The sequence below is a fragment of the Cibotium barometz genome, chromosome 48, assembly GCF_041138505.1.
Source record: "Cibotium barometz isolate CiBa-2024 chromosome 48, ASM4113850v1, whole genome shotgun sequence".
In the NCBI taxonomy this organism is placed as follows: Eukaryota; Viridiplantae; Streptophyta; class Polypodiopsida; order Cyatheales; family Cibotiaceae; genus Cibotium; species Cibotium barometz.
Window position 1 is genome coordinate 32,948,023 of NC_141093.1, and position 72,089 is coordinate 33,020,111.

A 72,089-nucleotide genomic window follows, 5' to 3' on the forward strand; every position below is an offset into this window, starting at 1 on the left:
CTTCCAACCCTCCCTAAAGCCTTCTTAAAATTGGCTCTAAGGGCGGCATCCCCTCTTCTAGTGCTTGAGCAAGTACCTAGGCTTGTGTGGTCACATAAGTTATCAAAGCTTTAACTGGAACTCTGTGGACTTCAGAGATCACAATCTCTCATTGTTTCTCCATTCTGCATTGGCTCGTGCATCCAACCAAGCCTTGCTTTTTGCGAGTAATAATTTTCACTCGTTAGCTGTGCCTTTTTTATTTCATCTTCTAAGAATTCTCCTCTAATCCTATGAGCAGCAAAAGCATCATCCCCCTCCAAGGGAAATGTATTTGTTAAGATTCTGTCCTCGCACCAAAATTGATGGGGGAGGAGGAATGGTTTGTGCAAGTGTTCCTCCCTTAACACCTATTAATCCTATGCTTATTCCTTGACCATAGTTAGGAATGGTTTATGTAATCATTCTTCCCTCAACACCCATTAATCTCTGGCTCATTTCCTAACCATAATCAGATGATTGAGCCTCTTGTTCATCTTCTAGTTGTAACTCACATAACCCTTTAGCATAGACTAAGAATGGTTTGTGTAATCGTTCCTTCCTCAACACGTGTAATCTTTAGCTCATTTCTTGACCATAGTCAGATGATTAATCCTTTTTGTTCAGTTCTGGTTATAACCCGAATAATCCTTTTGGATAACGATTCTAGATCTTCTGGTGGGAAAAGATACAATCCTCTTGTCCACTTGCTCCTTGTTTCTTGTAGCATTCTCCATGGATTCCTTGATACTTGTTTCAATAGCTGTTAGTCGTCTCCAAGTAAACACACTTAATTGGCTGCTTATAGAGTGACCTGATTCAACATTTATCTAACAAGACTATCCTGGGAGGTTTGATGCACTATCTTCCAGAGTAAGATGGTTACCAATCACTCTCCTAGATTTTAAGCATATAAGATTTGGCCAAAGTCCACTCACCACACTATGCTAATGATTTATCAACTCTCTAGTTTTCACTACTTCAAGTTTTTCATAGTGTTAAAAATTACATGGTTTTCAGGGGGAAATGCTACCCTCAATTTGATACATGCAAAAACTATGCATGGTGTTGATTAGAGGATGTCGAATTACAACATAAAAACCCTCTACTATTTTGAAAACATTCACATATAATCTTCAAGTTGCTAAAGTTCAACCCTTAGGGTTTCAAGACACACAAAAGATAGAGAAACACTGCCTTATCTTGAACTAAAGCCCCAGAGGAGAAACATCGTTACTATAGAGAACGAGCCTTGTGAAGGAAAATACCCTTGTTGCCACTGAGTCTACTGTTGAGAAGGAACTTCTATAGTTACTTGGTTTGTTGTGTAGCTGTGGTGGGGAACTTCTTACAGGCCACACAAGAAACTCAATGTTGTGTTTGATATGCAACCACCAGTCATCTACCTCACATTCTCTGCTACAGTGGCTTAGGAGAGCTACTGCAGTGATGTCGTCACACAATCAAGTAGATGGTTGTTTACAGGTATATATTTTATCATATTTTTTTATGAATTAATAATCATAGAAAAATATGCTTGATTTAATATTCGCAGGAATCGACTTAATGGAATGTGTGAATGTGCACAAGGTTATCATATATGTGCAAATGTGCACAAAGTTATTTCAGGTGTAAAGATCCAATAGCATTTATATTTGAGCAAAGGCTTTTATATGTACAAGCCTTAGGAACTTTCATATGGTTAATAATATATAAAGCAATACCCAAAAGTTGGAAAAGCAAGCCCAAATTGTACGCACATCTATTTTTAGCTCCTTGGGCTATTTTTATGAATACAATTCTCTAAATACTCATGTTGTGGAAGTGGAGCTACATGCATGGGGAGGGGGGGGGGGGGGGATTGCACCCAATCTTGTCTTGATGGTGATGTTATTCTATTTCTCTTGTCTTATGCCATGCTATGCTATTTGATATTAATTTAATTCAAGTCTTTGTTAATTTTTGATGTATTTTGTGAGTTTTGAATTTCTTCAAGAAGTACAAAAGGGTCCTCTCAAAGTGGTATGAGAGCTTTGGATTAATTCAATCTTCTTGAAGCCTTGGATTAATTGAATTTCTTGAAGAGGATGAAGGACTTGTGGGACAAAGAGGTGAAAGAGACAAAGATAAAGGTGATTTTGTAAATTCCATGTTCATGGGTTTATGGATATGTATGGTTGAAAGAAGGCGAGGTAGAAAACCATTAGTGGGTTTCTAAAACCACAAAACCACCTTCTTGAATTTTAAGCCTCTTCAAGATGGTCTGTATGGATTTAATAAGCAAAGCAAGAGGAGTATGACCCTAATTTCAAAATTTTTGTATGCTCAAAATGTATAAAGGAAGATAGAGGATTTCCCACAAAACAATCTGGAAAACAATTTAGAAGAAAAGAAGAGCATATTGCTGATTCCAGTGGGAAAAAAATTGTGGGAAACCCAAGCCAAAAAATAAAATAAAATCTTCTTTTATCTCTACCAAGGCTGGTGACAATTCAACTCTTGGCGAAATCAGCTTAGGCGCAGCGAGCAGTACCACATCTGAATTTTCAAACTTCTCTCCAAAACGAGCTAATAAGCTTATAACATAAAGCTTTAGTAAAAGCTTTGTATTTATTAAAGGAAAATTCAATTTCTTCTTTTCTTTTCTGTTCCGCGCAGTCGTTTGAGGTGGAGCCATTTTGATAAAAGCTTCGTTATATATATATATATATATATATATATATATATATAAAGCCTCGGCAGTCAATAAAGAAACTTTATTTTTGTTTGAAAAGCTTAATGTATAAGATTTAAAACTTATATATATATATTAAATAAAAGGAGCTAATACAAACTAATAAGCTTTAAAATGGGGGCTTTACCAAAGCTTTTTTTTTTTAAAGTTCTACTTAAAACTTATAATGCCTTAATTCAAAGCTTATATTATTAAGCTTATTGAACAAACCTCTTACATCATTCATATATATATATATATATATATATATATATATATATATATATATATTTAGAATATATATATATATATATATATAAATTTAGTTTAAAATTTCTAAAAAATATTTTTAATAGTAAACCTCATATGCTTTGTAATGTGATTATATTTTATTATTTAAAAAAATCAGACAGCTTTCAAGCTCTATGGACCACGAGGTAACAACAAAAACTTTACCAAATTAATTTTCCTATGTCGATAATAGTGCCTTGCTAATCATTTTTATACTTTAACTCAACACTTCACAAGTTAAGTATCAACACCTGCAAAATATTGTATGGATATTTTGTGCCTTATCTAACCATTTATTTTACAATTCAAGTCAACAAGCTTTGCATAAGATAAGTATTGTAAATATATATATATATATATATATATATATATATATATATAATTTCGATTATAATGCTTAATACATGTTGTATTTTGTTACAAGTGTATATTTTCGCAGTTCAAGCTAAGTAATAATTACACTTTTTAAATTTTATAAATTAACAATTGAAGTGTTTAATGATTTACCAATTAAGTATTCGCCTAATGTAATTTGATTATTTGCATAAAATAAAAAATATTATTTGTCAATTCGTTTTCTTCTATAGCTGATACTTTGCATTACAACCCAAGTAAGTTTCTCCAATTTCTATAATTTTAATCATCAACAAATTAAAAACGTCACATATGCTTGTGATTATTTGTGTCCTTTTAATGATGTATTTCGTAGAGCAAAGTTATTCAACACTTACAAGTAAGTTGCTACCCTCTATAACTTAGTAAATAATTTTTTCAATATTTCTATGTAAGTTTTATCTTTCAGACATTGATTCGAACACCTTCCAAAATATCATTGCAATCAAATATATGTAAGCTTTTCAACTCAAGGTTAGTATTTTCTACCCTTATACTCCTAAATCAATTTATCTTATATTCTTATGACGTTAAGTTTCTCATGAAATTCTGTTTAATAACTTTATATACCCTATTCATAGAAGCAATAATGATTCACATCTCTTTCGAGTGTTAATATTGTTTTTGATAGATTATTTCAATCACACCACAACGATGGAGGTATGTATATATTCACTTCCTTTTGTAAAACTTTTTCAAAAGCCTTCTATAATATTTTTACAACCTGATTAATAAACCATAGATTCAACATTAAGATTAGTTGAAATTCAGTAATTTAAATAAATTTTTAAGATATAGAAAATTTGTGTCGGAATTTAAGTTTTAAAAGGAACTGGTCACTCCGCCTCAAACTTCTATTATGAAGGAAGTGATGTATGGACTTAATCTGGTGGTATGGGACATCATATTGGTTTCATATACTTACTCCAGACACATTTATGTCATCTATGTGTGTATGTGCAACACATTTATGTCATCTATCTTTCACCATTACCTCGCCATGCTCTCCCATTTGGGCATCTTCCCCAATGCATACTGGTGCAAGGATCAATGATAGTCAAGTGAAAAAGGTTGTGCATGGTTTATTCCAACTATGTGGTATGGGACACTTAGACTCGTTTTACTTACATTCATTTGATTGGTTTATTTCATATGCATTATGTGTAGATCTAGTCTTCCATACCAATCATGAAGCCATCCTCTCTTGCATTTACACAACTATATATCGAGGATGCCCATATATAGCATGCATGTGGGGCCTCCACTGTTTGTTCCAGTTGGTTTGTATATGGAGGGGTGATTCCCAGGTTACTTACGTCTGGCAAACATGTGTGTGGTTATGATCTGAATACTTATGGGTTGTCTATATCTCAAGATGACGTTGGGATTAATTGACATCTTCAATTAATTGTTTAACTAGCGTGGACAATTTCTATGAGTATAGCCAACAAGAAGTACGAGGGTATCGATTGAGGTGTCGCACTGCACGAGGGTACCGATTGAGGCGTCGTATAGCTGGTGGATTGAGCGGTGGTGTGAAGATGGTGATCATTTTTGTTAATCATGTATTAGAATAGTCTTTCATGTTGCTAGGTCATTTTTTGTATATTATTTGTGATTTGATGATGAGTGAGAGGATCACCAATTTAGGTGTCGCACGAGTTTTATTGCTGCAGTCATGTTCATCCGAGCCTCTGAGCCATGCCTTTGTGCCTCTGAGCCATGCTTGGGTAATGAACCTCTGAGTTTGTTTCAGGTTATGACATTGATAGCTACAAACATGATGATGATGTTGTAGCATTTTCTTCTACACAACTGAGGATAGTTGCTTCCTCAAACGGGAGGACTATTACAGAGGTATATATTTTATCATATTTTTGTTGAATTAATAATCATATAAAAATATGCTTGATTTAATGTGCACATAAATTGGCTTAATGGAATGTGCAAATGTGCACAAGGTTATCATATATGTGCACAAAGTTATTTCATGTGTAAACCCAATAGCATTTATATTTTGGCAAAGGCTTTTATATATACAAACCTTAGGAGCTTTCATATGGTTAATAATATGTAAAGCAATACCCAAAAGTGGGAAAAGCAAGCCCAAATTGTATGCACATCTATTATTAGCTCTTTAGGCTATTTTTATGAATACAATTCTCTAAATTCTCATGTCGTGGAAGTGGAGCTACACGCATGGGGGGGGGAGATTGTACCCAATCTTATCTTGATGGTGATGTTATTCTATTTCTCTTGTCTTATGCCGTGCTATGCTCTTTGATACCTTGGAATTTTTGGAGATTGCATTATTGAGCTCTCTCTCTCTCTCTCTCTCTCTCTCTCTCTCTCTCTCTCTCTAGCAAAGAGTTTAAGGACGTGTAGTGGATTATTGTCATTTCTATGGTGGCTGAACTGCTATAGATGGATAGATGCTTGCCACCATAAAAAACAAGTTTGACTACTATTCTTAGTGCATGCACTCAAAGTGGTGTGCTTACACATAGTGAGTGTGATTCAACCTTGGATTTTTTGGAGATTGCATTATTGAGCTCTGTCTCTCTGTCTCTGTCTCTCTCTCTCTCTCTCTCTCTCTCTCTCTCTCTCTCTCTAGCGAAGAGTTTAAGGACTCTAATTATGCCAAGGAGGGAGAGGACTCTAATATTACCAAAAAGGAAAAATAAAAAGAGGGAGTAGAGAAAGGAAACTAACTTAAACCATAAATGAAGAAGAAATTCATAATAAGATATATTACCTTAATCAAGCATAAATCTAAGCTAAGCTACCCCCAGTGGCTCTGATACCATGTTCAATTCCATGCTAGATCAAAGTTTAGAGTGTTAAACATGATTGATGCTACTAATCAAAAAATAGAAAATACACAAGAGATTAAGCACATAAAGCAACAAACGACACAGCTAATCAATCTCATAAATCGTGGAAATAGCTCTATACAATGTACCATACAAAAAGGGTGATCCAAGATCATGTAAAAAAGTGGCCCCAAAGTATCCAAATGACAAAGTCACATAATACCTGCAGCCTCCCATAGATATGGTCTTCGTAGGACCCCATACATCTGAATGCACAACATCTAGTGCATTTCTGCTCACATATCTGTTACGTGGAAACACATGCTTTGTTTGCTTCCCAAATTGGCATGCTTCACATATTTTTTGCATACCTTCCACTTTAAATTTTGGCAGCCCTGTCACAATTCCTTTTGTCTGCATAGACTTCAATCTCTGCATATTTACATGTCCAATCCTTTTATGCCAAATGTTTGTGTCTGCAACAATTCCTGAACCATTTGCAAACATCGCAGCACTCATTTCAGGCATGTCTACATTTAATGTAAACATTCTGCCCACTCTGTTGCCTTTTGCAACCAACCTGCACTTGTCTTTAAAATCTTCAACATAACATCCATCAGGGTTAAACTTAACCTGCAAACACTGCTCAATCATCTGGCCAACTGAAACCAGATTCTTTGTTATGTTCGGTACATGAAGTACATCTGCAAGGTACTTCACTTTGCCATCCTGCATAGACAATGGCACATCTCCAACGTGGGCAATTGGATGAGCAGTGTCATCCCCTGTTTCCACAAAACCTGGTCTTTTCGGGTTTTTCATCTCCTTGAACCACTCCCCATGACTCGTCATGTGGTTCGAAGCGCCTGAATCCACATACCATACATTATCTTTTTGTGCTGCATCAACATTTTCAGACATGGCATTCACGACATGCTGCATAACAAACAACCTTTCATTATCCTCATTATTTCTGCTTGTTGAGGATGCATAGTTATTTTGCTGCACTTTCCCATTTTGCATGTCAGCCTGCTTCTTATAACATTCTGCCTGCACATGTCCAGGCTTACCACAATAATAGCATTCACGTGCATCATTATATTGCCTTTGCCAATTTCCACGGCCTCTTTGACTCCCCCTGCCTCTGAATTTGCCTCTTCCACCTGCGTGTTGTTGTTGTTGTTGTTGTTGATTCTGGGACTGTTGTTGTTGCTGCTGCTACTGACCATAATTCTGATTACCTGTTCGGCCACCTCCTTGACCGCGTCCACGGCCTCTTCTACCTCGTCCTCTTCCTGAACTCGTGTAGAAGGCCTGTTGCTCTGAACTGTTTTTGCTTTGTGAAGACTGTTGGTCTTTACCCAAGCTCTTCTCTTCGATAATCAGCATAGACACCAAATCTGTAAAGTTGGGATTGTTTTCCCGAGTCTGAATAGACGTCTTGAACGCCTTGTATTGTGGCCCGAGACCACGTAAACAGACTTCCACCTTGTCATCATCATCCACTGACACACCAATAGATGCAAGGGATTCCACAGTACCCTTTATCTTCAGCGCATAGTCATTCACAGACATGCTCTTTTTCTCCACAGTATGAAGTTCATTCTTCAACTGTATCTTACGTGCCTTGGTATTTGTTTCATAGAGCTTTACCAAGGTGTCCCACGCCTCCTTGGGGGACTTGGCATCCTGAATGTGCCCAATCATGGTGTCCTGTATACTAATGGAGAGCCAATACATAACCTTCCTGGCTCCTTGGTTCCAGTCTTTAAACTCTTTCACATCTGCAGCAGTCGGATTTATATCGGGTATCTCCGGTGCCTCTTCATGCTCACCTTCTATGTAGTCCCAATAGCCTTTTCCCATCAGGAAATTCGTCAACCTGAACCTCCAAGCATGGAAGTTATTCTTTTCCAGCTTCTCAGCCACAATCTGTGTTATGCCATCATTAGACATATTGCCAAACACACAATTTTACCAGAAACTGCACTCTGGTTTTTCCTGCACAAATGCTGTATTTTTTGCAGAGCGGTACTGTAGTACTCTCAAATGTCACAACCAGTGACTTCAATGTGCATACATACACCCAATGGCAACTGTAGACCTCTTTGCAGCACCCACAGTGTCTGCACAGTCAATCTGTCTTCCTGCAGTTCTTAAAACAGAGTTCTGCAGAGAATCGATGACTTACCTGCAGTGCTCGAAATCCCCTGCTTTCTGAAAAACGGAGGTCCAGACGCGCCCGAAAAATGTAGTCCGTAGGACTGTATAGTTGCCCAATAGCTTTACTCCCGCGAAGAAAGCTCCTCAATCAGAGATCGTTGCCGATGCCTCCCGTAGAGCTCCCGACAAGGGTGTAATCACCAACACAATAGGGAAGAGTAGTTGAAGCTCTTGCCCTCGTACCGCTTCCTGTGGTTCTCTTGCTTGCAGCTTAGCCCTTAGCACAAACCAGGCTCTGATACCATGAAAAGATGCAGGGAGGGAAGAGAGCTTGAGCTCTTGCAAGCACACACACACACTCACAAAACCCTAATAGAGAACACACCATATACAAGATAAGAGTACACATAATATGAAAGGTACTCAACCAATACATACACGGGTTCTCTATAGTGTGAACCCGACTAAATGAGCTGGCGCTATAACTATGCCAGTCTCTAGAATGGCTGTCACACAGCCTGTCATCCCACTGGCCGCATATCACCCAAGATCTCACCAACCATGCCAGTGGTGTAAGTGTGGGGCCTATCCCCCAGGCGGGTCATCAGTGGCCACCGCCTCACTAGACGAGCTCGATATCTCAACATGTTAGAGTTGTTTTGCAACAAGTTTTCGCTTGATGATGACGGCATGATGAAGTAAATAAAATTGAAAGCAAAAAGCTTTTTAATGAAAGGCTTTAGATGTAGCGCTTAAGCCTTGAGGAGCCTTCTTTAGAAAAGGAGAGATGGTGGGAAAAGCCTCTTGTGAGGATGGAGAAGAGCCTTTAATTCTTTAGAAATGGAGAGATGGAGAAGAGCCTTTAATTCTTTAGAAAAGGAGAGATGGTGGGAAAAGCCTCTTGTGAGCATGGAGAAGAGTCTTTAATTCTGTAGATTGAATCCCAAATGGCCATTATAGAAACGCTGGATTGCAAACAAAACCCTTCAAGATGGTTTTTTTTTTTTCTTGCTGCCGGACTGTTGTCAGAGAAGTGAGAAAAAAAAGAGAGAATCCTTGTCTCTCTCTCCACACGGCACGTCGTGCGCGTTCCATTATCGCCTGGCGCGTTTCTTATTATGGTGCAGCTGATGTTGCCGTGTTTGCCAACCGTGCTAGTGTAGGCCGGTTGTGGAGGCTCTATGGCACCCAGCTTACTGTGGCTGGCTGGCACCGGTTCTGGCTCTCGGTGCACAAGGCTGTTGCTTGCCTGATGGTAAGGCAGGTGGTGGTATTATGGGTACATTAGTGGGTACTCTATGCATAACCCTTGCATAGTTTTGCACATTTTACATTGGGCTTGTAGCCACATTAGCTTAAATAACTAGTGCTTGTAAAGCTTAAGATTGCCCTGGTGGTGCAGGCAATTGATCTATTGGATGTGGTCTAGGGAACCTACACATGGTGGTATCACGATTCCCTAAATGCACACAATGAGCACAATAGAGAATTTGTCTGGGTCACAAGTGCGGGCACTTAGTGTTTATATAATTATGTCTATATATCAAGAACACCAAGTTAAATCTGTTCTTGGGTAGAGATGCTCTTTATTATCTCTTTTAACTTCATCTTTTCTAATATGGCCGTGTTTTAATCGTCATGTTGCTCACTTATTTCTCCCAACCAAAGTCATGATAATTCAAGATCTATAATGGTGCTGGAGACTTAATATCACATTGGTTGGGGTAACTCCAACATGTTATCTTGAACTCTATGGCCAGTTTGCAACATATAGCCATAGAAGCTAGTCTAGATAAGAGCAGATAATTGTGCATCTTTGGGTCTCATACTCCCTTGCAAAATCATGGCAACAATTGGTCATCAGTCAGTATCTCCTAAACTTTACATTAAGAGATTGGATGTTTAAGTAGAGAGACGTAATCGCTCATTGGCTCATGCTCTTGTTGCTTGATGATATGGAGCTATGCCACTGTGCTCCATTTATCACCACTTCATGCAAAACTTGGCATGAACACATTTTTAAGCCAAGTGAAGTTAACTTTATCCTCAAGCTTTAAGGATATGTACCATTGGTGAGCCTTTCCATCTAGCATTAGGGAAAATGAATGAATCTTTGTCATGTCATTTATTAGCCATGTCTCACAAGTAGTAGCCTCAAAGATTTCTATATGATGAATGGTCTCCACCACTTGTAAATCTTTGTGTTAGCTTTGCCATGCGCTTTGGATTCATATATGTTAGGCTTCATGCATGAGCTATGCTCAATTACCTAGCCACCCCAAGTGCCCATTCTTAACAAGTCAATTGGGATAGTTACGGCCATTGGTAAGGTTGGTCCACCATCTATGTTGGGTCTTACTATGTTAATCACTCCTCTTCCTTGTCCTCTGCCCCTTCCTAGGTTAGGTACATATGGAGGGGTAGGGGGCTAGTTGGACATGATAGGAGTGTCTCTATAGTTCTCCAACTTTGTCAATCGGTTAATTTTGAGACAACATCGTTTGTATGTGTGTGGGAAAATCTGGTCTCACAATGGGTTGTTGATATCTTCTTTTATAGGCAACTAATCGATTAGTCCTCTCATTATGTCAGCATAAGGCTTCACAAATGTTAGTTCACATAGATTTCTTCCAACCCTCCCTAAAGCCTTCTTAAAATTGGCTCTAAGGGCGGCATCCCCTCTTCTAGTGCTTGAGCAAGTACCTAGGCTTGTGTGGTCACATAAGTTATCAAAGCTTTAACTGGAACTCTGTGGACTTCAGAGATCACAATCTCTCATTGTTTCTCCATTCTGCATTGGCTCGTGCATCCAACCAAGCCTTGCTTTTTGCGAGTAATAATTTTCACTCGTTAGCTGTGCCTTTTTTATTTCATCTTCTAAGAATTCTCCTCTAATCCTATGAGCAGCAAAAGCATCATCCCCCTCCAAGGGAAATGTATTTGTTAAGATTCTGTCCTCGCACCAAAATTGATGGGGGAGGAGGAATGGTTTGTGCAAGTGTTCCTCCCTTAACACCTATTAATCCTATGCTTATTCCTTGACCATAGTTAGGAATGGTTTATGTAATCATTCTTCCCTCAACACCCATTAATCTCTGGCTCATTTCCTAACCATAATCAGATGATTGAGCCTCTTGTTCATCTTCTAGTTGTAACTCACATAACCCTTTAGCATAGACTAAGAATGGTTTGTGTAATCGTTCCTTCCTCAACACGTGTAAGCTTATTGAACAAACCTCTTACATCATTCATATATATATATATATATATAAATTTAGTTTAAAATTTCTAAAAAATATTTTTAATAGTAAACCTCATAAGCTTTGTAATGTGATTATATTTTATTATTTAAAAAAATCAGACAGCTTTCAAAAACTCTCAAGGATTCTTCTTCAAAATTAGAAGATTTTTCAAGCTCTATGGACCACGAGGTAACAACAAAAACTTTACCAAATTAATTTTCCTATGTCGATAATAGTGCCTTGCTAATCATTTTTATACTTTAACTCAACACTTCACAAGTTAAGTATCAACACCTGCAAAATATTGTATGGATATTTTGTGCCTTATCTAACCATTTATTTTACAATTCAAGTCAACAAGCTTTGCATAAGATAAGTATTGTAAAATATATATATATATATATAATTTCGATTATAATGCTTAATACATGTTGTATTTTGTTACAAGTGTATATTTTCGCAGTTCAAGCTAAGTAATAATTACACTTTTTAAATTTTATAAATTAACAATTGAAGTGTTTAATGATTTACCAATTAAGTATTCACCTAATGTCATTTGATTATTTGCATAAAATAAAAAATATTATTTGTCAATTCGTTTTCTTCTATAGCTGATACTTTGCATTACAACCCAAGTAAGTTTCTCCAATTTCTATAATTTTAATCATCAACAAATTAAAAACGTCACATATGCTTGTGATTATTTGTGTCCTTTTAATGATGTATTTCGTAGAGCAAAGTTATTCAACACTTATTTCAATCACACCACAACGATGGAGGTATGTATATATTCACTTCCTTTTGTAAAACTTTTTCAAAAGCCTTCTATAATATTTTTACAACTTGATTAATAAACCATAGATTCAACATTAACATTAGTTGAAATTCAGTAATTTAAATAAATTTTTAAGATATAGAAAATTTATGTCGGAATTTAAGTTTTAAAAGGAACTGGTCACTCCGTCTCAAACTTCTATTATGAAGGAAGTGATGTATGGACTTAATCTGGTGGTATGGGACATCAGATTGGTTTCATATACTTACTCCAGACATATTTATGTCATCTATGTGTGTATGTGCAACACATTTATGTCATCTATCTTTCACCATTACCTCGCCATGCTCTCCCATTTGGGCGTCTTCCCCAATGCATACTGGTGCAAGGATCAATGATAGTCAAGTGAAAAAGGTTGTGCTTGGTTTATTCCAACTATGTGGTATGGGACACTTAGACTCGTTTTACTTACATTCATTTGATTGGTTCATTTCATATGCATTATGTGTAGATCTAGTCTTCCATACCAATCATGAAGCCATCCTCTCTTGCATTTACACAACTATATATCGAGGATGCCCATATATAGCATGCATGTGGGCCTCCACTGTTTATTCCAGTTGGTTTGTATATGGAGGGGTGATTCCCAGGTTACTTACGCCTGGCAAACATGTGTGTGGTTTATATTTGAATACTTATGAGTTGTCTATATCTCAAGATGACGTTGGGATTAATTGACATCTTCAATTAATTGTTTAACTAGCGTGGACAATTTCTATGAGTATAGCCAACAAGAAGTACGAGGGTATCGATTGAGGTGTCGCACTGCACGAGGGTACCGATTGAGGTGTCACATAGCTGGTGGATTGAGCGGTGGTGTGAAGATGGTGATCATTTTTGTTAATCATGTATTAGAATAGTCTTTCATGTTGCTAGGTCATTTTTTGCATATTATTTGTGATTTGATGATGAGTGCGAGGATCACCAATTTAGGTGTTGCACGAGTTTTATTACCGCAGTCATGTTCATCCGAGCCTCTGAGCCATGCCTTTGTGCCTCTGAGCCATGCTTGGGTAATGAACCTCTGAGTTTGTTTCAGGTTATGACATTGATAGCTACAAACATGATGATGATGTTGTAGCATTTTCTTCTACACAACTGAGGATAGTTGCTTCCTCAAACGGGAGGACTATTACAGAGGAATATATTTTATCATATTTTTGTTGAATTAATAATCATATAAAAATATGCTTGATTTAATGTGCGCATAAATTGGCTTAATGGAATGTGCAAATGTGCACAAGGTTATCATATATGTGCACAAAGTTATTTCATGTGTAAACCCAATAGCATTTATATTTTGGCAAAGGCTTTTATATATACAAAACTTAGGAGCTTTCATATGGTTAATAATATGTAAAGCAATACCCAAAAGTGGGAAAAGCAAGCCCAAATTGTATGCACATCTATTATTAGCTCTTTAGGCTATTTTTATGAATACAATTCTCTAAATTCTCATGTCATGGAAGTGGAGCTACATGCATGGGGGGGGAGATTGTACCCAATCTTGTCATGATGGTGATGTTATTCTATTTCTCTTGTCTTATGCCATGCTATGCTCTTTGATATCAATTTAATTCAAGTCTTTGTTTTAATTTTTGATGTATTTTGTGAGTTTTTAATTATTTTTTCAAGAAGTACAAAAGGGTCCCGTGACAATGGTGTAGATGGTTGCAACCTTTGCTAAGTAGAGCACATGTGTAGTGGATTATTGTCATTTCTATGGTGGCTAAACTGCTATAGATGGATAGATGCTTGCCACCATAAAAAACAAGTTTGACTACTATTCTTAGTGCATGCACTCAAAGTGGTGTGCTTACACATAGTGAGTGTGATTCAACCTTGGAATTTTTGGAGATTGCATTATTGAGCTCTCTCTCTCTCTCTCTCTCTCTCTCTCTCTCTCTCTCTCTCTCTAGCAAAGAGTTTAAGGACATGTGTAGTGGATTATTGTCATTTCTATGGTGGTTGAACTGCTATAGATGGATAGATGCTTGCCACCATAAAAAACAAGTTTGACTACTATTCTTAGTGCATGCACTCAAAGTGGTGTGCTTACACATAGTGAGTGTGATTCAACCTTGGATTTTTTGGAGATTGCATTATTGAGCTCTCTCTCTCTCTCTCTCTCTCTCTCTCTCTCTCTCTCTTTAGCAAAGAGTTTAAGGACTCTAATTATGCCAAGGAGGGAGAGGACTCTAATATTACCAAAAAGGAAAAATAAAAAGAGGGAGTAGAGAAAGGAGACTAACTTAAACCATAAATGAAGAAGAAATTCATAATAAGATATATTACCTTAATCAAGCATAAATCTAAGCTAAGCTACCCCCAGTGGCTCTGATACCATGTTCAATTCCATGCTAGATCAAAGTTTAGAGTGTTAAACATGATTGATGCTACTAATAAAAAATAGGAAATACACAAGAGATTAAGCACATAAAGCAACAAACGACACAGCTAATCAATCTCATAAATCGTGGAAATAGCTCTATACAATGTACCATACAAAAAGGGTGATCCAAGATCATGTAAGAAAGTGGCCCCAAAGTATCCAAATGACAACCAAAACTTTTTGCCAAGACCATGAAAACACGTATCCAAATGACAACCACAACTTTTTTCCCGTTTATAAAATTTTTAAAACCTTTTTTCATAAAATACTTAAAAATAATGAACTATAAAACCACGAACTATACTCTCCCCTCTATTACTTATTTCCAACATTTCTTTTAGATATTATAGGCAACATGCAAGACATCACTCTTTCATGAAGCTAAGAAATTTGTTTAATTTTATTTTTTAAATGATGAGTTTTTGACAAGAGTTTCAATATAATTACATCTTGACAAGATAATTACATATTGACAATATAATTACATCTTGACAAGATAATTACATCTTGATAAGAACATCTTGACAAGATAATTACATATTGACAAGAGTTTCAATATAATTACATCTTGACAAGATAATTACATATTGACAAGAGTTTCAATATAATTACATCTTGACAAGAGTTTCAATATAATTACATCTTGACAAGATAATAATGTTGAGATTCAAGCTCGATGTCAGCTTGTGCCAACTGTGCTATGTGCTGGTATGTTAGGTAGCAGCATGTGTGAGACATAAATGACCGCGTCCAGCTAGTCATAGTGTGTGGACATTAGCTAGGGTTAGCTGTGTGTGGACACAACACATAGTGTGTGTTGTGTATTATGGATTAAGGCTTTATGCATTGTGTGAGAAGGGAGATGGCTTCCCTCTATGGTTAAGGTTTGCAATATACATTAGGGTTTGCTCCTGTGTGTGTCTCCTCTCCCTCTACTTGTTTTTCATCATGGTATCAGAGCTTGGTGCTCTCTATTAGGGTTTATGAGTGAGTGAGAGAAGAGGGAGAAGAAGTTGTGAAGAAAAGCTGTGAAGCTTGCCATTGATGCTGTGAAGCTTGGAGAACATCGATTTCTATCAGATCTGAGAGCTTGGCCTACCGGGTAAGGACTACTAAACACCCTTGAGTGGATTGCAGGTGAGTCAAGCACAAACAAGGCAAATTAGGGTTGCCCAAAGCAAAAGAAAATTCTGGTTTTTTGCAAGCTTTCCATTGGAGCTTGGAAGCGGTGATGTATTGTGAAAATAGATGCAATCCGGAAAAGAAACATGTATGTGACAAGGATTAATGTATTGGCAACTCATGTGCAAGCCCTACAATGAATTTGGAGCAAGTATGATACATTTGAGTGATTAAAAAATTACTGTTTTTGAAGCTCTCACAAAACAGAGACACAAAACAGAGAAAAAGAGTCACTTGGTGGATGAAATTAGAGCTAGTTTTTGGTAAAAATTACACTATTGATGGGTTGTACACATGCCTTGGTGTGTTAGGCAATCATATATACTCTCAATTGACACTACAATCAGCCCAAATCCCCTCAGGAGCAGGCGGCGCAGATCATACAACAGAAACATAGCATTTTCTCATACTTTTTGATAAAGTGGAGGCCACATTCCACTTGTGTGGTTTATTAAATCCAAACTTTGCTTAGCAATTGTGTAATACACAAACCCAAGGAGGTTGCTATATGATTGGTTGGAGCAATTATGAATTATGGAGCTAGAAATGAGCTGATTAAACAGGCTGTCTATTGTGATTAGTGAAACAGAGTGTGATTAATCGGCTAATTACTCTCTCATCTTAAATAATTGGTCTAATTCCTTTTACATGGAGTTAGTGGACATCATTGCTAAGCTAATGAATGCCTGTCTCTCAATTTGGACAAGCATTGAAGAAATTAGAGCAATTCTACTACTGGTTTTACTGGTTTTTCTCAAAATAGAGAAGGGGGTTTGACAAAATTGGTATGTACACACCTTGGTTGGTGTTGATATGCAACATTGAGCTTGTTTAGGTATCAATGCAACTTATCCACACTTGATTGAACCACTACATTGCAATTTGAAGCCTTGGAAAGCTTGCCAAAACAGGGTACCTTGGACTGCATATGCCAGTTCATTTTGGATGCAATCAGTTTGATTTTTTACATCAAAAGTGAAGTTTGTTGACTACTTTGGAGTATTTGGAACACTCATTAAAGTGTGGTTGAGCTTAGGAAGGCTCGTTTACAGATTTGGACAGCAAATATGTCGGACAATCCAGTACAAATTGTGGGTGAAAAGTTGGATAGGAAGAACTTCCAGGCATGGAAGTACAAGATCAAAAGCTTTCTGAAGGGAAAAGGTTTTTGGAATCTTATTACAGGTGCGGAGCCAGAGCCGGAACTACCCCGACAACCTACACAGCACCAGCTTATAGCTCATAAGCAATGGTCAAAAAGAGCATACAAAGTTTTGTATTACCTGTCTATATGTATCTCGGATGCTATACTCATACATATACATGATGCTGAAAATCCCAAGGATGCATGGGATACATTGGTAAAGCTGTTTGATACAGACACTAGTGCTCGCAAGTCTCAGTTACGACAACAAATTCATAATGTGAAACGGAAAGGAAGGAGCATCCATGTTGAGATATCGAGCTCGTCTAGTGAGGCGGTGGACACTGATGACCTGCCTGGGGGATAGGCCCCACACTTACACCACTGGCATGGTTGGTGAGATCTTGGGTGATATGCGGCCAGTGGGATGACAGGCTGTGTGACAGCCATTCTAGAGACTGGCATAGTTATAGCGCCAGCTCATTTTAGTTGGGTTCACACTATAGAGAACCTGTGTATGTATTGGTTGAGTACCTTTCATATTATGTGTACTCTTATCTTGTATATGGTGTGTTGAGTGTTGATGAGTGAAGAAGAAAAAGATATTCAGCCTCTCACCTTGTGTGTTCTCTATTAGGGTTTTGTGAGTGTGTGTGTGATTGCAAGAGCTCAAGCTCTCTTCCCCCCTGGTTCGTGCTAAAGGGCTGAGCTGCAAGCAAGAGAACCACAGGAAGCGGTACGAGGGTAAGAGCTTCAACTACTCTTCCCTATTTGTGTTGGTGACTACACCCTTGTCGGGAGCTCTACGGGAGGCACCGGCAAACGATCTCTGATTGAGGAGCTTTCTTCGCGGGAGTAAAGCTACAGGGCAACTATTCTGTTCTATTGGACAAAAATTTTTAGGGCCCAAAACGCGTTTCGGGCGCGTCTGGTCCTCCGTTTTTCAGAAAGCATGCGATTTCGAGCACTGCGGGTAAGTCATCGATTCTCTATATAACTCTGTTTTAAGAACTGCAGGAAGACAGATTGACTGTGCAGACACTATGGGTGCTGCAAAGAGATGAATAGTTGCCATTGTGTGTATGTATACACATTGAAGTCACTGGTTGTGACATTTGAGAGTACTAAAGTACCGCTATGTAGAACCGCTGTAGAAAATACAGCAGTTTGTGCAGGAAAAACTAGAGTGCTGTTTCTGGTAAATTTGTGTATCTGGCAAGATGTCAAATGATGGCATAACCCAGATTGTGGCTGAGAAGCTTGATAAGAATAACTTCCATGCTTGGAGGTTCAGGTTGACGAATTTCCTGATGGGAAAGGGCTATTGGGACTACATAGAAGGTGAGCATGAAGAGGCACCAGAGATACCGGACATAAATCCGACTACTGCAGATGTGAAAGAGTTTAAAGACTGGAACCAAGAAGCCAGGAAAGTAATGTATTGGCTCTCCATTAGTATACAGGACACCATGATTGGGCATATTCAGGATGCCAAGTCCCCCAAGGAGGCGTGGGACACCTTGGTTAAACTCTATGAAACAAATACCAAGGCACGCAAGATACAGTTGAAGAACGAACTTCATACTGTGGAGAAAAAGAGCATGTCTGTGAATGACTATGCATTGAAGATAAAGGGTAAAGGGTATTGTGGAATCCCTTGCATCTATTGGTGTGTCAGTAGATGATGATGATAAGGTGGAAGTCTGTCTACGTGGTCTTGGGCCACAATACAAAGCATTTAAGACGTCTATTCAGACTCGGGAAAACATTCCCAACTTTACAGATTTACAAATTTGGTGTCTATGCTGATTATAGAAGAGAAGAGCTTGGGTGAAGACCAACAGTCTTCACAAAACAAAAACAGTTCAGAGCAACAGGCCTTCTACACAAGTTCAGGAAGAGGACGAGGTAGAGGAGGCCATGGACGTGGTCAAGGAGGTGGCCGAATAGGTAATCAGAATTATGGCCAGCAGCAGCAACAACAATAGTCCCAGAATACACAACAACAACAACAACAACACGCAGGTGGAAGAGGCAAATTTAGAGGCAGGGGGAGTCAAAGAGGCCGTGGAAATTGGCAAAGGCAGTATAATGATGCACGTGCATGCTATTACTGTGGTAAGCCTGGACATGTGCAGGCAGAATGTTATAAGAAGCAGGCTGACATGCAAAATGGAAAAGTGCAGCAAAACAACTATGCATCCTCAAGCAGAAACAATGAGGATAATGAAAGGTTGTTTGTTATGCAGCATGTCGTGAATGCCATGTCTAAAAATGTTGAAGCAGCACAAAAAGATGATGTATGGTATGTGGATTCAGGTGCTTCAAACCACATGACAAGTCATGGGGAGTGGTTCAAGGAGATGAAAAACCTTGAAAGACCAGGTTTTGTGGAAACAGGGGATGACACTGCTCATCCAATTGCCCATGTTGGAGATGTGCCATTGTCTATGCAGGATGGCAAAGTGAAGTACCTTGCAGATGTACTTCACGTTCCGAACATAACAAAGAATCTGGTTTCAGTTGGCCAGATGATTGAGCAGGGTTTGCAGGTTCAGTTTAACCCTGATGGTTGTTATGTTGAAGACTTTAAAGACAAGTGCAGGTTGGTTGCAAAAGGCAACAGAGTGGGCAGAATGTTTACGTTGAATGTAGACATGCCTGAAATGAGTGCTGCGATGTTTGCAAATGGTTCAGGAATTGTTGCAGACATAGACATTTGGCATAAAAGAATTGGACATGTGAATGTGCAGAGAATGAAGTCTATGCAGACTAAAGGAATTGTGACAGGGCTGCCAAAATTTAAAGTGGAAGGTATGTAGAGAATATGTGAAGCATGTCAATTTGGGAAGCAAACAAAACATGTGTTTCCACGTAACAAATATGTGAGCAGAAATGCACTAGATGTTGTGCATTCAGATGTATGGGGTCCTATGAAGACCATGTCTATGGGAGGCTGCAGGTATTATGTGACATTCATTGATGACCACACAAGGAAAGTGTGGGTATATTTCATGAAGGAGAAGAGTGAGGTGTTCACTCACTTCCAGAATTTCAGAGTTTAGGTTGAAAAGCAAACAGGGAAATATGTAAAGTGCCTAAGGTTAGATGGAGGGGGAGAGTACTTCTCCAATGAGTTCTCTGAATTTTTGAAGAAGAATGGTATTCGGAGATAGTTTACATGCAGATACACTCCGCAGCAAAATGGAGTTGCTGAGCGGAAAAACAGGCACATTGCTGAGATTGCGCGAGCATTGATGGAAGAGAAAAATATGCCGCATAGCTGCTGTTTCTACAGCAGTATACATCATGAACAGGACTCCAACTGCAGCCATACATGATGTAACTCCAGAGGAGAGGTTTACTGGTAAAAAACCTGATTTGTCTCATCTGAAAGTCTTTGTGGATGCATTGCATATGTGCATGTGCCAGATGAGCTGAGAACTAAGCTGGATCCAAAAGCTGAAAAATGTGTGTTTATTGGATATTCCCTTGAGCAAAAGGGATACATGTGTTATAACCCTGCTACACGTGAGTTAAGGGTAAGCAAGGATGTTGTTTTTGATGAGATGAGCAGTTGGTATGCTGCTGAAAAAGAAGCTATTGGGGCTGATGTGAGTGGAAGTGTGGTTGCACAGAATGCAGGTCAGCAATCACAGTCTTTGAGTGGACCAGGAGAGTCCTCATCTAGTGGGTCTGTTGTGATAGACCATGGAGTGGCAGGCTGCGTCATAATACCAGTCCTGCAAATGTGATTAGTACATCACGTAAAGGAAAAGAGAAAGTGGTTGAGCCCCTTGGTATGCGTGACATTTCTGCAGGGCATTCTCATGTTGATGGAGAGTCTAGTGGCTCAGATACGAGCCTTGATGAGGAGCTTAGGATCCCAGCTATGAGAACACCTGGTGTAAAGAAGGCTATGGAAGCCATGAATGAAAAGCTACGAAGATCTGGGAGAGTGAAAAATCCTGTGCAGAGATTTACCTATGATGGTTATGTGGCACATCACTATGCATATATGGCAAAGGTTGTGCAGGTTGTTGAGCCCACATGCATTGATGAGGCTGTTGGAAATGTGTGTTGGGAGAAAGCTATGGATGAGGAGATGAATGCACTATATGGAAATGAAACTTGGGACTTAGTGCAATTACTTGAAGGCAAGAAAGCCATTGGATGCAAGTGGGTGTACAAAGTAAAACATAACAGTGATGGAAGCATAAACAGGTATAAGGCTAGGTTGGTAGCCAAAGGATATGCGCAGACAGGTATAAGGCTAGGTTGGTAGCCAAAGGATATGCGCAGACATATGGCATTGATTATGAGGAAACTTTCAGCCTAGTTGCCAAGATGGCAACAGTGAGAGTTGTGATAGCAGTGGCTGCGTCAAAGCAATGGTCTTTACATCAGATGGGGATAAAGAATGCATTCTTGCATGGGGATTTGCAAGAAGAGGTGTATATGTTGCAGCCACCTGCTGGTTATGAGGATGTGAGTCACCCCGAGCATGTTTGCAGGTTGAAGAAAGCCTTGTATGGCTTAAAGCAAGCACCAAGAGCATGGTTTGACAAGATTTCTGAATATCTTGTCACTATTGGCTTTCATGTAGCCAATGCAGATTTCTCGCTGTATGTGAGACATGGTGATAAAGGGGTTGTGCTTGTTGTCATCTATGTAGATGACTTGATCATTACGGGGGACCATGATGCAAAGATCTTTGATGTAAAGATCTTGCTTAGACAGAAGTTTGAGATGAAGGATCTAGGGGAGCTCAGATATTTCTTGGGCATTGAGGTGATTAGGTCACACATGGTTACTATAGAGACAGTATGGCTTGGACATATTGTCCAAGTATGGTATGACAGGCTGTAAGCCTATCTCAGTGCCATTGGATCAGAATGGCAAGTTGAGTGCAGACTCAGGAGAGATTTTGGAAGATCCTACTATGTATAGGCGCATAGTAGGAAGCTTGATCTATATGACGATCACCAGACTAGAATTGAGCTATGCTGTTGGGTTGGTGAGTCAGTTTATGCAGGTTCCATAGAAACCGCATTTGGATGTAGTGAGATGCATACTGAGGTATGTGAGGTCTACTTTGCATTGTGGACTATTCTATGAGACTGGGACAGAGATATGTGTACATGGGTACACAGATGCTGATTGGGCTGGTAGTATCTCAGATAGAAGATCTACCAGTGGATTCATGTTTTCTTTGGGGAGTGCTGCTGTGACTTGGAGGAGCAAGAAGCAGCCTACGGTTGCTCTATCCAGTACAGAGGCCGAGTATAGAGGAGCTGCTATGGCAGCATGTGAGGTAGCTTGGTTGCGAAAGCTACTTAGCAGATTTGGGTCTATCAGTGTGGACAGACAAGTTGTCATTTTCTGTGACAACATTAGCAATATACAGTTGGCCAGGAACCCAGTCTTTCATGCTCGTACGAAGCATATAGAGGTCCACTACCACTTCGTCAGAGAGAAGGTCTGGCAGGAGACCTTGACCTTGTTTATGTCAGCACAGAGGATCAGGTAGCTGACATCTTCACCAAAAGCATTGGGTACAGAGAAGCTCCGCAGATTCAGGGCTTCGCTTGGTGTGCATGAGATGGAGTTGAGCTCGAGGGGGAGTGTTGAGATATCGAGCTCGTCTAGTGAGGCGGTGGACACTGATGACCCACCTGGGGGATAGGCCCCACACTTACACCACTGGCATGGTTGGTGAGATCTTGGGTGATATGCAGCCAGTGGGATGACAGGCTGTGTGACAGCCATTCTAGAGACTGGCATAGTCATAGTGCCAGCTCATTTTAGTTGGGTTCACACTATAGAGAACCCGTGTATGTATTGGTTGAGTACCTTTCATATTATGTGTACTCTTATCTTGTATATGGTGTGTTGAGTGTTGAGTGAAGAAGAAGAAGATATTCAGCCTCTCACCTTGTGTGTTCTCTATTAGGGTTTTGTGAGTGTGTGTGTGCTTGCAAGAGCTCAAGCTCTCTTCCCCCCTGCATCTTTTCAATCCATGATTATGTACAAGAGATAAAGAAGTATGCAGATGCATTGGCAACAATCAATGCCCCCATGCCTGATGATGATTTGGTAGACATTACCTTGCGTGGTCTTGGCAAGGAGTATAAGTCTTTTGATACATCCATCTCGGTTCGGAGTACAGGTTTACCAGACTTTGATGAGTTGGTTTCACTCTTTCTTGTTGAGGAAATCAAACTCAGTGACTCCTTTCATGATGCATCTAATACTAGCCATGATGATAATGGCAGAAATCAGGCTTTCTATTCACAAAGGGGATCTAGAGGCAGGGGGAGATTTGCATCACGTGGCCATGGTAATGGTCGTGGATGGCAGGACAGGTCACCACAACAGAATTTTCAGCCTACATATGGTGCTAGAGGTGGTCATGGATATACACCTCAGAGAGGCAGAGGTAATCCTCGTGGTAGAGGACGTTGGCAAGGCCAACAAACATCTATGCAAAATGTGGAATGCCATTACTGTGGGAAATTTAGTCATATAGCACGTGATTGTTTCCGCTAACAAAATGATTTGAGAGGGGAAAGAGCACAACATGGTGGACATTATGCGGGGAGTGTTGAGAGCTTTGATAGCCCAAGCTCATCTACATCTTCATCTATGGCAGTACATCATGAGCTTGAGAGGGGCTGTTGAGATTCACGCTCGATGTCAGCTTGTGCCAGCTGTGCTATGTGCTGGCATGTTAGGTAGCAGCATGTGTGAGACATAAATGACCGCGTCCAGCTGGTCATAGTGTGTGGACATTAGCTAGGATTAGCTGTGTGTGGACACAACATATAGTGTGTGTTGTGTATTATGGATTAAGGCTTTATGCATTGTGTGAGAAGGGAGATGGCTTCCCTCTATGGTTAGGGTTTGCAATATACATTAGGGTTTTCTCCTGTGTGTGTGTCTCCTCTCCCTCTACCTGTTTTTCATCAAATAATGGGGAACTCAAGTAGGATTAAGAGATTTGCCTCATTGTGGTTTTCACCTACATCATGTATGCACCATTACAGACTCACGAACAATCATGCAATTTACTAACTTTGCTAGGGTGAAGCCTAAACATTCTAACTACTTCAAGTCTAGTCTTCTCCATTTCTATGATAACATCACCAATGTTGGCCTATCATTGTTGCTCAAGAAGATGAAACTCGTGCATGCTACTGTTAGGATGTGCCACTTAACATGAGGGTGGTGCTATTGAGATGTGGCTCTCAAGCTCTTAAATAATAGAGGTAATGATATGCACATCTTGGGCTAGAATGATAATGACTTGGTTGACTATAGCAACATTTGTCCAGATTGGGATAAATGTTGAGCTATTATGTGTGCCATATTGACATGTGAGGTGACGGTCATAGTGTGTACATATGACATGTGTAGCAGTTCGATAAAGTCTCAACAAATGTGAGGAAATGATAAGTGCTAGAAATTTAACGAGATACATAAGACCTACTGGTTCAGAGTTAGTCGAGAGTCCAGTAAAGTGTCCTTAGTGGTGTGAACACCCTCTTATTTAGGGTCAAAAGACAAAAGGCCTTGGTAACTCTATAAAAGCATGTAATTCGGTCCTTTATTCTTATATACGAGTACTACTCAAGTTGTGCAATCTCTCTCTCTCTCTCTCTCTTTTACACACTCCACTATGATGATGATATTTCATCCGCCATAGCTCCATGTGTGATCTTGTGGATGCCAACATGGTATCAGAGCTTGGATTACCATTGTCATGATCATCTTACTTTTTCTACATGTGAAGCCTTGTGTTTTGATGCTACAACCATCACCACATCAACGACATCTGCATTTTCATCTTTGTGGCTCTAAAATATCAGCCAGCTACATCATCGTTTACGTTCTCATCACTCTTCGAGCGTCGTCGTGCTTAGCCGCCCTAGATTCGGTGTCCGTTGCCTCTACCTACGCCATCGAGCGGCACTTATAACACCTTCAACAAAACAAACAAAACACCACCATGTGGCCACAAGGTGCTCTTCATCAGCAAAACCCCAAAAAAATGTAGCTTCAACATTTTAAAAAAAAATTGGAGAAGGTGTTTTCATTTATTCATACGATTATGAGGTGTTTTCATCAAAACTTCTAAGCTGCTATTCACATGGACACCTTTATGTGCCTGGCTTTTGAGCCCTTCTACACCGCATATGAACTCCATGCCTCCACAACATCCACCTTTTCTGCCGCCATGGGATCTTCTTCAACATCATCTTCATTCATGCTTAAGCTTTAGACTTAGGTATCCATCACTTGGTAGCGAAGATGCAAAAGGATCTACACCGGCATTGAGGGGCTTTCTTCCTCTACTTCTAAGTTTCCTATTATGTTTGAGTCTAGGGTTCTCTACCCAGTTAGTCCCCTAAAATCTAAGTTATTCATTTTTGGATCCTTTTGGATTTTTTAATGCCTTATTTCTATAAAAGGCTCCTCTCCATCATACCCTTTTGTGCCTTACTTTAGGAAAGGGCGTTTGTTTTAGTACGCCAATGTAGGCTATTTTTATCACCTGAGGTAGGACGTAACCTCTGAGTCTTTCGCCAAGACCATGCTTGTTAAGTTTGTGAGCCATGTTGGTTGAGCCTCTAAGCCTTTTGTGCCACACTCACTGGTCTCTGAGCCACGCTTACTGGCCTTTGGGTCTAAAGTGGGGAACACGTCTTATGTCTTTGCTTGTGTTGGTGTACGAGACTATTAAAGGTAATGTATGCAACTCCACCATCACTCCTAAGGGGGGTTTGTTAGATATTTCGAACTTACTATAGAGTTTAGTCAAGTGTCCTTGGTGGTGTGAACACCCTCTTATTTAGGGTTAAAAGACAAAGGCCTTGGTGCCTTTAAAAGCATGTACTTGGGTCCTTCATTCTTATATATGAGTACCATTTAAGTTGTGCAATCTCTCTCTCTCTCTCTCTCTCTCTCTCTCTCTCTCTCTCTCTCTCTCTCTCTCTCTGTCTCTCTCTCACACACACACACACACACACACACACACACACACACTCCATTATGATGATGATATTTCATCCTCTATATCTCCATGTGGACCCACATACGCTCACTTTTTTGCATGAAATGCCGTTCTACTTTTCACATAACCATAAAGAGTTATTTACATTATAATTACATAGTGGCCATGTTTTGGAAAGGAAATTTAACTCTGCCCATTTTGGCACATTTACATTTCAATTGGTCAAATTGCATGTAAAGCTCCCATGTCCAAGTTTACTTGGTCGTAGGAAAATGCCTTAACCCTGTATTTGAACCTAGTATTTGTCCACACAACTTTTGTGTTAGTTGCACGCTTCAATCCCTCGTGCATGCATACAGCTGAGCTCTTTACCTGTAAACTGTCGTAACCCAAGCCCCTTGCTATCCTTCAGCTTCTCACTTAAGTGACTAGTCACATTGGCAATCTCATGAGTGGCAATATGTACCCTTATGTTGTAAAAAACACTCTCTCGAGTAGTTGCTTTCCTTTAAACCTCTTATCCTCAAGCACTTTGCAAAAATCTCCCACTAAAATCTTCCAATCCTTACTAACGTATTAGGGTTTTAAACAAGACCATAATGGGCTTGTGTATTGGTTTGAAAGTTGATTTTTAGATTTTAGCTTGATTGTTTTGTTTTTACAAAGGTGCTTAGTCATAAATGCCCTTATTTCACCTTTGAAGGTTGTTGCATGTTGAAGAAAGAATATAAAAGAAAACGTTATTTTGGATAACCATCATGCTTGATGGGACCAAGTATTTGGTGGTCGGGAGGAGAAAAGAGTGTTTTTGTCCTTGTGTAGGCTTGTAGAAAAAGACGGCTTGTAGTGTTGTAGAAAAGGTCTTGAAGAAACTTGGCTTGTAGTGTTGTAGAAAGCTCGCCTGTAATGTGGGTGGGTGTGTGTGAGAGAAATGTTTGGGTGTACTTATGCTAAAAAAAGAAACCTATGATTAAGATTCGTTAAGGAAATGCGATAAAAGCAATGTTTTAGCATATATTAAAGCTGGATAAGATGCTAAGGTTAAGAAAGGTTGGTTAAGGAAATATGACGTTTAATTAGTATATTAAAATGGGCGGTGATGCTCCTGCATTGTCTTCTCCGCATTGGCGAGGTTGGCAGCTAACCCCACCGCATGTCGCGAGAGCCAAGCAAACGGCTTCTTCGACGCCTTGTCTTCTCCATGCTTCTTTGTCATCTCGACTTACCCCGACTTCGTTCTTTACAGTCTAGACGAGTAGTCCGAAGAAGAAAGCGAAAGCTCAGGGCTGGTTTAGGGTTCCATTTTACTTTTCTATATATAGCTAGCTTGAAGACAGCTGGTTTAGGGTTCTCGCACATGGTTAACTTGAACCTAGAGAGAGCAGAAAGCTGGTTTAGTGTCTCTAGGCAAGGTTAAAGAGGCGAATATGTTCAGATAACAAAAAGCAGCAGCATTTTGAGAGGTTAGCTTGATCTTACAGAGAATCTGCAATGGGGTCTCTGTGCATGCCATATATTCTCCCTCAACTCTGCTTTGTTCTGATAATGTGCACGATAGTGAGCAAAGGTATGGCTTCTGGTGGTTACCTGATTGGCCTTGGCAGCTACGACATCACTGGACCTGCTGCTGATGTGAACTTCATGGGGTATGCTAACCCCAACCAAACTGCAGCCGGCATCCACTTCCGGCTCAGGGCCAGAACATTCATTGCTGCCTCTGCCGATGACAACACCACAAGATTTGCATTTGTGAACCTGGATGCATGCATGGGTTCTGACATTGTTACCCTCAAAGTGTTGGAGAGATTGAAAAAAAGGTTGGATCCATTTTCCTAGTAGATTCTGTAAGATAAGGAATGTATGTCTCACTTTTTAACATAGATTGTATGTGTAATTATCTGTTTACATACATACATACATGTGACAAGCAATGCATGTGAAAATCGCAAACATGTCGAACCAGCATGCGCATGCAGACGCGAGGTAGTATATTAAGAGTTGTACTTGCCTTATTCCATTGCTGCAAATTGTAGTTTAAGCTTACTTGCAGCTTCATGTGCTGACAGATATGGTGAACTCTATTCAGAGAACAATGTGGCCATTAGTGGAACACATACACATTCAGGACCTGGGGGATACTTGCAGTATGTTTTGTACATTATCACATCTTGGGGTTTTGTTCATCAGTCATTTGATGCTCTTGTGGACGGAATCGTGATGAGCATTGTGCAAGCCCATGATAATTTACGCCCTGGATCAGTTTATGTGAACATAGGTGAGAGCTTAATTAGCCTAGATTTTTTCAACTCGTAGAGTCTCCTCGTTTAGCAGTAGACGCACTTGGTATGCTTATTATGATAAAATTCGTTCAACAATAGGTCCATCACATGGAAACAAATATTTGCGCATAGGTGAATGCGCAAGAATATGTGCCCACCTGTAGTCCATGCAGATGCATGCTGGTGCACGCAATCATATGTTGGTGGCATGCAGCTATGCACAAGCATGTGTTCTATGCCTCCCTCTCCACTTTTTATATGAAGTTTGGCAACTCTGCAAATCTCACTATTATCTGCAGACTCCTCACCCTCTCTGCATATGGTCCATTCAATTAAAATCAGACTAATCAGGCCATGCGTTTGTGACGATGAATGGATTTTAAATGTCAGGTGAACTGTTGGACGCAAATATAAATCGAAGTCCAAGCGCTTACCTTAACAATCCTTCAGAGGAACGAGCGCGTTACCAGTATGACACGGACAAGGACATGACATTACTCAAGTTTGTTGACGATGAACAGGAAACAGTTGGAGCTTTCAGTTGGTTTGCTACACATGGGACATCAATGAGTCGGACCAACCAGCTGATTAGCGGTGACAACAAAGGTGTTGCCGCTCGCCTTATGGAGGATTGGTATAATACCAAGTTTGGAATACAGGGTGGCAAATCAGTGAAGTATGCAGTTGATTCTTTCAATTCTAATTGGCCTGAGAGCATCACTCGAGGTATGGTGAAAACTATGCTTAGAAAATGTGAAGTAAAGGGGTTCTTTCTCATTTTTGTGCAATCTTTGGTGTTACAGATGGAAAGGACTTGAAGCAAGCATCCAGTACCGGTGGAAAGCTGAGCCAAAGTACTCCCAGTATGATGCCGCGGGTTAGAAGTGCCATTTCTAGTACTTCTAGACAGCCATTCATAGCGGCCTTTTGCCAGTCAAATGTAGGCGATACAAGCCCGAATGTCTTGGGAGCTGTTTGCATGGACACAGGCTTGCCATGTGATTTTAATCACAGCACTTGTAATGGGAAAAATGAGCTCTGCATTGGCCGTGGCCCTGCGTAAGGTTCAACCTTCCTTTTGTGTGAGCCTGTTCTAATGCACTGATTTTTTTTCACTGACCCCAAATGATGCTTTGAATGGCAGCTTTCCTGACGAGTTTGCGAGTACCAAGATTATAGGTGACCGCCAATTCAAGAAAGCGGCCACTCTACTCGAAGCTGCATCAAAGAAACTGGTGGGGAATATAGATTACCGCCACACATACGTTGACTTCTCAAATGTAAAAATGGTTTTGCCTTCCACATCATCTGAAGGTGACAAGGGAAGCGTGGTCACAACGTGCCCTGCAGCTGTAGGGTTTAGCTTTGCTGCAGGAACAACAGATGGTCCAGGAGCATTCAGTTTTGTGCAGGGCGATAATCAAGTTAGTTGGTTTCTTAGAAACTAAGCCTAGTTGTCATGCTTAGATGGAACATGGCTAACTCAATAATCTGACATGCAGGGGAATTTGTTCTGGAAGCTGGTTGGGTCCTTGTTGAAGGCACCCAGTCAAGAGCAAGTTGATTGTCAACAGCCAAAGCCAATACTCATAGACACTGGGGAAATGAATGTACCTTATGCTTGGGCCGTAAGACTACCTGTTCTGTTTTTCAAGCTAAAAATCCTCCAGCCAGAAGTCATGCATGTGCCTTGGAGTTTATACTAATTGACATTGAATGATTCTGACCTTTGGCAGCCTGCTGTGCTTCCTTTGCAAATCTTACGGCTTGGGAATTTCATTATATTGTGTGTTCCTTCAGGTATGCTATTTTTCTTTTTTGGCTACATGTCATTACACGCAATATTCTAAAAGGACTTGTCATGGCTGCCCATGTTTTATTGCACCTTCAGGCTGGGGGGAAAGGGAGAACCCGTGGGGGTCTGTGTGTGTGGAAGGTTTGTTGCCTAACGTCTGCCGGATGGGACTGGTGCCAGCCAGGTTTGCGACCACTATCAGCCGCTGAGCACAATCACCATGATGAGCTGCAGCTGCAGTGCCTTGTGAAGAAACTTAAGGGGATGAGAATTTGGTCAGTGTGCGGTGATTGGTTGTGATCCTGGGGTTCACACACAACCATTAATGTGATTAAACATTTAAAATAAAGGCACACATAAGAATCTGACACCACACTGGGACTGCAATGGGCTGGCCTCCCCCTTGGAATTTATGTCATATTACCAAGGAGTATTTATCTGTTACAAGCTTTGGGGGTGCTTTATGTGTCTAGCACCAGGTTACAGTTTACAAGTACAATGACTCAAAAGATATCACATATCCACAAATCCACGGATCCTTGTGAATCTAAGAGAATCCTCAAAACATAGGATCCCATCTTTAGTCTCCATCATGGAGCATATAGTACTCTCGATGTTGAGGTTCGGGCAGCGACCAAGAGGTGGCAACCAAGAAAATCTCCATAGCTCTCATAGAGTTATGACAAGGCTTGGACGGTGGCCAATCGATAGTAACCAAGAGTATCTCCACATGTCCATGGTTTTGATGGTAGCAGGATTCTTGACCTAGCACGTAGCGTGAATAAGTCTATCTGGCCTCGAGCCAAAGAAAGATGGAGGTCCAAGAGTATATGCATGATAACATCACTTCCCAAGCGCATACATGCAAAAGAAAATAGTCCCATAGAGCAGTCCAAGCTGTCCACGGTCTGAATTAGTTCGGACAGCAAAAAAGTATGAAAATTGCATGAAAAAGCCAAAATCGCCCAAAAACAATTGTTTCGAAGTTGGGTAGTTGTTCGAGTCTCCACCCTGGTACAGATCCGTCCGTACAGTGGATACATGCTCGTGCAGTATGTACATTGTCTGTACAACAGCACTTCTACATTCCTGAAATCTGTTGCAATATGATTTTTAGCCCTATCCTCGCGTTAAAGTGTGCCAAAAGTCCTCGTATTGCTCCAAAAATGTCCACAACCAGCCTTAGGAGGAATCAACTAGCTAAGGAGAGCCTCCTTGTAAGCATCAAGCGCTTGTTTTTCACATATCAAAACCAACGTACTTTTTTATAGTATTTCTACTTTTGTTGTTGCTTTCCTTCATTTAAAACAAGTGATAGTTTTTAACAATTTGCTTTTCTTCTAATAGGTGCCTAGAAGATGGGCTCTTCACATGTATGATACACTTGATCGCGATCCAAAAACACTTCAATAGCTTCAATAGTTTTTCTTAGTCATTTTTTAAATTAACTTGTCCACCCATTAATAATGATGTGAACATGCTCCAAATAACCTGCTGTTTTCCTCACATGTCCCTGTTGGGTCCACACTTCATGTAATCCAATCAAGCCAATATTATATTCAGATTTGTTCACCATATCCTTCCATGTCCCCACCACAAGGGCTCTCTTACAAGGCTCCTTTTTGAGTCCAAATTTTTCCTAATGTGAGGCCAGAATCCCGTTCTTGGATGCCTTCTAGGATGTCCATTATGCTCGGAACCCCTATCTGGATAACCTCCCATTTTCAAGGCCTGTCCAAAAGTCCATAAATCCAGTAAATTTGATAACTGCCTTTAAATCCTGTAAATCTTGGAAATAGTGAAATCGGAGCAGGTCCAGCTCTCTCTTAGCTGGAGCTATTGGAGTAAGAACAACAAGTGAGAGTGGCTTATTGGCATGAGGCCAGGTTTGGTCTCTATGGGTTATTCTGTTGGTACTTCCCAAGAGAATATACACAGTTAGTCCAGGGGGTGTCCGACTTTGGACACGAAGAGTTGCCTTGTAAGAGAGAGGCTTCAAGGAATTTGCAGGTTTGGTGCCAAGAAGAGTTTGCCCTAAGCTTTGGTCTGATCGTTGGCTCCCTTGCCACATACATCACTCTTTGATACAGTTAAGTACTGGGAATGGAGATTGTGGCTTCAGGAGTACTGCTCCCCATTAGGAAGAGCTCTTCTTTTTCTTGTTGGTGATGGCTCTCCTAACTGGCTGCACGAGTGTAACATCCGCCTGTATAATTGACAAAGGCTGGGAGTGGAAAGTCTATTTGCCCTTAATGGCCTCAACACATCATGATCTCCTAACCCAAGTCGTTTGGCTCCCAATAATCTTCCCCTCTCCTCGAAAATACGCCGGGACTTTAGGTAAGACTGACTTACAAAATGCTCTAGGATAGCGGAATCGATCTAGATAATCCTCCTTTGAACCCCCTATACCTGTAGTGAGTCTCCTGCTCTGCATGCAGAAGACCTTTGAAGGTCTTCCATGATCCTAGAGAAGAGGCATGGCCTATGTCCCATCTCTTTGTAACTCTATTCCCCCTGCTCATCTCTGCTGGATACTTTCCACATAAGGGGCTCTCTCTCAATCTCCTTCCTAGTGACCAAAAGTGATTGCCAAAGTTCACCAGCAAGCCTTAAAAAATGTGAGGCTGGCATTGGACCGTCTGTATCACTGAATATCCATCTCAAACTAGGCATCCATTCCCTGCGTGTGTGGCGAGGAGTACATTCCGTGATTCAATGTATAAAAAAGCTCTTCCAGATGCCTTGGACTACACAGCAAGGCTCTGGTCTGCATATCATTATTGATAATAACTAGATGACCCTCATGTTTGGAAAGGATCATGGTCTCCCAAGCTGTAAGACTACTAGTGCTGTGCAAGGGCTAACATCGAGAGAAAGGCAGCATAACACATTTAGACACAATTGCACAAAAGTGGTCCTAACCTATTCCTTGTATTATGTAAAATGAAATTAAGTACAGAATGTTCTGGACAGCAAAGCTCTGTTCTGCATATCATTGTTGATAATAACAAGATGACCATCATGTTTGAGAAGGATCATGGCCTCCCAAGCTGTAAGACTACTAGTGCTGTGCAAGTGCCAACATAGAGAGAAAGGCAGCATAGCACATTTAGACACAAGCGCACAGAAGTAGTCCTAACCCTATTTCTTGTATTATGTACAATGAAATTAAGTACAGAATGTTCTGGACAGCAAGGCTTTGGTCTGCCTATTCTTGTTGATAATTCCTAGATGACCCTCATGTTTGAAAAGGATCATGGTCTCCCAAGCTGTATGACTACTAGTGCTGTGCAAGTGCTAACACACATAACACAGAGAGAAAGGCAGCATAACACATTTAGACACAAGCATACCGAAGTAGTCCGAACCCTATTCCTTGTATTATGTACAATGAAATTAAGTACAGAATGTTCTGAAGATCTCCCTATATATCAGCCCAATTAAGTACACAATTCGGGCCACATGTAACCTCCTCTCCGAATCTAAAGACTAAAGGGGATACTTTAAAATCCCCGAGGATAGTATCTGAGATAAAATAGTTGTATATTAGTACCTGATGAAATAATTGTATATAAATAAAACCCTCGTTTTCTCAGTAATAAAAGTCTTTGAGGTTTTAAGTGATTGCCTATTTTTTGTGGTGAATCCATTTTTACTTTAATATTTTTTTCTTCTTCATTGCCTGCTCAAAAGCTTTAATTTGTATAAAGTGCTTAATAATATTCGTATACACCTGGTATTCCATGACTTAAAACAGAATGTCTGTTTGTCATGATGCCTGACCGAGTAGTGATGAGACAACCCGTGTGGCTGTCTTATGATGTAAGGAACCTCTCAAAGGGGTGAAGAGAAGATCCTTAGTTTAATCTTGGCAGCTAATGGGTCGCGGATGGTCTTTTAGTGACTATCTAGTCGTGAAGACCTAACACTTCAAGATAGTTGTTCGGGGGCTGGTTATGGCTAGCTGGTGCTAGATTGATCCAAGGTTTGACCATGGCATTCAGTGGGAGGCTTGGTGACACATCAAGGTCCGGTCATAGTGTGGGACTGATCTTCCTACCTATAGTCGTGTGCTTAATGGGGTTTTACGTGAAAATATATCCTAGTGGTATGGGACACAAGGATATATTTTTGTGCAAGATCTCTTGATGTTCTCCAATCTTTTAGATTTAGAATGCCCTATGTCCTTCTGCATAGCTACCCGTGGTGGGTAACTTTGCATGGTAGTGCCAAATTGCCAATCTGTCGTAAACAAGGTACTGGTTTCCTTAGTTGTCTTGAGCATGGCAAATTACTTAGAGTAGTGTAAAACGATTATGTACCTAACGTTAATCCTTGAGATTAGGTTCTAATCAGGGCAAGGTTGGGGAGCCTTGAGATTAGGGGGAAGAGTGAAGGAAACTTACATGTGGCTAGGGTTCATTATTATTGATAATCCATGGTCACTGGCTATTTATGAGTGGACGATTATTTATTGTGGTCATATATTGTCATACTTGGGAGTTGGTCTGTGCTTGGACTAGAGTAGTGTGCTTGGACTAGAGTAGTCTTACTTCTGCCATGGACATGGCGGTTCATAGGTGGTCTTGCCAAGGGTACTGACAGCCTTTGGTGGTATGGGACTCTAGGGCTGACTGGCTTGGCCTATGGGGAGTGAAACCTTAGCCCTTGGCTCGAGGGAGAGTCCACAATTGGGTGGTGAGTTAGCTTGCATCCTTCTATGTTGTTCTAACCTTGTGTATCAGCCTATCAGGTGATCCTTCAAGAAAGGTCTTACAGGTGGTATCCGAGCTTGCCTGATCATGGAAACTACAAGGTTTGCATGTCTTGCATGTGTTGTCAAGGTTGCCCTATCCAGATATCTCTCGGTCACACCAAATCTATGTTTTAATTTTGCGAAGGAGTAGGTGCTTTCTTTGGTTTGGTGGCGAGAAGAAGAAGATTGTATTATCGTCCATTGGGGGCCAAATATGACCCATGGAACCAACAAACTAGTACAAGACAAAAAAAAAGTCTCCTTCTGTTACTATGAAGGGTAAAACTAGCAAGCTATAGAGAGAGAGAGAGAGAGAGAGAGAGAGAGAGAGAGAGAGAGAGGGTATGCTGTCCCGGTAGCCTTAAAATGTAGAAACTCTAATTTGGTGCATGTTGTCTTCTGCCAGGTGTTGTAGTAATCTGTTGTGCCAGGCTTTCTTATGATTGCAGTGCAGGTTTAATGCTTGTATGTGGCTATGGGTGATGCATAGGGGTTTGCCTATGGGATCATATCCATGCTCTGTGTACATACAAATGCAGCAGCTGTGGTGGCATGGGTGGCTGGAAGCATGGCAGCCTGTGCACAGCCGGGTGTATGGCAACTGTTCAGGACCTTATGGGCCATCTGGCGGTGGGAAGCAAGCTGTCGGCAGCATGGCACTCATAGGACAGCCGGGAAGAGAGAAAGCATGGCGATCAGCAGGGAGCAGAAAAAGCAGCCGCTTTAGACGAATTAGGGGGCATGGTTTTTTTTTAAAGAAAAACATGTCACTAATTTTGTGCAAAAGAAAGCAAGGTCCTTTTTTTTGGGGGGGGGGGGGCGGGGGGGGGGGGGGGGGGGGGGGGGAGAAGTGGATAGGGGGAATATAATTGTCTTGGCACACCATAAAAAAGGCCCCTGTTGTTTTTTCCAAATTGAGAAGCACAAGAAGTGTGTTTTTTTTTTAAAACTAATAAAAACACAGCTAGGGGAGCTTAAACACATCCTGCCACGCTTTGGGTGTGAGGAAAGTCCTTGGAGATGATCTATTGGATGGATTCACAACGCGGTTTCCATCTCTCGTGCGTGGAGCATCGGTAGGTGGTGTTTTTGGCATTCTCGTGGGAAAGCGTAGTTTTCTCTCTTTAAATTTTGAAAGTGAGTTGTTGATTTCTATCCAAGATTACATGGAGCCCCTATAATTTTTGATTATGAATCTAGATAGGGTAGATGTTATCCTAGGAAAGGAATGGTTTTTCAGTCATGTTGTTCATGTAGATTGAAAGGGTCATACTTTGTCCTTTGTTATGGAGGGTCTTCCAATGTGTCTTAAGGGTGATTTTGTGGTCCCAACCTCTAATCTTGTAAATTCAGAAAAACTTCATAATGTAGTTGGAAATTCAGATTATGAGGGGTTCCAGTGTGTTCTTGATCTCCTTTCAATTGATGTGAAGTGTAGTTTGAGTATGATAAAGGGATGCTTGGCAGGCACATGCTTTAGAAGACATCAAGGCTGATTTTGGAGATGTCTTCCCTATTGAATTGCCTTATGGTTTACCTCCCAGTAGGTTGGTCGATTGTAAGATTAGTTTGCTTCCGGTGTCTCAGCCTGTGAATATTGCATGTTATAGTATTAGCCGATTGGAGGAGGATGAGATTGCTCGATAGTAGTTGGAATATCTTGCGATGGGCCAGATGGGGAGGAGTAAATCTCTCTCAAATACGCGAGTAAATCTCCTTGGGGAGCTTCAAAGCTTTTGAAGCACAAGAAGGATGATACTTGGCGTGGGTGTGTGAATTACAAGAAGTTGAATAAGTTTATGATTAAGAATATGTATCTTCTTGCGAGAGCGGATGATTTGATCGATTGAGTGCAAGGAGTTGCCTGTTTTACGAAGATTTCCCTTCATATTGGTTATCACTAGATATGTATATTTGAGGAAGATGCCTTTAAGACAGCTTTCTATACATGGTATGGCCATTACGAGTTTCTCGTATTACCGTTTGGGCTTACGAATGCTTTTGCTACTTTCGAGCAAATGATATATATCTTTTTAGGGATTGTTTTGGAAAGTTCATTGTGGTATTCTTAGATGATATTTTAGTTTGTAGTCGTATCCTCGAGGGGCATGTTTTGAATCTCATGGTAGTCTTGGGGATTCAAAGACAGGAGCAACTATACACTAAACTCTTAGTGTGAGTTCTTTTGTTAGGAGCTTATATATCTAGGTCAATGGATTTCTTGAGTGGATTCAAAAAATGTTGGAATGGTCAATTCCTCAAAAAGTGAGGCAACTTCGAGCGTTCCCGTCTTTCTTAAAAAGTCAGTGAAGGATTATTCAGACTTGACTGTTCCTTTCACGAACCTTCTTAGAGGACGGGGACGAAAGTCCAAAGTACTATTACTTGAACTAATAGGCTTGACGAGACTTTCTGTACTCTCAAGCTCAAGGTGAAGGATGTTGGATCTTGGACAAACATTTGTGGTTGAGATTGATGCTAATGATTTCGCAATTGGGGCTGCCTTGTTTCAGGAGAGTTGACTTGTGGCATTTGAAAGCAAGTAGCTTGATGATAGCCAGGTTAGGTGGCATACTCGGGACAAAGAATTGTATGCTGCTATACATGCATTGAAAATTTGGAGACATTACTTGTATGGATCCAAATTTGTTGTCTTGAGATTGACCATGAGTCGATTAATTATATCTCTAATAGACTTGAACTGAAAGGGAAGAAGGCATGATAGGTAGAGCTTATACAAGACTTTGATATGGAGATTCAATATAGGAAAGGTAGTTTGAACCGGGTTTGTTATGTACTAGTCAAGTTTGCTTATAACAGTGCTAAGCATGTGGGTACTGGTTATAGTCCGCTATGATGATGTAGGGATACCAACCTAGATCTCCAGTAATAGTTGGACTTTAGGGTATTCAGATTGATGCGGCTAGAGATTTCTTAGCAGATATGCAATAAATGCTAGTCAGTGCACGAGAGGCTATCAGAAGTGCATAAGATCGTGCACGATTTTATGCTGATAGGCAACGTTTACCGAGGAAATGCTAGTTTATTTGACAGTGCCCAAGAGTTTAGAGACGTTACGCATCCCTGCTAAAATAAGAGGAGCAGCTAGCTATGGAGGCTCATAGATGATAGCCATGGCTATGGTGTGGAGCTGACAGTGATAGTGAGAGAAATAGAGAGAGCTAGAGAGTGAAAAGTACGACTCCAGAATGATGTTGTCATGTGCACCTTGCACTGGGGTACACAGTGACACACTGGCATGATCATCAGTGCAGCAGCAATTGCACAGTAGTAGAACCTTTTTCTAGGATTATTTGTCGTACGCCAAGACCCCATTGTGAGCCTGGAGTCCAGGGACAATTAGGCACGAGCTATGTAGGTTAGTCTCTGAGCTTTAGAGGTCAGTCAGTTGTCAGTCCTTTGAACCCACTCGGAGAATGGGTCAGTTAGTGCATGTAGAAGTCAACCCTAGCATTAGGTGAAGCATTAGCATGCATGTAGAAGTCTTTAGATATGTACATGGGCTTATTTGGCCTGTCCAAGGGCTAAGCTTAACCCTGAACAACCTCACTGACCAGCCAACCAGCATGGGAGTTGGTCTATACCTAGTCGGCCAGCATCTACTGCAGACCAACAGCATGTGGGGTATAATACTCCAGTTGGCCAGGTCATAACAGGTTGGACAGCATAATAATCAGCATATTTTCCCATGCGCAGCAGTTAATAGCATTTAATGCTATTTATTGGGTATTTTTGTCCATGCTGAACTGGCCGCCTATGCTGGCCGACCAGCAGCAAGGAGGCATATATATACAAGCGCATCAGTCCTAGTCAGTTCATTCAGGTATTCAGCAGTGAACAACAGCAGTTCAGAATTCCAACACAACTCTAGGCAACAAGGAAGCTCCTCTTCACATTCAGCCAGCATATGTGCAGTCCTACAGCTATTTGGACTTGCATCAGTGGCCAAGGAGAGTCTTCAGCAGAGCCTCGGGGTAGCTGGATATGCAGCCGATGTACAGTCTTGCTCGTCCTTGCGTTGGGCATTCATCTCATTTGTACTTGGCATTGTACAACATTTCTCCAAAGAATAATATAAACAAATACTCCTGCTTGCAAGGGGGGCCCTTCAGTGGGTATTGGGACCCAATAATGTGTCATCTTCCACATTCTCATTCTCTTCTCTCTCTCTCTACTCTCTAAAGTTGATGCTAAAGATTCTCACTACATGAAGGTATAAAGGAGGTCCTGTTGTGCATTATCATGATCAACCTCAATGCATGTGTCACTAGCTTGGACATTTCCCAATATAAAAGGGGTCTGGTGGACTCCAGGATGTTTAAATATTTGGAAAGTACATGGGGGATTATCCTAGAATACAAAGGACCACACTCCTAAAATTTAGGAGAGTTGCTATTTTTGGCCTGACTCCGATGGAAATTTTGTTCGCGTCATTACATCTGGAATTGAGCAGATACCAAGAGTTGGTAAAGTGCCTATGACATAATGTCTACCAGTTGGGATATTTTTAGAGATAAAGTTTATGGAAGGACCCATCTCTTAGATTGGGACATGTGGCAAGAAAGTGGACCAAAGTGATACAAGTGGCCTGACACTTGTTAGAAAGTGGATCAAAGTGAGACAAGTGGCCTCACACTTGTCACTTCAGCTATTGTGTGGCTCTCCACTTGTCATTGTAGCCTTCTCTTGCCATTTTAGCTCATGGGAGGCCCAAATCTATAAATTGGAGCCCTCTCTCTTCATTAATAGAGGCTCTCTTGCTGCACACTAGCCTCTACCACCATTGAAGGCTTTCCTAATGATGGCTACTGGCTTTCCTAATGATGGCTACTACCTTTCTCTCTCTCTTGAAGGCTGCCCATGAAGAATACCGACTGTTGGGAACTGTTTTGGAGGCTTCCATCGCGAAGAAATATTGAAGGCAAGGGTATTTAATCATTTATTATGATTTCTAGCCGTGGTACTTGTACCAACCTTTGTACCTATTGTACCAGCCTTTGTACCTACTATACCAGTCATTGTACTGGTTGTACCAGTCCTTGTACTTGTTGTACTTGCTGCACCACCCATTGTATCGGCTGTACCAGCTTTTGTACTTGTTGTACCAGCCACTGTACCTATTGTACTAGTCACTGTACATGCTGTACCAACATTTGTACTTGCTGTACCAGCCATCGTACCGATTGTACCAACCATTGTACTTGCTATACTAGCCACCATACCGGCTGTACCAGCCATTGTACCTACTGTACCGACTGAATGGAGAGTTGTACTTGCTGTACCAGCTCTATTGCATGAAGACCCGTGGTTTTTGGGGAAGAATCAGTACCCACACGGAGGTATATGGATTATGTTGTCGGCTCGGCATTTCTACAACCTATGTTCCGGCTCAATTGTCTTGTGTTGGGCTGTGTTATGGCATTTGTATATGGATAATCCGGCATTTCTTGTGGAGAGAGTAAGGCTCTCAAAGCTTGTACATGATATTATTTTCCTTGGGTGATAAAATACTCCGGGGGGGGCGGGGGGGGTCGGCCCATTCCGGCCTCTATGTGGTGTCACATATGCAAGCTCCATTTTCAGCATTTGTGGATATTTTGTCCAGCTTTTATGTTTTATGCAAAGTGATGATGGATATGTGTTAAGGCTGTGGCCATGATTAAATGTTTTAATATGCATTGATGGTATCAACAAGTGTGCCAAAGGTCCTAGTCTCCCAGGCATCCCCCGCGAGTTACATTGGTATCATAGCATAGGCTTTCTTGGAAGCGGAGGCTTTCTTCTATCAATAAGGAAGAGAAAAGATCTCAAGTGGGGACCACACTTACCATCATTGCTGTTAAGCATGGCCAGCCGCTTCATAGCTTATGAAGCAAGAGCATGAGAAGTAGACAGCTTGTTGATCTAAGAATTTATGAATTCACAAAATTTATCTTGGAAGCATGGAGTTGGTTTTATGTGCACACGTTTAGCACTCTCTCCATATGGATATTGTGGATTATATTATCAAGCTTACAGGCAAGCTATATGGAGATATATCTCAGGATATCTTAAGGATATGGTGCTGAGATATTTCTTTTGGCTTCATGACCAACCTGGCAAAGAAAAGCTAAGTATATTTTGAGTTTGCAAAGTTGGTGCTTTGGCTATTTACTATGAAGTGTTTTTGATGTTCACTAACCCTTGTATAGCTATGCAAGGAGAAAGGTGTTGTTGTTTGCTCCTTGAGATGGTTTCAGGGAAACATTGTTTATGGCTCCCTTTAATGGGATGAATTCTTTTCATGGCTCCCTTTATTGGGATGGATTATATCTATGGAGATTTCTTTCTTGGACGAGATTTATATAGATATTTCTATGGACGAATCTGTCCGAGTTTATAGAGAAGAAATCTTTGGTTATCTCATGGATATGATGCTTTTATGGATAAAGTCCACCTCTACTCCAAGGTGTGTGGTTAGCACGGAGTATGTGGTAAGAGTTATGGTATACAAGGATTATGGTATACAGGTCTATGGATTCTTGGACTTCTTTTCTAGGGATTTGGATCCATCCTCAGGTTTATGGATTATGTTTATAACTCCCTTTTACTGGAATGGATTTTTCTTTATGGCTCCCTTTATTTGGGATGCATTGGACTTATGGAACTCATGGTTCACATACCTTGTGTAGTGTTCTCTTGTCCTACGTGCTCTCTTGAAGATTGTTTCTACCATGTGTGGATGGAACAATAGAGAGCAGATGGAAGGGAACATGGGCACTTTAGAGAGTAGTGTCGAGCACAACATGCCGTGTGTAGTGTTCTCTTGTCCTACGTGCTCTCTTGAAGATTGTTTCTACCATGTGTGGGTGGAACAATAGAGAGCAGATGGAAGGGAACATGGGCACTTAAGAGGGTAGTGTGAGTTGGTGGCCGAAATGCCTATAAACTATGTGTAGGAGAAATGCTTATGGAACACCAGGTTATCTATGCCTGCGAGTGATTGTTTTATCTTGTTACTTGAGCCCACCTCTCATCCAAGGTGTGTGGTCAGAGTACTAACACGGAGTGCAAGTGGTAAAGTGGACATGACGCCTAGTTGGCACAGAACTTATATCTATGCCAAGGGTCATGTGGACCGATGCCTTATTGGCAGGAGACTTATTTTGTCTCGCCCATTTACTTGGGACATGGATTATGGTATCTCGACTTATGGGACTGTTTTGTCTCGCCCATTTATTTGGGACATGGATTTATTTATCTTTATGCCATATTAGAATCACTATCTCCCCATACAGAGGCCAAGAGGTTCATTGTTCATCTCACCATGCATGTGGATTCATGTTGGGATTGTGAGAGTTCAATTCAATGAACACTCCACCATACACATGGATTCGTGTTGCGATTGTGGAGTGAATGTTTCATTGTTTCCACACCATGCTTGTTGATCAGAGTTGGGATTGTATGGGAGAACATGGAAACTGTTGGGATTGGGAGAAAGGATTGCCAGAACTATGGAGAACCAGCTTTTCTGTCATCATGGTTTGTGCTCTTGAATGGCACCAGTTTGTGTGCATAGCACATGTTTCTGTGCGAGGCACTAGTTTCTTGTGCATGGCACTTATTTAAGTGTCTTAGCACCTGGTTGGTGATTGTCATTGGCATATGATTATCTCATTGATATTGGTGATTGAGACATAATTGGCTCTTGTGCCTGTGTCTAGCATATCTTCCATGGTATTCTCGCCCATTTATTTTGGGACATGATTTTGATATTGGTATTGTGGAGACTTATTTAGTCTCACCCATTTCTTTGGGACGTGGATTCTTCAGTTATATTGGATTTTTGAGACTGTCTCGTCTCGCCCACTTGATGGGACATGATTATATCTTGAATATATGGCTTGAAGCTTAAAGTTGCGGACAACTCTTAAGAAGTTGAGGAGGATGTCACCAGCCTGGACATTTCTCAGTATGAAAGGGGTCTGGTGGACTCCAGGATGTCTAAATATTTGGAAAGTACAAGCTTTGGGAATGGAGGATTATCCTAGAATACAAAGGACCACACTCCTAAAATCTAGGAGAGTTTCTATTTTTGGCCTGACTCCGATGGAAATTCTGTTCGCGTCATTACATCTGGAATTGAGTAGATACCAAGAGTTGGCAAAGTGCCTATGACGGAATGTCTACCAGTTGGGATATTTTTAGAGATAAAGTTTATGGAAGGACCCATCTCTTAGATTGGGACATGTGGCAAGAAAGTGGACCAAAGTGAGACAAGTGGCCTGACACTTGTTAGAAAGTGGATCAAAGTGAGACAAGTGGCCTCACACTTGTCACTTCAGCTATTGTGTGGCTCTCCACATGTCATTGTAGCCTTCTCTTGCCAGTTTAGCTCATGGGAGGCCCAAATCTATAAATTGGAGCCCTCTCTCTTCATTAATAGAGGCTCTCTTGCTGCACACTAGCCTCTACCACCGTTGAAGGCTTTCCTAATGATGGCTACTCTCTTTCTCTCTCTCTTGAAGGCTGCCCATGAAGAATACCGGCTGTTGGGAACTGTTTTGGAGGCTTCCATCGCGAAGAAATATTGAAGGCAAGGGTATTTAATCATTTATTATGATTTCTAGCCATGGTACTTGTACTACTAGTCTTTGTACCTGTTGTACTAGCCATTGTACTGGTTGTACCAGTCCTTGTACTTGTTGTACTTACTGTACCACCCATTGTATCGATTGCACCAGCTTCTGTACTTGTTGTATCAGCCATTGTACATGTTGTACCAACATTTGTACTTGCTGTACCAGCCATCGTACCGGTTGTACCAGCCACCATACCGGTTGTACCAAGCATTGTACCTGTTGTACCGGCTGAATGGAGAGTTGTACTTGCTGTACGAGCTCTATTGCATGAAGACCCGTGGTTTTTGGGGAAGAATCAGTACCCACACGGAGGTATATGGATTATGTTGTTGGCTCGGCATTTCTATAGCCTATGTTCCAGCTCAGTTGCCTTGTGTTGGGCTGTGTTATGGCATTTGTATATGGATAATCCGGCATTTCCCGTGGGGAGAGTAAGGCCCTCAAATCTTGTATATGATATTATTCTCCTTGGGTGATAAAATACTCCAAGGGGGGGGGGGGGTCGGCCCATTCCGGCCTCTATGTGGTGTCACATGTGCAAGCTCCATTTTCAGCATTTGTGGATATTTTGTCCAGCTTTTATGTTTTATGCAAAGTGATGATGGATATGTGTTAAGGCTGTGTGGCCATGATTAAATGTTTTAATATGCATTGATGGTATGAACAAGTCCCCCGAGCACCTGCCGCGAGTTACAGCATGTAACATTGGTATTAGAGTATCAAGTTGGTAACCCAACTCGGCTACCTAAAGAAGTGAGAGCATCCAGTGGATGGTTAAACTGCGGTCTGGAAAAGAAACCTAGGCCTCCACCATGTCAAGAGAGACATCACATCAAGAAGAAAGCCAACAGGAAGGAATGGAGGCACAAAGCTTCCAAAGAGAAAAAACGCTTCTGCCAAGCATAGAAGAGCTCCTGCGAACAATGATGGAGCAAATAAATTCTCTGAAGATGCATCTTGCTGCCGAAAAGAGAAGCCCAAAGAAGGCATCTCAGATCTGGCACGGGTACTTCCACATATTGAAGAACAAAGACGAAAAGATAACAAAGCAAAACAAAAATCAGATGAAGAAAAAGAATTGAGAGGTGCAGAGGAACAGAGGGATAGGGAAGCCACACGCAAATATGAGGAAGACCAATGCCGCAGAGAGAAAGCCGACCGAGAGTTCCTGCAAAGACTCAACTGGGAGGTTGTGCAAATCCTAACTCAGCAAATGATGGCACAAATTCTGGCGGCTCTACCTCAACAGGCTCCGAGTTCCTCGTCCTCCACTGCCCTGACCACCACCGTCATACGCACCTCTCCAAATTTTAGTAAGTATGATGGTAAGTGTGATTATACTGTAGTTACTCAATTTATTTATCAATTTGAAGCACATTTTCCATTAGCTAAAATCACAGATCCACAAGACAAAGTCCATGTGGCAGCACCCCGACTCACTAGGGAAGCTGTCACTTGGTGGCAACATTGGTCACAACTTCACACAGACTCCATCATAGGCCAATTCCATTTTCATTTTCGTGGCTGACCTAAAAGCCCGTTTTCTTCCCCCACAATACATGACCAATCTTGAGGATGAGTTTTACAAACTCACTCAAGGTGGTTCCCTTGTTTTGACCTATTCCAGTAAGGTCATTACAATGGCCAAGCAATTGGGCATATCGGAAGAAGATAAGCTCAAGCAATTTATTCGAGGTTTAGACACGACCATTAGGTCCCAGTGAGGAATTTTGAGCCTTAGACTTGTGCACGGGCACTGACCCTCTCTCAGAATCAGGACCTGATGTTGAACGGAGGTAAGGCCAAGTAGGTACAATCTACCCCAAGGCCCCAACAGCAGTCATCTACCCAGGGTAAGGGGGCTCAGAACAGCAAAGACCAAAAGGACCAAAAGAAAAATTCTTCGGGTCCATTCGATAAGAAAGATTCTACGCCCAAGAAGACTCTTGAGGAAAAAGCTAAGGAGGGCATCACTAGAGGATATCTCCAGTCCGATGAACAGACACGGTACAGGGCAGAGAACCGTTGTTTCTTATGTCACACTATGGGACACGGGAAGAAAGATTGCACTAAGTTCCAGGCTGAAAAGTCTACCAAGGCATCCACTTCCAAAGTAGCAACCCTAGCATCATCATCCACACCTCCACCATTAGCCTCAAATGCCATTCAGCTTTTATCCTCTTTGAATTCAGTGCCACTAGTAGGTTGAGGGCAAGACAAAGGCTCTCTTCCGTGCCTATGGCACTGCAAAGGGACAATAGTTCATTGTCCTCTTTGACATGGGCAGTTCTAAGGATGCCATCTCTCCACAGTTGGCTACCAAGATGAGTTGTACCTTGGTTCCTTATCATTTAGATGTGGATGGGTTTACCCTTGGTCTACGTACACACATCACTCATAAAGCTCAGCAATTTGAGTTTCAAGTTTAGCGGGCCACATTCCAACGGGATTTCATTGTTTCCCCTCTTTAGGGTGTGACATGATCTTTGGGATCCAGTGGTTTCGACAATATGCACCCATTCTTGATTGGAGGCAGGACACTTTCACCATTGTTGAAGGCTTTCCTAAGCCTCTCATGATCCGCGGGGATCGGAGGCCCAAAGAGCCATCAGAAAAGGTGCAGAGTGTGCGTTGTTATATGTCCGTCCGCTCTCAATCTAATGCAGTTCAAGTAGCACCCATAGGGGAGCAGCAGATGGCTGGTCTTTTGTCTCAATATAGCAACATCATGCTACGAGACGACCTCCCACCTACTCTCCCACCTAAGTACTTATCCAAGCAACAAGAGGAGAAGCATTCGGATGTCGAGATCTCTGTGACAGTTCCCTCTTGCTCCATTTTTGTCGAAGAGGCCATGAGCTACTGCAGGGGAACAGCTGATTTTGGCATGTTTGGCATGAGCTTGCTAATTGAGATTGAGCATCAGCTTATGGACATTGCTTTTGCAGATGATGCAGTTGCCTCCTAAGATGCTTCTTGCATGTGCTTGGGACTCCTTTGAGCAGGTGTAGAGCCACTTCAGGCTCTAGTGATTTGTATTCACAATGAACTTTGCACCATACAAGACATGTTTCTTTGTCTTCATAGCATGTATCGTCACCATTAATAGCTCTTTATAGCATGCTTTATGGCATCACAGCTATCCAGAACAATTCATCTGATCCCGCCATAGCTAGAACTGTTGATGTGGAGGCCTCTTTCAGCTGTGGAAAACCTGCTCCTCTTCACACCTTTCAAGAGGTCTGAAAGAAGGTATACAAGTTTCTATACCCCATTTAGCTTGTACCAAACCTTCTCAAAGCCTCTACTCTCTGATTGGGGAGTCCAAACCAAGAGGTGGGTTTAAGCTGCCTTACAAAATAGACAAGCCTGAATTCTGTGCATAAAAGGATAAGATTGGAGCATTTATTTCAAACATGGCATCCTAGCCTTTTAAATGCTTCTAAGTTCTGTTTCAGCCCTAACTCTAGAGTCTAGAAGCAGCCCTACCAGAAGAGAGGTGTGTTCTAGACCTAGCCCTATACCCCATTTAGCTTGTACCAAACCTTCTCAAAGCCCCTACTCTCTGATTGGGGAGTCCAAACCAAGAGGTGGGTTTAAGCTGCCTTACAAAATAGACAAGCCTGAATTCTGTGCATAAAAGGATAAGATTGGAGCATTTATTTCAAACATGGCATCCTAGCCTTTTAAATGCTTCTAAGTTCTGTTTCAGCCCTAACTCTAGAGTCTAGAAGCAGCCCTACCTGAAGAGAGGTGTGTTCTAGACCTAGCCCTAATCTGAACCCAAGAGCAGCTATGAGAACTCAGCTCCAACTTGGCCTACCTCACCCTCAAAGCTAGTCCAAGTGGGTAGTCAATTGCATAGATTGATGGAATAAAAAAAACTCTCATGAAGATGCTTTTCCAAGCAATAGCAGAACCTCTTATGATCACTGTGCGCACATCAAACACACTCGTTGCATATATGCATAGAAACTGGAAGATTTGGGAGGGAAAGTGCATATGCCCAAAGAAAGCAAAGTAGGAAGACAAGGTGGTCTGAGTGGGGGGCCTTAAGAGGTTTTGTATGATGAGAAATCTGAGTTTTTGAATTACTCAAAATTATCATACGTATCTGATGGCAAGTATGGAGTCGCATTTCACTATAAGCTGAGTATACTGAGCTTGAGGTTTACAGACAACTGTTAATTACTGTGTAAGGTCAAGCTATGAATTGACATCAAATAACAAATTTTGGATCCTTGGTGTTGCTACAGAGTTTACGACTATGGCGGGCAGGCGCTTAAGGGATGCTGTGAAGGCCACTCTAATCGCAAAAGGCAATGGAGACTTTGATGACGACACAGTTGTTATTATTGCAGGCCTTACAAATTCCTATTCTCAGTATGTCACCACTTATGAAGAGTACCAAGCTCAACGATACGAGGTATTCTTTTAGTGTGTGTTTGACTTCAGTGCTGCCAGGTAAGTTTGGGCTTGTAATGTTCATTGTGATTGAAGGTCAGCCATTGAACATCATCACACTTGGGGGAGATTTTGCAAGCGCTCATAGGGTGGGGATTGCATGTCTGCGTGTGCATGACAATGCGAGTGGGTGGGAGTGTGTGTGAATCTTTGTGTGCTGCTTGTCATTTCATCACGGTCAGCCATTGAACATCATCACACTTGGGGAAAAGACTTGTGTGTGTGTGAGAGAGAGAGAGAGAGAGAGGGTGCTTGGAAAGATGGTTAGTGTGGGGGGGTGTGAATGTGTGCAATATATCATTATTTCATGTTTGTGCTGCTTGTCATTTCATCACGGTCAGCCATTGAACATCATCACACTTGGGGAAAAGAGTCCTTGTGTGTGTGTGTGTGTGAGAGAGAGAGAGAGAGAGAGAGAGAGAGAGAGTGCTTGGAAAGATGTGTTAGTGTGGGGGGGTGTGAATGTGTGCAATATATCATTATTTCATGTTCAGCCATCGAAAATCATCACATTTGGCAAAAGTTTCCTTGTATTAATTTGTGTGTGCAGGTATGTGCATGGAAGCCCTTTGCCATGGGAAAACACTCATATACATGTGCAAAATATGCACATGGACCCGAATGCATACGTATATATGTTTGCATATTCAGTCTGGTCTGAATTCTCTTTTTTATTCTTTATCTGATTGTTCTATGTTGCAGGGGGCTTCAACTCTTTACGGACCACACACATTGAGCACTTACATCCTAGAGTTTACTAAACTTGCAACAGCTTTAGCAGAAGGAAAATCTGTTGAGCCTGGTGCACCCCCTCCTGATTTGTTTCATAAGCAAGTGGAGTACCTTCCAGGTGTGGTGTTTGATGACACACCAGTCAATGTGAATTTTGGGGATCTTATCGAGGATGTCCCTCCTAATGGGTCTCTAAAGGTGGGAGATGTAGTGACCGCAATTTTTTGGTCTGCATGCCCCCGAAATGACTTGTTTACAGAGGGGACTTTCTCTCTTGTTGAGGTACTTGATACAAAAGGAAGCTGGAAACCTGTTTATGATGATGATGACCTCTCTCTCCGTTTCTTATGGAGCCGTCCATCAAATCTGAGTCCTTACAGCCAGGCTACAATAAGATGGGAAATCCCTAACACTGCTACTCCTGGTACTTACAGACTACGGCATTTCGGTGCCGCAAAGCATTTTGGGGGTGGTGGTTTTCAGTACTTCAATGGTACATCCAGTACATTTGTGGTGTCTTAGTTTCAACAAGAAATAAGGGCCAATCCAGCCTCTTATCCATGCATATTACACCATCATGAAGCATGCTATGGTAAATGAAGCCTTTTATCCATACCTACTGCATCCACCACCATGAAATATACCAGCTTAAAATACGGTTATGTTATAGTATTGGTCATGGAATGAAGCATTAAAAAAGGACACGTGTGGAGGAACACAGGAATAATTGATGCTAAATCATAGTCGTATATATTATGGTCAGAAAGATCTAAAAAATGCGGTTTTTTCTATTTAAACTTGTATATGTAATAAAACTGTGTAATTTATGTCATAAAAGCGTGCAATGTATATGAAGTGTAAATGTGCGGCCACGGTTCGATCTATTGTATATTAAAACTTACGGTGAGGATTGAATGAGGAAATAGCTTTGTTTTTGTTCTTTTTGTTGCTTTTCTAATCAAATAGAAAGAATTAAACCTGTGGCAACCTTTAATTCTTAAAGTACACTTATCGTGGTGGTATTAATAATGCCAAGCACAAACTAGATTATTTTCACACATTTTGCCTTTATTATTTGAAGTGTTAACTCTTTTTGAGTGCTCCTCTTTTAGGGTTCTCCATCCTAGGGCATTTTGATACCCTAGGGTCCTCTTTTAGGAATGGGGCTTTTTTAAGGGAAATCATGCATGCAAAGAAACTACTCTAAGTGCTTGGGAGGGGGCTCAAGGTCTCTTCAAATGCATTTCCCTAGCTCATAAAAGGAAAACTAGATCTTGGGATCCAAAGACTTTGAAGGGGGATGCATAGCTAGAAGAAGAAAACCACCCAAGTGGAGTAGATTGATAAATAGGGAAGATCCACTCCTTTGGCATCATGGTGTCAATGTTTGTAAGGTAAGAGAAAAAGCCAAAGATTGGATAGGGTTAGAACTCAAGTTCCTCCAATACAAGGGAAAATATTAGTGGGCCTGTAGGTTTATTTCCATACAAAAAGCATGTAGAATTATTATTGTGCCAAAATGTAACAATATGACTTATGAGGGGAGTTTTCGTTTGCTTACTTATAGAACTATTCAGTATAAATAAGATACTCCTTATAAATATAGGAGCCTATCCACAACCTTTTAAAAACCATTATTTGAAGTAGTTAATAAATTTCTTAAAAATAAGGATCTTTTAGCAATTTTTACAAAAAGCCATGATTTGAGCTATTATTTTAAGTTCTCAAAAACTTCACAAAAGCTAAAGACTTGGCTTAATATAATTTTAAAATAACTTTGTTGAAAAGGAAGACTAAGAAAAAAAACCTAATTATTTTAGTATAAAAAGCATGTAGAATTATTTTTGTGTCAAAATGTTACATAACGACTTTTCATTTAGTGGTGGAATTTTTGTATGCTTGTCTGAACATGAAAATTACTCAACTTTTTAAGTTATACCTCACAAAATAACATTCAACAACCTTATTGTCAAGCTTGTTATTTGCTTAGACACAAGTATATAAGCAAGACAACCAAAAATGTGTAAGTGAGCCATAGAAGACCTTCTACCATTTCAAGCTTCAAAAGGTATAATTGTATTCAAAGTCTTTGTAAGATACTTATTTAAAACATATGTTGTATATATGATTGCTTCTAGCTAAAAAAATCACGAGGTAACTTCAGACTTCTGGCTATATAACATGTCATCTCTCATGAGATATATATTTTTGTATTTAGCAATATCATTTTGTTGAGGTGTATAAGACATAGTACATTGGTGTTTTATCCCATCAGCTATGTATGCATGAAACTCTTTTGATTTCTATTTTAATGGATAAATCCACGTATGTTTGAAATAATCATCAATGAATGTGACAAAATAGTGATAGTCCTTAATATATGTGTCCTTATAGGATCATATATATCACTGTGTATAAGCTATAGTTTTTGGATAGCTCTAACTGAACCATCTTTGAAAAATGATGCGTGTTGCTATTTTTCAAGAATATAACTCTCACAAACATGTTTGATAAGGGCTTTAAGATGTGGCAACTTAGAGACCTTGTCATGCTTATGCAAACATAGCAAGTGAGCAAAGGATAAATGCCACAGCTTAGTATTACTCATTGTCTTTGTGGCAAAGATTGTACATAAAATATGCTTTTGTCTCTCATATATATCTAGCTTGTAAAGGCCATGAGACAAAGTACCAAAAGCAACAATTGTATTATCATCATTGCAATCATGAATAATACATTTGTTATCCACAAATTGAATCACTAAGCCAGCCTTAGTAATGGCAAAGATAAATTACAAGTTCTTCTTGATCTTTGGTACATATAAAACATATGAGATCATGATTGTTTCACCATTTATAACAAATGAGACCAATTTTACCAACTCCTTTTACATGATATGAGGAGTTGTTTGCAGATGTAACATTATTTTCTTGTGGTGTAGATTTAAGTGATGAGAATAACTATGATGAGAAGTAATGTGCTTACTAACATCAACATACCAGACTCTGTACATTTGTGTAACAGCCATACATACATTCTTATATAAAGAGTAAAATCCTCAAAGTTCAAGGTAAGAAAAACTTTGATATGAGTCCATCGATAAGACAGTAAGCACCAAAGAATTCTCAGGATATACTTCATCAACACTAACTAGTTGCTCCTTAAAATCCTTGACTTTTGTGGGAAACTATTTATGGAGTCTCCCTCATTCATATGCTTCGACTCTAATTGTTTGTGTAGATAAGAAACATATGCTTCATTATCTATGTGGTACAATGATATAAATGCATCCCAAGCATGTTTAGTAGTCCTACATGACCGAATGTGAGGAATGATACTCCTCTGGACTAATAAATCAAACAATGCATGTGCTTGCATATCTCTTCCATCCCACTTTATGTGTTCCTGTGATCTTGTGGTAATGTACCGTGTGAAATTGAGTTTGTGCTTGCAGATGTGCCTTCTACATCATGTTCATCAAAGGAACCAAGATGTTCCTCAGTACCAACCACAACATTCCATAGCTCTTTGGCTACCAATATATGCCACATCATATAGGATCATAATGGGTAGTTTCTCCTGCCAAGCTTATCCTCAACCGGATAACATCCAAAATACATCATTGTGCCATTTTTGCTAATACCCAAGCAAGTGATCATGTAGCCTACAAAGTGTTAAGTGATCCTTTAAGGTGGTTACTACTAATAAGGTCACTAATAATGGAGACCTGTAAGGTGTATGAAAGAAATGTAAAGTGAGTAGAAGTTTTTCTTGTAAGATGTAGAGATCGATGTTGCTAAAGTGTAGCTCATAGACAAGATCTTGCGTGGTGAGTATTTGATGATGCTTTCACGCGTATTTGCACACCAATCTCTAGTAAATTTGATAATACTTTCATGTGTATCCACACACCAATCTGATAATACTTTCATGCGTATTTGCACACCCATCTCTAGTAGATTTAATAATACTTTCATGTGTATCTATACACCTTTTGATGACATTTTCACATGTATTTGCACACCCATGTAGTAGACCTGACAATACTACTCTACAATCTGATGAGTGCAAATCCCCGAAGATGTCTGTAAAAAAATCAAAAACCACACGAACGTCTCCCAAGACACGCCCAGAACAAAAATCTGACTGCAAAGGTGTAGTATAAAATACGGCACACTTCAAGGTTATCTTTCTTCTCCCAAAAGGGCTCCTTGAACCAATTCAAGAAGATAGGCGACTCGGGGTGAAGGGTAGGGAGCAGAAAGGGGCAAGGAGTGTGTGCTATGATACTAAATGTTGGAAACATGGTTGTAGGAACACACACACACACACACACACACACACACACACACACACACACACACACATAGTGTAGAAGCTCAAGGGAGCACACCATGAGATGATTGATAAATAATGAATATGTGTTGTACAAAGATGATAAGTATATCCCAAGATGGGTATATACTTGGACGTGAAAAAACCCTCCTAAAGAGGGAAAAGGTGTCTCGGATGGTCTTAGTGTGTTCACACACATCACTACCAAATATGGCTACACTATCTATGCTATGTGTGTGAGAGAGTAGATAGTGATAGGAAAGAGAGTCCTTGTAGAAGGTGAAGCAGCTTGTGATAGTAAAAGGAAGAGAGAGCTTGAAGGAGAGGTGTTAGTGCAAGAGACCCAAGCTTGGAAGGCTTCAAGAGACCCAAGCTTAGAGGTAAGGTATGTTTCTTGTTTTATGCTCTTTGCTTATGAATGAGGGAGTTATGGAGACAAGTGAAAATATTTTTTGCACTTAGAGACTCCACTCCCTAATGTAAGTATTTTTTCCCTTAGCCACCACTGGTGTAGATTGAGAAGAGGATAAGGTTGGGTGTTTGGAGGGAAAATGAAGAAAATAATGAATATTTTTTATGTTTTTGTTTGGTTTAGGTTTCTAAGTACTTAGGTGACCTTGAGGAAAGAAATTCATTTTTATGTATTTTTACTTATTTTGATTCCTGCATACATTTACTTGTTTTGATCCTTGTATATTTGCCATGAAAGTGCTGGTTTTTTGCTTTCTGTCTTTTTCAAAAAAGTCATTAAAATCATAAAAAAACGTGTTAAATTAAGTCATTGAAAAAAAAGGATTATTTATGCTTAGGGAACTTAATATAGAAACTTTGAATAAGAGAAACACATCCAAATCTAAGAAATCTCATTTATTGATTTTGCACACCTATGAAAATCATTTTTCATGTCTAAGAAAATATCTATGAAATCATGCTGTGATTGTATGGATTATCTTGCTAAAAATAGGAAGTCATTATATGAAGATTCTTATCTATTTATCCCAAAAAATCTTAGTTTTTCATGTCATGTAAATGCTAGTTTTTCACATCTGTGATGGAAAAACTCAAAAACTTTTGATTAAGGAAAGATTTGGGACCTAAATCATCATTGAACATTAAAAGATAATAGTGTGCATAAAAATAAACCTCCAAAATAAAATTCAATAGTACATAGTTTTTCATGTCGTGTGAAAGTCTTTTTCATATCCTCGAAAAACTAGGTAGTTTTTCTTGTAAAGAACTCAAGACCAGGTCAATATTTAGGCTATTGAAGTATAGTGCATAATTCCTACATTGAAAAACACCAATTGTGAGAGGTAGAGTACTTTGGATTTTCATGCCCATGAAAAACGAGGTAGTTTCTCATGCCGTGAAATAACTAACTTATGTAAAAATTAAAAAAATTATGAAACATTGAAATAGGTGTGAGTAGAATTTTGCATATCTTGACCCAATCTCATGCGCTTAAAATCTGGGAGAGTGATTGGTGATTATGTCACTCTAAATATAGTGCATCCAACCACCCAAGATCCTTATGTCAATGAAGTGTGAGGTATGGTGACTTAATGATGAGAGTACCCAATTAAGTGTGGGGTCTGGTGTCTTAGTGAACACCCAATTGAGTGTGTTTGCTTGGAAAGAACTAGAAGTATAAAACAAGTAGTGCAGTGTCCATGGAGAATTCTCTAAGATTCGAGGAGAAAGTAGATGAGATGATTGTATCTTCTCCCAAAAAATTCAATAGTCGTTATTAGACTATGCTAAGGGACTATTTGGGATAGAACTAGAAATCAAACAGAAGCTCAATCATCTAGCTATGGTCAAGTAATGAGCAAAGGATTAAAAATTTTTAAGGGTAAAATAATTATTCAAAGAGTACCTCTTTCAATTTAGTATTTATGAAATAACATACTCTTACAAGTATCTCTGAAAAACCATAGTGCCCTAGATTAGGAGAGATGTTGCTAGTGCTCTTAGAACTAGAGAATCATTCTTTCCTACTACAAAGAAAATGAAAGTAGAGGAAGAAATCAACCAAGCACAAGTGCGATATAAATGGATAGAAAGCAAGGGGATTGGACGTCAAAGAGCCAATGAGTGCATAAATAATGAGACTGTGACCTCTAAAATCAACTGAGTTTAAGCTCAAGCTTTAAGAAAATGCGAGTACACAAACCCACAAATTAGCTGAAGCCCTAGATTCTTTTAGAAGGCTTAAAGGAGGGTCGAAAGATGGCTACTATGTAACTTGTGACATTATAGAGCCTAACCCTGACATAATGAAAGAGATGACCAACTAATTATACATAAAAGAGGACATTAATAACCCATTTTCTAACCTAGAGTTCCTTGCACACATGCAAATAATTCTACCATAGAATCATGAGAGAGCTCAAGTCAATGACGTCTAAGAACCAATGGTACACACTCCTATTGTGCCCAATTTGGGACCTGTACCTATACATCTGACTACCCCAAGATGGGCTAGAGGAGGACAAGGAATGGGCGTGTTTAATAACTAGTTGAAGATCCAACATAGCTAGCCTTCTAGGACCACCAACCTACATGGCCACAACTACCCTAGCAAGCTCATCTATTGAGAATGGCTATTGAATTAAGAAGGGGGTAACTAGGGAATTGGGAACATCTCATGCACCAAGGCCAACATAGATGAAGAAACATCATATTGTAAAGTTGATATAAAGATTTATGGGTGTTGGAGACCCAATTCAATATGTAGAAACAATTAAGGCAACATATGAAACATGTGGGCCAAATATATTATCTTTTTCCTATTCATGCCAAGATTTATACAATGTGGTGATAAATGAAGTTCAGTGTCTATAATATTAATTGATAAGAGCATTATTGAATGAGAGATTATGTCTCTAGATTAAAACATAATCTAGTGTCAATATGCATATAGAATCATAGGAAAAGTGATTGCTCACATATGCAACCGAGATAAATGCTCTCTACTATGCCCATTGAATGCGGTGTTTAGGGATTCATGATACCACCGTGTGTAGGTTCCCTCAATTGCCTACACGAAGGCCACCTTAAGCTTTACCAGCACCACTTATTCATACTAGCATGGATACTAGCCCTACTGATCAAATATTTTCCATTCAAATTAAGTGGATAGGATCACCCGATCAAAGACTGACCATTTAAATCAAGCGGGGAGGATCACTTGATCAAAGACTACTTAATCGAATCAAGCAAAGAGGCATTCTCTACTAATCTTTCCATAATTCTTTGCATGATTAGTGTATATCTTGGATATCTAGTGACCCTATTAAATGTTTTAACTCATACCCAAGCTCAATAGAGCGAAAATAAGGTAGATGCTTAATTTTATTGATCTTAACCTGTAAACCATGCTGAAGAAGGTGGGTCAAGAAAGTGGAAGAGGGTGAAATATAGCTTGAATATAGGATGGTTCGGATAGGATGGTTCGGATGAAGGAATGCAGACCCTAACAAAAAGGATCAATAGGCCAACGATAGACCATGCAACTTCTTGAAGAGTTGACAAATACCCAACTACCAAAGAAGAATTTCAAAAACTTAAAACAACTAAAGCCCTAATCGAAAAGTATTAAGTGAAATTTGAGGAAAAAATAAGGGCAACAAGACATTAGATGGTGGTCAAATGTGGCCAGACAATTAGGAGATGGCTCATGTAGACTTGGCTCTCTGTGAAGTAGAATGCATGCTTGTGCAGGCTATGTGATTGCATTAGTGAGTGCTAGACAACAAACCAGAGGAGACACTACTCTCGAGATGTGGGGCCTATGTTTGAAGGTCAAGAAGGTCTTAGATGGCCATCGGAGCTCCGTAAAGTCTCTACGAGCCTATGTTATAATCTAACATGGTCCTAGTCAGATGATATGACCAATCTATGTCTATACTGACTCTAGGCACTATATATAGACTAGGTTGGTAGTATTAGCTCATTATCGAGGTTATTATGCTCTTGTAAGCATCCTCCATCCAAAGTTTGTCTAGATAGCCATCACAACTCCTTACGCGGATTGGAGCACACCGGTTGGAGCACACCGGTGGGCAGACTTTATAGTCAAAGCAGTATTATTGTTCACTCTCCATTTCTTTCTACAAGTTGGTGCTTCTTGCTTTTGCTATTATGTTTTCTTACAAAATAAACATGGTAATAGGGCCATTGTATTGCGAAGCACACCTATGCTATGGGAAGATACCAAGAAGTGAACCAAGAGGACCTCGACATGATATTGAAGTTCTATTCCAATCAAGGGAGAATATTGGTGTTCCCATAACCATTCAAATATGAATGAATCAAATAGGTCACTACTATGAAAAAGATGAGACCATATTAAACAAATGTGATCCTTGCAAGAGTGAGCATTATCACACCAAAAAATGTTTTAAAGAATGGGAAAAACCTAATTTTGAATGAACAGATTCAATTGTAAAAATGGCAGACATAATATCAATAAGACCTGTGGGAGTTATGCAAAACCTAAAGGTAAAGGTATTTAAGCTCCATTATAATTATACATTTGTGGAAATGAACTTCTTGTGCCAAACCCACTCACATGATGTCATTTTAGGGTTGACCTTTATGGAAGCCAAGTTGGTGCATGAATGGGCATTAGATCACATGTATTGTGAAACATACACAAGTTTAAAAGTTAGACTAACAAACATGAAAATAAGACCCAATGAACATAGTAAATGAATCTGACAAGACATCAAACCACTTCAGTGCAAGTGTGTACACTAAAGACTGCCTTGAAAGAGGATAGGATATTTGCATCCTTTCCTCTTGTTGACTTTAATGAGAAATGGATGCATGTGCTGGCCACCCACCACCACTGATGATGTGATGCCAATAAGAGGAACTAAATATACAAAGAGGGAAGCAATAGAAATAGGCCCCTCAACCTCGGTATTCATGCTAGATGTCGAAACTTCTAGTAATGATTCCGAAAGGGTGTCATCAAAAGCACATATAGTTTAGATAATGAAGAGTAGCCAAAAGATTCGCATTAGTTGAAACAAAAGTGCTATAGGGCTAGGCGCAATGACATGCAATGACACTGTACGTAGAAAACCAAGAAACATCAAAGCCACAAAAGTACATGAGGAATTCTTTGATAAATGGGGGGAAGAATTGAACATGGTAGTGGCCAATGGTGTGAAACGAACAATAGCCGCCAATGGTGAAAGAAGAAAAAGAAATAAAGCCTGAAGCTAAAAAGGGAAGCCATCATGATCATGTCTCAAAAAGAAGAAGAAAAAGACAAAGAGCTAGATCTAAGACTAGTTCTCAATCATTTTTCAACAATGCTCCAAAGAGGGACAAGAAGGCACATCATATAATGGGCTTGTAGAGGCATATCATATAATGGGCTTCTAGAGGTTAAAGAAATTGACATAAAAAAAACTAGTGAGGATCCCAAACCAGTTTTCATTGCTAAAGACTTGACCTTGGATATAGAAATGGATTTTGTTAAACTTGTGAGAAGGAATTTAAGGATGATTTTGCTTGGAAATCCATGCATATGAAGCAACTTCTGCTATAGAAGTGGTGCAATATACTATCCCCTATGAGATAGAGAAAGCAAGGGCCTTATCAACTGAACCCAAAGTACTCAAGGAAGAAACTGACTCATGCTGCTGGATTCATTTATGAGATTAAGTATACTAACTAGGTTTCTCCCATTGTCATTATTTCAATGTGTGGACTTAAACAATTTCAATGTTACAACTTGCAAAGACCATTACCTCTACCCTACATATCCTTATATAAAAGAGAGAGTGGCTAGAGAAGAAGCTTATAGCTTGGATAGTTTCTTGGGATAGAATCAAGTTTCTATTGCCCAAGAAGATTAACACAAGACACCATTTACCACTATGGGTGGAACATTTGCTTATAGGGTTATAGATGATGACAGAAGTGAGGAGCTGATTGTGATGCAACACATGCTCAGTTCCATAACATGAGATGTGTCAAGATCTCAAGATACATGGTATGTGGATTTTGGTGCCTCTAGCCACATGACCAATCATGCTAAGTGGTTTAGAGACATGTAAAAAATGGAAAAACTAGGTTATGTAAAAACAGGTGATGATATTGTGCATCCCATTGCGCATGTTGGTAAATTGCCATTGTCTATGTAGGATGGCAAAATGAAGTACTTGGCAGATGTACTTCATGTTTTAAATATTACAAAGAACCTGGTTTTGACAGATGGTTGAGCAGGGTCTGCAAGTCAAGTTTAATCCTCAAGGATGTTTTGTGGAAGACTTCAAAAATCACTGTTGCTTGGTTGCAAAGGGCAACAAAAATGGCAGGATGTTTACTTTGGATGTGAACATGCTTGAAGTAAAGGCAGGATGTTTACTTTAGATGTGAACATGCTTGAAGTAAAGGCAACCATGTTTGCGCACGGAATAGAGTCATTGCATATATTCACATATGGCACAAGCGCATTGGTCATGTGAATGTACAGCGATTGAAGCCTATACAGGTCCAAAATATTGTTACAGGTTTGCCAAAGTTTAAGGTTGATGATATGCACAAAGTATGTGAAGCATGCCATCTTGGTAAGCAGGCCAAACATGCTTTCCCACATAAAAAGCATGTCAGTGTTGTGCAAGGCCATTAGATGTCATACATTTAGATGTATGGGGACCGACCAAGACTACAAAAATTACAAGTTGCAGGTATTATGTTACATTAATTGATGACCACACTAAGAAAGTGTGGGTTTACTTTATGAAGGAGAAAAGTGAGGTGTTTGCTCACTTTCAGAGATTTAAAGCCTTGGCTGAGAAGAAAAAAGGCATGAAAATAAAATGGCTAAGATTAGATGGTGGGGGAGAATATTTCTCCAATGAGTTCAATGATTTTCTAAGGAAGTAGGGAATCAAGAGACAATTTACATGCAGGTACACTCCGCAACAACAGAATGGTGTCGTAGAAAGAAAAAATAGACACATTTTGCAGAAGTGGCACCACGTGCCTTGATGGCTGAAAAGAATATGCCACATTATTTTTGGGTTGAAGTAGTAGTGACTCTACAGCTGTTCATGGTATGACACATGAATAGAAGTTTACAGGCATAAGGCCAGATGTGTCTCACTTGAAAGTGTTTAGGTGTGTTGCATATGTGCACATTCCTGATGATGAAGTGAGAACAAAGTTGGAGCCAAAGGCAGAGAAATGCATCTTTATTGGTTATACTATGAAGCAGAAAAGTTATAGATGTTATAACCCTACCACTCGCGAGATGCGAGTAAGCAAAGATGTCTTTGACGAGATGAGTAGCTGGTATGCACTAGTAGTGAAGGTAACAGTGGATCCAATGTTAGCCCATGGTCATGCAGGTTGAGGAAAGATGTAGGTACACATGTATCATACAAAGGGAAGAAAAAGGTAGATCAACCTTTTGTGCCTGATCTATCAACAAGTCACTCATGTGTGGATGGTGAGTTTAGCGGCTCTGAGCAGAGCCTTGATGAGGAGCTTGGCATCCCATCTGTGGTTACTTGTGGTGTAAGAAGAATGAGGACTATTTTGAGGACACGTGGCAGTAATCCAGGTGTACGCAGGTCTACGAGGGTTAGTTACCCTGTTGACAAATTGAGATATGATGGATATACAGCCCATCATTATGCTTACATGGTTAAAGCAATATAGGAATTGAAGCCCACTTAATTTGAGTAGGCACTTGGAAATAAGAAATGGAAAGATGCTATGAAGGAGGAGATGGCAGCATTGGATTCAAATGCAACATGGGAGTTAGTGCCTTTGCCTAAGGAAAAGAAGGCAATTGGATGTAAGTGGGTGTATAAAGTCAAGCATAATGCTGATGGTTCCGTGAGCAGGTATAAGGCAAGATTGGTGGCCAAAGGCTATGCGCAGACTTATGGCATTGACTATGAAGAGACATTCAGCCCGGTTGTAAGAATGACAACCGTGAGAGCTATCATTACATGGTGATTTGCTACAACCATAGTAACTGTATACTGCTAAGATTGTGACAATCTTAGCAGTATACATTATACAGTTGGCCTTCTTGCATGGTGATTTGCAAGAAGAAGTTTACATGATACAACCACCAGGTTATGAGAGTGATGCACACCCAGATTTTGTGTGCAGGTTACGCAAAGCCTTGTATGGCTTAAAGCAGGCACCCAAAGCATGGTCAAACAAGATCAGGGAGGAGTATCTTGTTACCATTGGATTTCAGATATCCAATGCAGATTTTTCACTTTATGTGAAAAAGACAGATAGAGGGATTATGCTATTAGTCATCTATGTGGATGTCTTGCTTATCTCACTGGTTGAAAAGATGCAGGGGAGAAGAGAGCTTGAGCTCTTGCAAGTACACACACACACACTCACACAAACCGTAGAAGAGAACACACAAGGTGAGAGGTTGAAAATTCTTCTTCTTCTTCACACAACAAAAAAGGTCTACCAAGAAGATAAAATGACTAACACACATAATAGAGTATATACAAGCAGTCCATAATGTGAACACGCTAAGAGGAGTGGGTAGGTATGGACTAGTTGGTGTAGTCCAACTGTAGAATCTCTGGCGAACATATGTCGGTGCTTGAGCTCTTGCAAGCACACACACACACTCACACAAACCGTAGAAGAGAACACACAAGGTGAGAGGTTGAAAATTCTTCTTCTTCTTCACACAACAAAAAAGGTCTACCAAGAAGATAAAATGACTAACACACATAATAGAGTATATACAAGCGGTCCATAATATGAACACGCTAAGAGGAGTAGGTAGGTGTGGACTAGTTGGTGTAGTCCAGCTGTAGAATCTCTGGCGAAGATATGTCGGTGCCAGCTACCAAACCCGCCATAGTGATGTAAAGGTCAAACAGTCATGCAGGCACCTTGTGAGTGTCAGCTCATGTTGAGTTTGACATCTCAACACTCCCCCTCAAGCTCAACTCCAGCTCATGAACTCCAAGCATATCTTGAAATCTGCGGAGCTTCTTAGCTCCTAAGGCCTTCGTGAAGATGCCAGTAACTTGATCCTGTGTGTTGTAGGCTAAGTCGATGTCGCCTGCCTCTCTCCCTAATAAATTGGTAATGTGCCTCAATGTGTTTCGTCCGTGCATGGAAAATTGGGTTCCTAACCAACTGTATACTGCTAAGATTGTCACAATATATGACAACCTTTCTCTCCACATGCAACCCCAAATCAGCACAAGTAGCTTGCTTAACCAAGCTACCTCACACGTTGCCACCGCAGCTCCTCTGTACTTTGCCTTTGTACTTGACAAGGAAACTGTGGGCTGCTTCTTGCTGCTCCTGTCACAGCAGCACTACTACCCAATGAAAACATAAATCTACTGGTAGATCTCCTGTCTGAGATGCTACTTGCCCAATCTGCATCTGTGTACCCATATAGCTTCAATGGTACACCTGCTGCACAAAACAATGCACAATAAACAGTGGCTCTCAAATACCGAAGTGTGCGTTGCACACTGTCAAGATGTGGGTTGCGCGCGGATCCTGCATAAACTGGCTCTCTAAGACAATAGTGTAACTCAAATTTGGCCTACTATTCATGACATAGATCAAACTCCCCACAATCTTCTTGTACATAGTGGGATCTTCTAACACATAACCTGCATTCGCGTTAAGCTTGCCATTTTGATCTAATGGCACCAAGGTCAACTTACAATCAGTCATCTCATACTTGGACAACATGTCCATTACATACTGTCTCTGTGACAACCAAATATCCTCAGGTGTGCGAATCACCTCAATATTCAAAAAGTAACACAAATCTCCCAAATCCTTCATCTCAAACTTCCTTTTGAGAAGACTTTTCACATGCTCAATCTCATCCAAGTTGTAACCCCCAACAATAAGATCATCTACATAGATGGTGATGATCACAATACTCTCATCACTCTTGCGCACATACAAAGAGTGATCTGCATCTTCTATATAAAAACCAATAGTGACAAGGTACTCAGAAATCTTGTCATGCCGTGCTCATGGAGCTTGCTTCAGCCCATATGAAGCCTTACGAAGTGTGCATACATACTCCGGGTGACTTGTATCCTTAAAACCAGGTGGCTGATCCATATACACTTCTTCTTGCAAGTCACCATTCAAGAACACATTTTTTACATCCATCTAATGTAAAAACCAACCTTTAGTTGCAGCCACCGTAATCACAACTCTCACAGTTTCCATCTTTGCAACCGGGGCAAATGTCTTCTTATAATCAATCCCATGTGTCTGCACATATCCTTTGGCTACCAATCTAGCCTTGTACCTGCTTATGCTACCATCACTGTTATGTTTCACCTTATACACCCACTTACAACCAATAGCTTTCTTGCCTTCAGGCAATGGCACCAAATCCCAAGTCTCATTTCCATACAATGCATCCATCTCCTCATCCATAGCTTTCTCCCAACACACATTTTCTCAAAACATGTGGGTTCACAACCTGCACAACTTTTGCCATACAAGCATAGTGATGTGCCACATAACCATTATAAGTTAACCTCTGCACAGGGTTTTTGACTCTTGTAGTTCTTCATAACTTTGCATTCATGGCTTCCATAGCCTTCTTCACACCAGTGTCCTCATTGCTGGAATCCCAAGCTCCTCATGAAGGCTCATCTCTGAGCCACTAGACTCTCCATCAACAAGAGAATGCCGTGCAGAAATATTAGGCATACCAAGGGGCTCAACCACTTTCTCTTTGCCTTTATGTGATGTACCAACAACATTTCCAGGACTGGTATTATGACACAGCCTGCCACTCCATGGTCTATTAACAGAACCGTTGGATGAGGACTCTCCTAGTCCACTCGTCGATGACTGTGATTGCTGACTTGCATTCTGTGCAACCACGTTTTCACTTACATCAGCCCTAACAACATCTTTTTCAACAGTATACCAGCTGCTCATCTCATCAAATACAACATCCCTGCTTATCCTCAATTCATGTGTAGCAAGATTATAGCATCTATATCCCTTTTGCTCAAGGAAATACCCAATAAATACATATTTTTCTACCTTTGGATCTAGCTTGGTACATAATTCATCTGGCACATGCACATATGCAATACATCCAAAAACTTTCAAGTGAGACAAATCAGGTTTCTTTGCCAGTAAACTTCTCCTCTGGCGTTACATCATGTATGACTGCAGTAGGAGTCCTGTTCATGATATAAACTGCTCTAAACACAGCCTTAGCCCAATTGCTATGCGGCATATTCTTCTCTGCCACCATCAATGCCCATGCTATCTCTGCTGCAATGTGCCTGTTTGTCCGCTCACAACAACTTTATTTTGCGGCGAAGTGTATCTACATGTAAATTGTCTTTAAATGCCATTGGTTTGCAAGAATTCAGAGAACTCATTGGAGAAGTATTCTCCCCCTCCATTTGACCTTAGGCACTTCACATACTTTCCTATCTGTGTTTCAGCCATCACTCTGAAATTCTGAAAATGAGTGAAAACTTCACTCTTCTCTTTCATGAAATACACCCACACTTTCCTCGTGTGGTCATCAATGAATGTTACGTAGTACCTGTAGCCACCCATAGACATAGTCTTTGTAGGACCCCATACATCTGAATGCACAATATGAAAAACATTCCTATATGAAAATGCATGCTTTGTTTGCTTTCCAAATTGACATGCTTCACTTTTTGCATACCTTCAACCTTAGCCCTATCACAATTTCTTTAGTCTGCATAGACTTCATTCTTTGCACATTTACATGCATAATTCTCTTATGTCAAAATGTCTGTATCTGCAACAACTCCTGAACCATTTGCAAACATTGCAACACTCACTTCAGGCATATTTACATTCAATGTAAACATGCTACCCACTTTGTTGTCTTTTGCAACCAACCTGCACTTATCTTTAAAGTCTTCTACATAACAGCCCCATCAGGATTAAATCGGACCTATAAACCCTACTTTGTTGCCTTTTGCAACAACCAAACTGCACTTATCTTTAAAGTCTTCTACATAACAGTCCCATCAGGATTAAACCGGACCTATAAACCCTACTCAATCATCTGGCCAATTGAAACCAGATTCTTTGTAATGTTCAGAACATGAAGAACATATGTGCAAGGTACTTCACCTTACCATCCTGCATAGACAATGGCACATCTCCAACATGGGCAATCGAATGAGCAGTGTCATCCACTGTTTCAACAAAACTTGGTCTTTCAAGACTCTTCATTTTCTTAAACCACTCACCATGACTTGTCATGGTGGTTCGAAGCACCTAAATCAACATATCATACATCATCCTTTACTACATGCTGCTACATCATTTCCAGACACAGCATTAACTACATGTTGCATAACAAATAACCTCTATTCTCATTATTTCTGCTAGAGGACGCATAGTTGTTTTGCTACACTTTTCTATTTCGCATGTCACTCTGCTTCTTATAGCAATCTGCCCCTGCACATGTCCCAGCTTACCACAGTAAACAAAGCCTCGTGTATCATTATGATACCTTTGCTAATTACCACGACCTTGTTTGAAACTGGCCTCTTCCACTTGTGTGTTGTTGTTGTGAATCCTGGGATTGTTGCTACTGCTGGCCATAATTTTGATTATATGTTCGGCCACCACCTTGGCCACATCCACCATGACTTCTACCTCGGCCTCTACTGGCACTTGTGTAGAAGGCCTGCTGCTCTGAACTGTTTTTGTTTTGTGAAGACTGTTGATCTTCACCCAAATTCTTCTCTTCAATGATCAACATTGACACCAAATCTATAAAATTGGGAATATTCTCCTAAGTCTGAATAGGCACCTTGAATGCCTTGTATTTTGGCTCGAGATCACGTAGACACACTTCCACCTTATCATCATCATCATCATCAACAGAAACACCAATTGATGCAAGGGATTCCACAATTCCCTTGATCTTTAAGGTATAATCATTCATAGATAATTTTTCTTCTCCATAATATGAAGCTCATTCTTCAATTGAATCTTTCGTGCCTTAGTGTTAGTTTCATACAACTTCACCAAGGTGTCCCATGCCTCCTTAGGTGACTTGGCATCCTGTATGTGCCCAATCATAGTGTCCTGTATATTGATAGAAAGCCAATACATGACTTTCTTTGCTCCTTGATTCCAATCTTTGAATTCTTTTACATCTGCAGGCAGTTGGATTAATCTATGGTATCTCTGGTGCCTCCTCATGTTCACCTTTAATGTAGTCCCAATAACCTTTTTCCATTAGGAAATTTTTCAATCTAAACCTCCAAACATGGAAGTTTTTCTTATCAAGCTTCTCTACAATAATCTGGTTTATTCCATCATTCGACATCTTGTCTGCCTGTAGACATCCAACGGACACTATAGTTACGTGTCAATCTAGTAAGGGGCAACGGTTTGTGTGAGTGTGTGTGTGTTTGCAAGAGCTCAAGCTCTCTTCTCTTCTGCATCTTTTCATGGTATCAGAGCCTGGTTCATGCTAAGGGCTGAGTGGCAAGCAAGAGAATCACAGGAAGCGGTACGAGGGTAAGAGCTTCATCTACTTCTTCCCCTTTGTGTTGGCTACTACACCCTTGTTGGGGGCTTTTTGGGAGGCACCAGCAACAAATGAACTCCGATTGAGGAGCTTTCTTTGTAGGATCAGAGCTACAAGACAACTATATTGTCCATTGGATATCGAGTAGAGAAGCTACAAGACAACTATATTGTCCATTGGATATCGAGTAGAGAAGCTGAGCAGTACGAGGAAGCGGTACGAGAGTAAGAGCTTCATCTACTTTTTGTTGGCTACTACACCCTTGTCGGGAGCTCTTAGAGAGGCACCGGAAAATGAACTCCTATTGAGAAGCTTTCTTTGCGGGAGCAGAGCTACATAGTAACTATAGTGTCCATCATTCGACATCTTATCTGCCCTCCTATAGACATCCAACAGACATTATAGTTCGCGTGTGAGTGTGTCCTCAGCAGGGTTTATTTCATCATCGGACAGTATAGTTGCCTTGTAGCTCTGCTCCTCCCACAGTGAAGAAAGCTCCTCAATCGGAGTTTGTTTGCTAGTGCCTCCTGAAGAGCTCCCGTCGTCAAGGGTGTAGTATCCAACACAAAGGGGGAAGAGTAGATGAAGCTCTTACCCTCGTACCGCTTCTTGTGCTTATCTTGCTTGCCGCTCAGCCCTTAGCATAAACCAAGCTCTGATACCATGAAAGGATGCATTGATACCATGAAAAGATGTAGGGGAGAAGAGAGCTTGAGCACTTGCAAGTGCACACACACACACACACACTCACATAAACCCTAGAAGAGAACACACAAGGTGAGAGGCTGAAAATTCTTCACACAACAAAAAGGTCTACAAAGAAGATAAAATGACTAACACACATAATAGAGTATATACAAGCAGTTTATAATGTGAACACGCTAAGAGGAGTGGGTAGGTGTGGACTAATTGGTGTAGTCTAGCTGTAGAGTCTCTGGCGAAGATACGTCGGTGCCAGCTACCAAACCCGCCAAGATATAAATGTCGAAGAACGGTCATGCAGGTGCCTCGTGAGTGTTAGATCATGTTGAGCTTGATATCTCAACACTAGTGATAGTGATGTTGACATACATGATGTCAGGAGGCTTTTGAAGCAAAAGTTTGAGATGAAGGATTTGGGTGAGCTGTGATATTTTTTGGTCATAGAGGTGGTGAGATCACCTCATGGCATTTTGTTATTGCAGAGGCAATATGGCTTGGACATGTTGTCTAAGTATGGTATGACAGGCTGTAAGCCTATTTTAGTGCCATTGGAGAAAAACACAAAGCTTTTTGCAGATATAGGTGAGCTTTTAGAGGACCCCACTACATATAGGTGCATAGTGGGTATCTTGATCTACATGACCATTACTAGGCCAGACTTGAGTTATGTTGTTGGACTTGTGAGCCAATTTATGGAGGCCCCTAGGAAGCCACACTTGGATGCGGCTAGAAGAATTCTCAGGTACATAAAGTCCACACTTGATTATGGACTTTTCTACGAGGTTGGTATAGAGATACAACTACATGGGTACATAGATGCTGATTGGGCTGATAATGATACAAAAAGGAGATCTACCAGTGGTACATAGATGCTGATTGGGCTGATAATGCTGATTGCGTACATAGATGCTGATTGGGCTGATAATGATACAAAAAGGAGATCTACCAGTGGTTTTATGTTCTCATTTGGGAGTGCTGCTGTGAGTTGTTGTAGTAAGAAGCATCCAACAGTTGCCTTGTCGAGTACAAAGGCAGAGTACAAGGGTGCTGCTATGGTAGCTTGTCAGGTAGCTTGGTTTAAGAAGCTACTTGGTGATATGGGTGAGCCCGTGTGGTGGATAGGGCGGATGCCATTTATTATGACAATGAGTAGCATACAATTGGCCAGTAACCCAATAGTTTTGGTAGAGCTTATTAAACCAATGACTCTTCAACACAACCTGAGAGGGTTCTCGGATTTAGAGATCGCAACACAAGGCATACTGTGTACCAAGAGGCACTTTTAAGTGAAAGGATAGAGAGGATGAACCGTCCACGTGGGAACGCTTAAGTATGCTTACCAAGAACTTTCCCCAGAGTTTATTTTCACAAATGAAAACTCTTCTTAAGGGGGAGGTAATGTAATGTAGTCCATAGTGACTACATGAGGGCTCGTCAACCGGCCCCATGGAGCCTGATCATCGGAGTGTGATCGGTGAGGGTGTCCGGGGTCTACGGGTGAGACATTCGGGTCATAACACCATAGGCGTACGGGTTATTGTGGGGGCAGGCATGCCACTACATATAGCCCAGTGGAACTCTATGGCTCGGAGGTGAACTAGAGAGACATGCCTTCTTCCTCTCCATGTATCTCTGTGTAGTACGATAGCGTAACACTTGTACTTGGAGAAAAGGTCCTATAATAAAACCTTTGGTTTTTCACACCATGAAAATAGAGAGCATCTATATAGAGAAATAATCATATCTATCACCATAGGAAACATACCAATCTATTATTAATAATTGTGTATGAGGAGTAATCCTTTACTCCAAAACCCTTATCACCATAGGAAACATGCCAATCTATTATTAATGATTGTGTATGAGGAGTAATCCTTTGCTTCTCAGCCCTTACTTATAATAGCTCAAGCCTCACGAACCACTGTAGAAAAACAAGGAAAGGCAAGCATGTCTTGGTGCCTTCTAGCCTCTTGTTTTTCAAGGCTGATTAATCATTTACTTTTTTAATATGATGAGTCGTATCAACAAGAAGTTTGTAAAAGGTGCTTTCATTGACCTTGAGTCCCAAAAGAAGTGCTTCCATCGAACAAGTTGGAAGAGAAAGTGACCACAGCTCACAAAGGAGAAGAAGGTAGAAGGAGACATCATCAAAATCTTAAAAGAAGACACACTTGAGTCTATACATGGACCAAGTATCTGGCTACATAGTGCAAAAGGATGTGGAGACCCCGTCTACCACTCACAACAGTGTCTCTTGTTCTTGGAAGAACCAGATGTAAAGGCAAAGCTACAAGTAGTAGGATTAGACAGGTATGCAGAGAGCAACTATATCGAAGTATATAAATTTGGAATTGTGTGTAGACTTTCTAATAAAGAACTATGACCAAGGAACAAAGACCAGTGAGGTCACCACCACAAATGACAGTAATGACTAAAGAGAGTGATATCCAAGGAGTAATGCATCTACCATCACCAACCACACACACAAGGTGAAGAAAAAGAACCTTCCATTTGCAAAAGAGGCATGCCAAGACTTGACAACGATAATGCATGTTAAACCCATGGACAGGTACAATTGAGTAGATCTCCACCATAAGCTACCAAAAGTACATCTAGGTACACAAAATGACTAGGCGTATCTATAAGGAGATGCACAACTATCTCCAAGCCCATCAAAGAAAAGTGGTAAATCCTTACCTACTCACAACGGTGATAAGTCATGTTAGTGATATCCCTCTACCCACAACAATAATGGCTCCAAAACCATGAGGGATTAGGAGGAAGAGAAAGTAGTAATGTGTGCGAGAGTTTCTCCTTAACACATAAGAGATCCTTGAGAAACTAGGTAAAGAGTAGGTATAAAAAAGAGGAGGGTAAAGAAGATAGACGTGAAGCCAAAGCCACCAAATCCACGAGGTGAATGAGCTCTAGAAGAAGAGGAAGTGAAGGATGCTGAAGGAAGTTTGCTTGATAATGAACCACTATCGCCCTACCTTTGCTTCAATGTAAAATAACGACTACAAAATGGAGATAGCCACAATGGTTGATGACCAATAAACCAGCCTAGAGCATACAACCTTGTCTCACTGGCACAAGATGTGACTGATGCACAATAAGGGCTACCCAAAGCAAAGGTGCAAATTCACCAATGTAGGTTTGTAAGCCATGATTCATGTACCCATACAATATGAATTGCCGATGCTAGTGATGCCACAAATAGAATGCATGTTAGCTATAAAGGCCATAGATTTATCTATAACATGAATTGCCTATGCTAGTTAGTATGCCAATGCCTTTGCGGACAAACATGATGCATGATAATTATAAAAGCCATGGTGTATGTATCTACACAATAGGAATTGGCTATGTTAATGAGTATGCCAATGCCTTTGCCACAAACATAATGCATGCTAATTACAGAGGCTATAGATGTATCTACAAGTGTGCCTATATATGTGCCAATGCCATTGCCACTCACAAAAGATATGCAAGCCCCACCGATAGTGTGAAAGAAAGTCTATCAGTAACTGTGAAAGCATCAAAAGAGGTAGATTTTAATGAGTTAGCATCATCGAGATTGATGCATTCCGTAACATATAATCAGACCAAGGAATATAAACAACTGACAGCTCCTATGCCAACCCCTATCATGTTTACCAATGCAAGTGAGTGCTTCATGGATGTAGGTAGGCAAACGATGAAGAGGGTGCAAAAAGAAGAAAGATATTCAATCTATCACATGAAGGCTTGAGAATGTCAAATCTCCCCCACGAATGCATCAAGTGGACAAGGTACCCATAAGGTGTACTAACCTCAATGTTGGAAGGTATTGAGCACTACTTGACCTCAATGTTAGAAGGTATTGAGCACTACTTGACCTCTCCTTATGAAAACATTGATGAATACCATGAGAAATACCTTTAGGCCAACCAAGACATATGAAAACTGCATTGCAAATTGTAACACATTATCAACATATCTCATGGATTAGAACTAGACAAATTGTACAAACACATGATTAGTAAACTGATAGATTCCTTCAAAGCAAAGGACTTGGATCTCACAAGGGAAAATGAGAAGAAGACAATGACACAAATCTAAGTAGAGGAACTCGAAGTAGGATTGATGGATTCCCTCAAAGTTAAAGACTTACTGCTCACAAGGGCAAATGACAAGAAGATGGCAGCATAAGCCTAAGTAGCAGAACTCAAAGCAGCCCAAGATAAAATCAAAGAACTGGAGAACAAAAACAATTTAATAAGCAAGTTTTCATCATTGGAGAAAGAAGTTGAAGCTCAAAAGGCACAAGTACGAGAATTACATGAGAAACTACAAATATAGAGAGTCAACTACAAGAAACTCAGGTAAAATATTAGAAAGATATTTAAATTACAAGGGGATGATGCAAGCAAGGTTTACACATACAAAAGAGGTAGTGGCTGTATATGAGAGAATTTCCAAAAATGGAAGCCCATGAAGCAAACCCACAAAGCCACAATCAAACAACAATTAAGTAGCCTCTAAAATAAAAGGGAATTATTGAACAATTGCCATGCTCAAGCTATCATGACTTTACATGGAAAGTTGGCAGATGTTTAAGAGCCATCAAGATGTGGTAATCCATTTGTAG

The 72,089-nt window shown here is 40.4% G+C and overlaps 1 protein-coding gene across 1 annotated transcript; it reads left to right on the forward strand.

Annotated features, from left to right (window-relative positions):
- The first annotated feature begins 27,224 nt into the window (after positions 1-27,224).
- On the forward strand, positions 27,225-49,636 carry LOC147611090 (neutral ceramidase 2-like). The gene is made up of 9 exons (XM_086785746.1): positions 27,225-28,016; positions 28,266-28,474; positions 28,869-29,204; positions 29,282-29,537; positions 29,623-29,902; positions 29,981-30,106; positions 30,215-30,278; positions 47,931-48,100; positions 48,841-49,636. The coding sequence occupies exons 1-9, from the start codon at positions 27,691-27,693 to the stop codon at positions 49,390-49,392; spliced, it is 2,319 nt and encodes a 772-aa protein (XP_086641872.1). The 5' UTR covers positions 27,225-27,690; the 3' UTR covers positions 49,393-49,636.
- Positions 49,637-72,089: the final 22,453 nt, after the last annotated feature.

What these genes read in the sequence shown, in the direction of transcription:
- LOC147611090 (XM_086785746.1), top strand. Translation starts at nt 27,691, where the DNA reads ATGGGGTCTCTGTGCATGCCATATATTCTCCCTCAACTCTGCTTTGTT. An exon ending in ATCAGTTTATGTGAACATAG is followed by an intron (nt 28,475 to 28,868) that starts GTGAGAGCTTAA and finishes TTTAAATGTCAG; the next exon opens with GTGAACTGTTGGACGCAAAT. An exon ending in ATGTACCTTATGCTTGGGCC is followed by an intron (nt 30,107 to 30,214) that starts GTAAGACTACCT and finishes GACCTTTGGCAG; the next exon opens with CCTGCTGTGCTTCCTTTGCA.